The 66,551-nt window shown below is 37.0% G+C and overlaps 5 protein-coding genes and 1 pseudogene across 7 annotated transcripts; 4 read left to right on the top strand and 2 right to left on the bottom strand.

Annotated features, from left to right (window-relative positions):
• Positions 1-8,424: 8,424 nt before the first annotated feature.
• LOC148696936 (glutamate racemase) lies at positions 8,425-9,489 on the bottom strand. Of its 2 annotated transcripts, none has more exons than XM_088694686.1 (2): positions 9,331-9,489; positions 8,425-9,099 (listed from the first exon to the last, which is right to left on the bottom strand). In XM_088694686.1, the coding sequence occupies exons 1-2, from the start codon at positions 9,384-9,386 to the stop codon at positions 8,742-8,744; spliced, it is 414 nt and encodes a 137-aa protein (XP_088550812.1). In that variant the 5' UTR covers positions 9,387-9,489; the 3' UTR covers positions 8,425-8,741. The 2 variants fall into 2 exon arrangements, with proteins under 2 accessions (XP_088550812.1, XP_088550813.1); XM_088694687.1 differs by having other exon boundaries at positions 8,425-9,087; positions 9,331-9,469.
• A 6,556-nt stretch (positions 9,490-16,045) lies between these two features.
• Positions 16,046-17,539, top strand: LOC148696935 (uncharacterized; annotated as a pseudogene).
• Positions 17,540-28,218: 10,679 nt separating this feature from the next.
• On the top strand, positions 28,219-32,629 carry LOC137725798 (putative prolyl 4-hydroxylase 9). Its single transcript, XM_068464592.2, has 7 exons — positions 28,219-28,647; positions 28,743-28,900; positions 30,127-30,229; positions 30,491-30,586; positions 31,719-31,784; positions 31,875-31,994; positions 32,237-32,629. Exons 1-7 carry the CDS (start codon positions 28,423-28,425, stop codon positions 32,321-32,323), a joined length of 855 nt encoding a protein of 284 aa, XP_068320693.2. The 5' UTR covers positions 28,219-28,422; the 3' UTR covers positions 32,324-32,629.
• A 1,325-nt stretch (positions 32,630-33,954) lies between these two features.
• Positions 33,955-38,647, top strand: LOC137726950 (myosin-2 heavy chain-like protein). 2 transcript variants are annotated; one of them, XM_068465899.2, is made up of 5 exons: positions 33,955-34,501; positions 35,707-35,865; positions 35,960-36,132; positions 36,217-38,299; positions 38,412-38,647. In XM_068465899.2, exons 1-5 carry the CDS (start codon positions 34,367-34,369, stop codon positions 38,469-38,471), a joined length of 2,610 nt encoding a protein of 869 aa, XP_068322000.2. In that variant the 5' UTR covers positions 33,955-34,366; the 3' UTR covers positions 38,472-38,647. The 2 variants fall into 2 exon arrangements, with proteins under 2 accessions (XP_068322000.2, XP_088550811.1); XM_088694685.1 differs by having other exon boundaries at positions 34,146-34,554.
• Positions 38,648-38,894: 247 nt separating this feature from the next.
• On the bottom strand, positions 38,895-41,067 carry LOC137726786 (mediator of RNA polymerase II transcription subunit 28). Its single transcript, XM_068465746.2, has 4 exons — positions 40,929-41,067; positions 40,383-40,595; positions 39,282-39,394; positions 38,895-39,197 (listed from the first exon to the last, which is right to left on the bottom strand). Exons 2-4 carry the CDS (start codon positions 40,558-40,560, stop codon positions 39,063-39,065), a joined length of 426 nt encoding a protein of 141 aa, XP_068321847.2. The 5' UTR covers positions 40,561-40,595; positions 40,929-41,067; the 3' UTR covers positions 38,895-39,062.
• Positions 41,068-44,243: 3,176 nt separating this feature from the next.
• LOC137725215 (leucine-rich repeat protein 2) lies at positions 44,244-46,924 on the top strand. Its single transcript, XM_068463829.2, has 7 exons — positions 44,244-44,831; positions 45,030-45,162; positions 45,273-45,344; positions 45,575-45,718; positions 45,818-45,889; positions 46,018-46,089; positions 46,680-46,924. Exons 1-7 carry the CDS (start codon positions 44,630-44,632, stop codon positions 46,744-46,746), a joined length of 762 nt encoding a protein of 253 aa, XP_068319930.2. The 5' UTR covers positions 44,244-44,629; the 3' UTR covers positions 46,747-46,924.
• Positions 46,925-66,551: the final 19,627 nt, after the last annotated feature.

Raw genomic sequence — 66,551 nt, 5'->3', positions numbered from 1 at the left:
TGATTACCATTGTTGGTCCTGTAACTGTATTAAAATTCTGAGACTTGAATCCTTGTTGATTTCCAGAACTAGACTAACCCATAAAACCATAACCATAAGACTGATCATGATGTCCTAGAGGAAATGACAGTGATGCATTTGGACCAAATGTCTAAGTCTCAACACTATTTTGATGAGAATTACGAAATAAACTCTGTGGTTGCTGAATAATTGTACCCCATGTAGTAGCAGGTATATGATCATGACTTTGAGAATTAGATGAAGATGCACCATGTGATGATCCATATCCTTGACCATATATGACAGAACCTGAACTAGCAGACTGACCAGAATGAGAGCCCTAGACAAACAGATCAACCACATTCTGAGATAACAGATTAATTTCTCCCTCAATCTCCTATTCAGTACCAAGTAATTGTGCATGAAATTCTCTCAAAGTTATTGAAGACTCACTTGCCAAAATCACAGTTCGAATGACAACATATTCTTTTGGTAAACCAGCCAAACCAACAATTATAACATCATTATCAGATATTGTCTCCCCCACAGCCATTAACTGATCCCTAATATTCTTCATTCGCAACAAGTAATTATCAATACTATCTGTGCCTTTTTGGATTGTATGCAGTTCAATTTTCAAATGATTCACCCTAGACTTTGAAATTGAAGCATAACGCTCAAGAAGATTTGACCATGCTTCAAAAGTAACCCAAGAACATATTCCATTACTTCATATGTTAATGTAGCAAGTAACAAACTGATAAGAGCCATTACTTCATCCTTTGTAATACCAGTTTCTGCACTTACTGTATATGTCGATGGACACATAATTATACCATCAAAGTGACCAAAGAGTTTGTACCCTTTAAGAACTGACTGAAATTGAAATGCCCATTTGGCAGAATTGTCATCTCTGAGTTTAATAGTCAACATACCCAACAAATTCTCAACTTTGAATGAAGAAGACGCCATTAAAATGAAATCACCCAACACAAATCTACTGAAGAGAATGATACTCCAAGAAAGATATAAACCTCAACAAACACTTCGCAATTCTACTAAGGAGAATGACACTCCAAGATTCACAGAAAGAATAACACCTTCTGCTTTGAAATCACAAATTTTACTCTTCAACACATTCACAGATTCACAAAAAGAATGACATTTTCTTCTTCAACGCTACAAATTTTAATTCCCAACACATTCATCGATTCTAGAGAATGATACTCCAAGAAATATGCAGCAAGAATGATAGTTTTTGAGATCAACACATCAAGATTCTAACAAAATCCCAAATCTCTATCCCATACAATCCAAGAGCGCGAAATTCTAACAAAAAACACCACAACTTCAGAAACAAAACATTATATTGAATCATTTAACATAATCAAATTCACCTGATTCACCAAGGTAGCATCTCCAGATCTCCGAATTGCATAATTTCAGATCTTCAAATGATTCCCAAAATCGTCAGACTTTCAATCTTCGAGCATAACCCTAATCAGCGAAAGATGTCGTCAAGATCGAAAGGGGCGACAAGCCAATACCGGCGATTATACCATATTAACATTAAGAAGAAATTATGAAGAACAAAGAATTACATAATCGAAGATAGAATGAGAGAGAGAGAGAGAGAGAAAGAGGAAATTGTATTGATTGTTTTCATAAGGGAAATTATGCATTTCAAGGTCAACCTTTTCGTAGGGGAAATTATGCATTTCAAGGTCAACCACCACCATCATCCTTCTCTACCATGAATGTACAACAAACATCGTAGACTCTTCCTCAGGACTTATGGATTGTGGACTCAGGTGCTTGTTGATGTGATATAAAATAACACTCAAATTAAACCCTCTTATTGACAATTGTAGTAAAGATGTAAGTAGGGATCGTTCTAGGCCGGGGATTAGGAGGGATTGCTAATATACTCAAAACTGACTCAAAAACACAAAACTAGGCTTGAAAACACTTAACTAGACCCAAAGAACTGAAAACAAACTAGAATGACTCAAAACAGCACAAAATAAGCAAATTCACTCAAACTAGACACTAAAGGGTGATTTGGACGAAAATTAATTTTAACTTGACTCAAAACACTTAAAAACATAAGTTTGGACAGATTCTAACTAATTTGACACAACAAAGTAAAGGGGATTGGGTTTTTGACAAATTTAAAGTAAAGACAAATAGGTTAAAGACTTAAACAAGTTTGGCACGAAATTAGGGGAAATTATGGGTGATTGGCTAGCTAGAGGGTCCTTCTCCACACATAACACACTTGCATACAAATCGATTTCCAGTTGCTTTTCCAATAAACCATGAACCTCAATGCCCCAGATTAACCCTGAACAGCACTAATTAACCCTCAGATTTTCCTTAAGTCATTGAATTGGATGGAAAACGCATCGGAAACCAAATTATTCTTCAATAGTTCCCTACATGAACAACATAATAGAGATACAATCAAAGATCATTAAGCTTTGTGAAAATCATAAGCATTGACAAGGCATTCGTAACTATGAACAGCATGATGCTCCTGCTAGGAATTTACTTAACACGATTGTGACTAGCAACCTCCACTACTTATGAATATAAGTTCATAACAATTAGGTGAAACTCACTTATATTCTAGCATCAAATTCATGCATGCAAACTACGTAGGCCTCCTTAATCAACATTCAAGAATAAGTTCTGAATCAAACAGTTAAGTAAATTGCATTCACAATTTATGAAATCACAACTGGAAGTAATCAATTCATATTGCAAATATGTTCATGGCTTTGAATTCTCCTCTAGCTAAAACGAGTTTAGCTCCTCATGTTCACAATTAAACAAAGAAAACTTAAATTAAACATTGAAAACAAAAGATTGAATACACCTAGAAATGCTCCAACAATCCAACAATCTTGAATGGCAGGCACGACTCCAAACTATCGTCTCCTTCCTTGCAAAATTGCTGCACAAGGGTGGTTGTATGAAATTGGGTTATGATGTATTATGGATGGGTTGTGTCGAAATTGTGGTGAATGATGGCTGAATGAATGAATGGTTGAATGAATCCCTGGTTTTTACGGCAGAAACATATATTTAAAGGGAGAGAAGGCTAGGCATTAATTAAATGTTTTGGAAAAGATTTGGACTCCAAATCCTCAAGGAAAAAGTGTAAATAAAGTCAGAATCCTAGAGAGAAAAGGGAAGGAAAGTTGCGGCATATCTTAGAGGGAAAGGGAAAGGCTTTTGTGGCATTGATTTAGAGGGAATGGCATGCCTTGCACGGCAAGGAAAGGGATAGGTGCGGCATCCCCTTTAGGAATGGGATTTAGGCTTCTAGAACATATATTTAAGTGTCCTAAATTAATTAGGGATCCTCTTGGCAGCTGGAACATAAGTAAGAAAAAATTAGGATTAACTAAGTCAAAATAAGGTAGTTTGACTCATGTTTCCTTCTTTATAGCTGATTCCTTGTCTTCCAAGTCTTGAATTAATTTCTTCAATTCTTTAGCATATTCCTAGCCCTTCTTGAACTTCAATTTCGTTCATCCACCTTGCTCCATGCATATGTTATCCATTCCAAGCCCAAAACTGCTCTAAAATGCTCCAAATTGCTTTTTCTTGCTACTTTAGTCAATTGGACCTACAAACAGACGAAAATAGCTTAAATTACTATAATAAATAGAAACTAACAACATAAATGCAAGAAAACAAGCTAACTAAGTCGCATAAATATGCTTCTATCACTTGTCATCATATAACTGCAGATATAAATGCTTTGAGATAAGTGACTCCTTATCAGGGCTCTGAGAATATAACCATTGGCAATGGTTCCAACTTACCAATTCAAAATTCTTTCAGTTAAACAATTATGTGCAAATAATAACAGTTGGTTTATATGTGATGAATGTGAATTCTTTGTGCAGGACAAGAAGACAAGGGAGGTGGTGTATCACGGAAAGAGTAAACCAGAAAAGCTATTTTGGATTCCTGTGATTAAAGCTTCAAGAGGGTTACAATCTGTTTCAAAAGATCCAGTGGCTTACTTGGGAAAAATGGTGAAATCTAATGTTTAGCATCAAAGGTTGGGGCACCCAGCTCATGATACTATGACCGCTATGTTGCAACAGTCTAGGGTTGTACACAAATTAAATGATACATATATTACTTGTATTTCTTGTATTAGAGGGAAAATGTCTAGGATACCATTTCTTGTTAGAAGTGATAGATGTTTGGTTCCTTTTGAGAAAGTTCATATGGATGTTTGGGGTCCAACTCTTGTAAAATATGTGGAAGGATATAGATACTATGTACTTTTTGTGGATGAATATACGAGATTTACTTGGATATTTCCCATGTGCAATAAGTCAGATGTGTATGCATTTTTTATTAAATTCTACACTTTCATTCAAGCTCAATTTGAGATATCAATTAAAAGTTTGCAAACAGATGGTGGAGGTGAATACACTAGCAAGAGATTTACATCTTTTTTGGTTGCAAAAGGTGTTATGCATTTTATTTCATATCCCTATACTCCTCAACAGAATGGAATATCTGAAAGGAAACATAGACATGTTGTTGACACTGCTCTCACTCTATTGAATGCTTCTGGTTTAAGTAGTGAATTCTGGAATTTGCATGTGCTCAAGTAGTTTTCTTGATCAACAAGATGCCTTGTAAGACTTTGTCTTTTAGTTCTCCTTATCTACTTTTGTACAACAAGGTGCCTAAATTACAATCTTTGAGAATTTTTGGATCAACTGTGTTTCCTTGTATAAGACCTTACAATGATCATGAATTGCAGTCAGGTCAACAATGTGTGTTTTCTTAGGCTATGCAATGGGGTGCAAAGGGGTTATATGTAATGATCCACGGTCAAGGAAGTGTATTATATCAAGACATATTATATTTGAAGAATCAATATTTCCTGCAAAGTTGGGGTTATCTTAGCAAAGTGCTACATCTGTGAAAACATCAAATCCCTTTCCTTCTGTGATTGTACCAGTTCCAATTCTTGTTAGGCATTCAAGTTTTTAATTTGAGAATGGTCGATCACCTGCAATACATCATGTAATGTCTGATAAATTAGTGATTGGGACACCAGTTTTCAGTTCTCATACTTATGATAGTACTACACCACAAAATCAAAATGTTGAATCTTCATCAACTGCACCTAATGATCTTACTTACTCTACGGCTCATGATACACCTACTTCACCTCATTTGCTTCATGTCCTCAATTCTGATCAACTCCAGGTAATTTTACCACTTTCTGGGAGATCTTCCAATATTGAGTCTCTCATATTACTTGTTCAATAACACAGACATCATGGAATTCAAACTTGATTACAAACAGGTGCCATTTCAAGAAAGAACTATGTCGCTTATCTTGTTGCATTACCTGAGTTAAGTTCATTACAGATTCAGGAATCGTGGTCCAATGATTCTTATTCTGGTACAACCTCAGGTGCATTCTTTGGTGGATTTTATTTTCTAGCTGACATAACAGAAATTGAAGAACCTAATACCTTTAAGGCAACATCTTCTAAAACTGAATGGCAATTGACTACGCAAGAAGAGTATAATGCATGAAAAGCTCAAGGTACATGGGTTTTGGTTCCACCTCCATCTCACAGAACTATTATAGGCAATAAATGGGTGTATAAAGTCAAGAAAAATCTTAATGGCTCAGTATCACGATACAAGGCTAGGCTAGTGGCTCAAGGTTACACTCAGGAACAAGGCTTGGATTACTCAGAAACTTTCAATTATGTGGTGAGACACACTTTTGTATGAATCATTTTAGCCTTAGCTGCACAATTTGGTTGGAATCTGAGACAATTGGACATTAAAAATGCTTTTTTACATAGGGATCTAGAGGAGGAAGTCTATATAAAGCAGCCTCAAGGATTTGTGGATCCTTCTTGTCCAAGTTATGTGTGCAAACTTATCAAATCTCTCTATGGATTGAAACAAGCTCCAAGAGTTTGGAAGTCAAAGTTCACAAGTTATCTTCCTTCTCTCGGATTTACAACTCCACTATCTGATACAAGTTTATTTGTTAAAGTGGATGAAGGGGACATTATTCTACTTTTGCTTTATGTAGATGATATCATAATCACTGGTTCTAACTCCACAAAGATTCAAGCAGTGATCAGTGTTATTGCAGAAGTATTTGATCTCAAAGATATGGGAAAGTTGTCATTTTTTCTGGGATTACACATACAATATAAAAAGGATGGCTCATTGTTCATAAGTCAATCAAAGTATGCAAAGGAACTACTAAAAAAGGCAGCAATGGAGACTTGTAAGCCAACATCTACACCATCAAAGCCACATGCACAGTTACTTGAACAAGAAGGTATTGTTCTCTCTAATCCAAGTCATTATCGAAGTTTAGTAGGGGCTCTTCAATATCTGACATTCACTTGGCCAGATATTGCCGATGTTGTGAACATGGTTTGTCAATTTATGACTCCCCTAACTGATCTTCATATGCAACTTGTCAAAAGGATTTTAAGATACTGAAAGGGTACACTTGATTATGGTCTGCATTACAAAGAAAGTCTGGATTTCAATTTAACTACCTATTCAGATTCCAATTGGGCAACAGATATAAACACTCAAAGGTCAATAACTGGGTTTGTGATTTACTTGCGAGATAATCCAATTTCATGGCAATCTAAGAAGCAATCTACAGTGTCCAGAAGTTCCACAGAGGCTGAGTAAAAGGCTCTAGCACATTCTGCAACAGACTTATTTTGGATTCGATCTCTGCTCAAAGACATGCATCAAGTGCTTTTGGTTCCTCCATTACTCCACTGTGACAACTTAAGCACATTGGCTTTAGGCTTGAATCTTGTTTTCTATTCAAAGATCAAACATCTTGATACTGACTATCATTTTGTTCGAGAAAAGGTGCAACGTGGAGATCTTATTGTTCAATATATACCTACTGAAGAACAAGTTGCCGATGTGTTTACAAAAGGATTGCACAGTCCAATGTCTGTAAAGCATTGCAGACATCTTGCTCTTGCAGTTTCAGACAAGTCTCAGATGCACGATTGATTCAAACTTCACTTGGACACTCCAAGTTCAGTTTGAGGGGGGAGTAATAACTGATATAATAGAAATGCCACATGGCATTATTCTAGTGAGTGAGGTTGTTAATATAGTTAGAAGGGTACTGTTGTAATTAGCATATATGACTATATAAGAGAGAATAGGGCTCTTATTCTATCATGTCAGTTGTAATATTTCTAAAAGCAATCAATACAATTTCCTCTCTCTCTCTCTCTCTCTCTCTCCCTCCCTCCCTCTCTCTCCCTCTCTCTCCCTCCCTCCTTCTCTCTTCGATTCTGTAATTCTTTGTTCTTCATAATTTCTTCTTACTGTTAATAAGCTCAAGCTATCTCAACAGAAAACAGTTTCATAAAGAACAAATAAGAATTTACTAAGTAAATCATTTACTAACAAGAAATTAGTAAGCAATTTACTTTTGAATATGTTGTTCGTCAAATCTGAGGTAAGAGCCACCATTTCGTTCCCCTTTCTGCCATCGAAGACCTTACATACATAAAGCACATGCATGAGACCAATTTCATCCATTTGTCCCTAACCTAATTGTAGAAGACAACATCGATCGAAGAGAGAAGGGGATGACCTTACCTGTTACCTGTGAGTTTCTCGGCACCAAGATAAGGAACTCGATTTGTGAAATGTAATTTTACGTTTGATTTTACAAATCTGTTTGTTTACTTGCTGCCGATTTTTATTAGTGTTAATTTAATTATTTTTATTACTTGTTTTTGTTATTTAAATTCACAATTCCTAACTTTCTATATATAAACATAAATTATTTATATCAATTCTTGTGGATAATGAACTTGTTTGAGTTGTGTATACTACAATTACCTTATTCTCTTACAAGTATTTTAGGTGTTTTTTACAAGTATTTTAGGTTTTTTTAATTCTATTTTCACAGGTGGTCAAAATCTTATCACTAGTACTTATTTTTGCATTAAGTCAATGAATGAAAACACACACTTCTAGTTCACAGTTCTACAGTTGGCCAAAAATAATGGAGGTGTGCAATGGTGTTGTGGGTTAATGAGTTTAAAAACGCCAATCTTTATTTTTATCTTTTTATTTAATAAGGCAAAATTTTGAGAGTTTGGAGGAGAAAATTTTAAATTAAGTATAAAGAATCATAAAAAGATTGGGTTTAATAAAATTTCCCTTAAATATGTTTGAGTATTTGCAAGGAACAACACTACCTATCAGACAAAATAAGCTTAAGCTACGCTATGAAGGTTGTATGCTCCATTTTTCGTAGCACGCATGTGAAAGAAATTCTGTACGATGAGTCGATGACTACATTTATAGAAATATCTATGGAACACTTATTGACCTAACACTCGACTTAAAAACCCATTGTGTATGTGTAAACATTATTTTATATATAATGTATTATATATACCTTAATTACAAATGACTAGCACCATGATGCAGCCAAATTACTAAGGGGCACAAGCTTATTAATTACACTGCTATACAGCCTATACTACTGCTTCTATATATACATCTGGCCACAACAAAGAAAGTCGTAAAACCCTTCCGGGCTTCAAATTATATGTGGCCATATATTATTCAGAATATCCCTAGTACTAGTTTTTATTACCCTTAATTACTCAGCTATAAATAACGATGATCGCGATCACGATGAATTGAATCACGTTCCATTTGTCACATTACATATGCATGTAGTGATAGTAATGCTCAGGAGGAGTATCCGGGTCGGGTTTCTCAAGTACTCCGTCGACGTTCCTGAGCCAGAAAGTCTGCTTAAGAGAAGCAGCTCCCGTAGGCACATCATCCATGACCTTTTCATGCCCTTTCGGAACGTATATTCCTGTTCTTGGATGTGGCACCCAGTTGCACCTCCATGAAGATGAACTATTACTGCCAGTCTCACTTTCCATCATGTCAGTATCCTCACTATCACTCTCAACCATTTTGCTTGATATGTTTTCTGCAGCTCCCCTCAGCTTGCTGCTGAAATGGCGTCGATGATCTCCTTGCGCGTGCTTAGCTTCCCTGTAACATGAACTGCGGCATGCATGCATATTATTAACCCTCTTAATAAAATTATTATTATATCATCTCAACTTACCATCTAGTATAGTCTTTCTAATAGAGGTTATGTCGGTCCCACTTCTTTTAGAAAAGATAGTAGACTTGATATCCAGTTAATTAAGATGGTTCAATTGAAACAACTTTCACTGTCGATAACTACGGACTGGAAGGATCAATTTAGCTAATTCATAATGGAAACATTACCTAAGCATAAACATCTTTGATTTCGCAACCCCGCCTCTCGTCATGGCCATCAGCATTCACATATAAGCAGATCCACAAAAGTTTGATTTATATTTGCTAAACCCTAAACAACTGCCAATATATATAATAGACGGAAGAATATGTTCTATTGGGCATTACCTTTGCGACCTAGTGAAGGCTTTTGTATAAGGAGGAGGGCACACATGCAATATTTTCATTTTTCAGATAAAGCAAAAGTGGAACTCAAAGAATATCTTTATATTATTGAAGGAAAATCGGGTTCCAAACAACTGTGAGGCTCTAATTCAATGGTAGACCATCATTGTGAGATACTCTCTAAGAATGGTTGAAGTGCATGTGTTAAATATGCTTTATATTGATGCGGCTTTTCGTTTAAGTAATAAGAATATATTACATAATGTATTGTTCTTAAAGCACATGAGTAGTACAGATATTTTTCTCCAGATATGACATCTCTGGTCCTTGCTCAAGAACTGTACATGGTAATCTGTCTTTGGTGAGTAACCGAGCTTTCTTCTAATAAGTTATGCTCCCTGTCGGTACTTTAGCAAAGGTGTTGACTTAATCGTGCACGATCAGGACCCCTAATAGTACTTAGAGGTACGTATACTATGCATGATTTAGCGATAAGGGTACTGTGTGATTGTAGCACGGTCTTGTGGTAATATACACAAGTTAAGGACAGTAATTTTGAGTATATAGCGAATAAATATACAATGCGTTATACATGGACGGATCCACATAGAGACCTGGTGGTGTCTCGGACCCTCCAGAGGTTGGGGAAAAAAAGCTAATGAAGGTCCTTCAGGGATCCCTTGAATGTCTGGTTCGAGAACAATTTGTGCCCACTAAGTGTTTAATTCTCAGTAACACTCCACAGGACACGTTGATATCCCTCGGCAAAACTCTGTCGGGTCATTTGACAAAACTCTACAAGATCTCTCGCAACACTCAACATCTGTCAACACGCATGCAACATGGCTTGTGGAAGGATTTTTACCATCTGCAATAAAAACATTTAAAAATACTTGCAAGAGAACAAAGTAATTGTAGTATAAACGATTCAAGTAAGGTCATTCTCCACAAGAATTGATATAAATAATTTGTATTTAAACTAATACTTAATTAATTATTTGAAATAGATTCTTGTAGAAAAAATTGAGATTGTGTAGATGAAAACCAAAACAAAACAATTTAAATTTAAGAAAACAATAACTCGGCAACAAGGAAATTAAAATAGTTTTTAAGAAAATCACTTATGGAAAAGACTAGGGTATAGCCATCGCCATTAACAATCTTATGCAATTCTACCAATTACTTATGAAAGTATCAGATGCATGTTTTGAAGGTCAGGTTTTCAATGCATATTCTCCTTGAGATATTTAAGCAAGAACATATATTTAACATGTAATCCGTCTATGATATTCAGATCAAACATGAACATGCAAGACTCATTAAGCTGTTGTGAAAACCTTTTGAAAAACTATGCAACCCTTAAGATTCTTTAGTGAAATTACAATTATCAATCAATAAAAGTCCTAATCAATTCTAAGGTGACATTCCAACATAATTGCATCCAATTACTTGTCTAGACATCTTAATGGTAGCCAATCATCAGAACTTATAGATAGCTTAAATACAGTGATTAATAATTCAAGGCATGCATGCATAATCATAAGCAATTCCATAAAGATTATATATTCATGCCAAGGCTCGTGGCCTTCCCCTAGCAAAAGGAATTAGTTACGCATATTTATAATTAAAAAGAAAAATGTTATTAGAAACATGGATAGAAAATACCTTATAAAATAAGGTTGAATCATAAAAGCTTTCTAGGCCGAGTTCTCCAAAGTAGTACGTCAAGAACACTAATACACGACTACACTATTTATATAGTGCTTTATTTCTTATCCTACTTAAAGAAGGCCTTCTAATAAATTGGAAATCTAATTAAAATAATAAATAAAGGTTTCGTATTCAAAATGAAATTCATACTGCAAAGAAAATCCCTTTTTTGATTGACCAAATCCACTCTGATTTGGTCCCAAAATGTCTATTTTTAAAGCTTAACACGTCCTCTTCAAATCCTCAAAAAGAACCTTCCTCTAAAAATGCCATCTTGACCATCAAAATGCCTAAAACGTCCAAAAACGTCCAAAAACGTCGATCTAGGAAAGTTGCGGAGTCAGTACTTATTTCTTCACCACAGTTAAACAACATGGACCTGCTCCAATTGGAATTACTCAAAACTTCATCCGTTTGATTACTCCTTCCTTAGATTAGATTCGCTTGTCCTACAATAAACAATAAATTAATACAAATATCATCTCCAACCCTTGGGATAAAACCTAAAATTTTAGGTTTTATCCTAGAAACAGTTTTTCTGCTCCACGTTTGAGCTAAAATATTAGTCTGAGATTATTAAAGAATTAAATTTATAATAAATCTATTTTGGTAACATTTTTTTAAAAATAAAATTTATGTAGATTATCATGATTTATTTTTATGAACATTTTAACCTAAAAAAATATTTAAATTTCAATAAAAGTTGTAAATTTACTAAACCGACCCCCTGAAAATAATTTTTTGGGTGAATTTTTAGTTTCAATTTTGATTTAAATAAATTTATTTAATTGTTTTAGCCCTTGAATTTAATTTTGGGTCGTTAGATTTTTTTAAATTGTTAGATTTGATCATATTTAACTTCAACCATTGGATTTAATGTATTTAAAAATATAAAATTTAAAAGTAAATAGGTTTGAATATAGACCGTTAGATCAACCAATGGTCCAATAATTACAACCGTCGGATCGAAAAAGAGTTGTTGGGCTCATTTTGAGTGGCTAACATACTCAAAAACCTAAATTTTAAGTTTTAACCCAATTGTTGGAAATGAACCAAAAATAGGATAAAAATATAGACTAATATCGACTCATCAGCTTGACAAAGAATGATAAGGAGACCAAACCGTCGATGAAATGGCGACTAAAATTAATAAAAGAAGCAAGAATGTACTTACGTCATGACTTTTTTATGCTTAAAGAGATTCATACTTGAAACAAATTAACCCAAAAGTCAATTTTAACCACCAAATGCATGTGTCTTATCTTGCTAGGGTATCTATTTATCTCCACTTTCCATCTTAGCAAGAACTCGAATAAAGTGAACTCATATTGCAACGAAACTATCTTTTGGGTGAAAGAACCTGATACAGAATTAACGTTGATTTTGCTTGGGCACATGGTGCATGCACATCAATATATGTAAACTCAAAATAGTGAACTGAGTCTCTGGCACCTTCCTTTACCTTCAGCCAAACTGTACAGTTTCAGTTTGTAATTTTACTTTGGCTAGAAAATCTAATAAAATGTCATATGTTCAACTCACTTAGTTAGAAAATATAATACTAAATTATTATGGCTAGCTTTTATAACTTAATTCAAATCCTCACCCCAATAAGAATTTTATAAAAACAAAAAATGTCATATATATATATATATATATATATATGCACAACAAAAGGTGCTACTCCACATTGATACAAATCAGTTCCTAAGAACCTGTACCAGTCCTTTTTGTTTGGGTGTTGTTAGTCTACGGTATTGTTCACTTTAACAAAAAATCATATTTTTACACTAAAAAGTCAATCCTGGTACTGTTCACTTTACCCTTTATTTTATCTTTATCATTAAAACTCAAAATTTTCAAGTCTTTTTTCATTAGTTTTCTTTTTTTCTTAATGGAAAGTATTACCAGTTTATTAATTCCATGATTTTATTTTTGGAGATTGATTGATTGATCAAGCAACTATAACCATGACCATTTAGCAGAGCCGGTTCGAAGAGTGTGTAAGTAGTGCCACCGCATAAGCCCCTTGTTTGAGAGGGGCCCCAATTTATGATTTTGTTTTACGTGTATACAAAGTATGTATTTTTAAAGGGGCACCAATTAATCAAATTAAGCTCCTAGCATAAGTATTCTCACTTTTTTTTTTTTTTTTAATCTTTGTAGCTCCAATTGGGTTTGAATATCTCCTACGTGACTACGTCACATCTTATTATGTTTTATTTTAACTTTTTGTTGTAATTAAAGGCGAGGAGTTTTTATTTTTATTTTTGTTGTGTTCAAATCTAAAAACATACCACCACACAATTGATCATTTTATTCATTTTCTCCATTATATCAATTTATACAATATATATATATATAACCAAAATTTTATACCTTATAAGTAGCTCCATTTTGAATCTTGCCCAGGGCTCTCAAATCTTAGACCCAACCATGTCATTTAGCTACTACAACAAATTAACGATGGCTGCCAACACTCGAAGACTAAGTTCATTCACATTTTTATTTAAAATTCTCGATATTTCTAGAAGTCCCAACATGCATTCCAATATTTCCCAAACCCACACCACTTGCAACCCCACCAATATGAGAAATTTTTCAATATGCCGTAAATACATCTTGGGACACCAAGTATTATAGTACAAGTAGTTGAATTTTTTTTGTAAGTATCCAACCATTCACTAGTACAAAAACATGTTTGTGCGACGGAAACTTGCGCGACGCAGGAAATTTCGTCACACAAACGGCCTTTGCACGACGCATGCCTTCGTCGCGCAAAGTATCGTCCCGCAAAAGCCGTTTGCGCAACGTTTTGTGTGTCATGCAAGATTTTGGTGCCAAACCAAGAATGCTTTACCGCTTTTTTCTCCAAACTTTGCGTGACGCATGCCTTTGTCGCGCAAAGTGTCGTCGTGCAAAGGCCGTTTGCATGACGTTTTGTGCATCGTGCAAGATTTTGATGCAAAACCAAGAATGCTTTACCACTTTTTTTCCTAACGTTTCGCGACGCAGGTGCATCTACGTTGTGCAAAGTCGGCGACTTTTTTTTTCTGAAATAACCACACACAGGGGCCTTCTTCTTCACACTCAACCTCTCTCTTTCAGACTCTCTATCTCTCTCAACCCTCACCATCTTCACCTTCAGGTAGTGTATTTATTTGATTAATTAATTAACTATTTATTGATTACATTTATGTTTGGATTTTTTTTTTTTTTTGTGTATTTATGTTTTTCTTTAATTATCTTTGTCAATGCTTATTATTAACAAGTTGAGTTTTGGTTTTGAACAATTGAATGAGTAGAATGAATGACTAGGAGTATGAAGGAGTTTGATAGGTTTAGGGAAACAAAGGCTAAGAAACTGCAAACTACTCAGTTAACTTGATCTAATTTAGGGATAGATTGATGTTTGCTCAAAAATGGATAGATTTCATTTCTCACCAAATTGGGAGGAGGAAACTAGAATGTTAGAGATTTAGAGAAGAAGCCAGTTTACAGCTTTGTCAAACCACTGTTCTATTACATGGTTAGTAATCATTTTAGGTATAGTCTCTACCCTTTACGATTTCGAATACGTGGTCTCATCATATAGGTCCTTAAAAAATAATTTGAAGGCAGGAGTGGAAGGGGTAAACAAGAAGTTAAAACTGTGGAACGTAGAAATTTTGGGTAATGTCAAAATGGAATCGTCCCATTTTTTGGTTTAGAAGGATTAATAGTTTGTATCTATTTTATTAAGTTTCATTAATTATTGTGATTTAATTTATTTGTATGCACATATTTTTCTACATCAAGTACAACATTGTTTTGTGTTTTACGAAGTTAATACTACTTAACTTCGTACACTTTTTTCAAGAAAAGCTTAGTTTTCCATTTGAGAATTAGTTGGATTTCGTGTATAGATGCGAAAGCATGACTGCAGTCCAATTAATTCTTGAATTGTCCCATTTTTTGGACAGTTTGGGAATGCATAGTTATGTGTTGTAGTTTACGGTTCACGGATTAGGTTTCAATAGTGGAAATTTTGGTAACATTTCTTGATGTTCTTCGAGTACACGGTGGATATTATATATCTACGGCGTGCACTTGAAGAACTGTAAGGAGATGCTTCCAAAATTAGCCCACGTCGAAATTTAATCCATTGGAATCATAAATTACGGCACATAACTATGCATTCTTGAATGGGATAGGGCCATTACCGGAGGAATAAGGTGACAAGACAATAGTTGAAGTTGTAATTCTTGTACTTTTATTGGGATTGCAGACAAAATGGACATACAGTGGATACATAATCATAATAGATGTGATGTTAAGTACTTGGATAGAATAGATGAGTTCATTGAATTTGCAACTAGACACAACCTAGGTTCAACTCGTATCTGATGTCCGTGTAGGAGGTGTAACAACTCAATGTGGGAGACATTCGAAAATGTTCAATTTCATTTAGTAAGAAATGGGATGATGGAGACCTATACTACTTGGTATCATCATGGAGAACAATTAGACCAAGCTTCGTCTTCATACGTGACGCGAGTAGAGACTGTTGAATCTAATGTGGAGCCTAGTGAACAAGTTATGAATATTCTAAATGACGTTTATCCATACGCCTTGAGCAACACCAATCAGGAAGGGGGAGATCATGGTCGTCCAACCATGGACAGCGAGGCATTCAAAACTATGAAAAACTATTGAAAAATGCCAAGCAAGAATTATATTCGGGTTGTGAGAACTTTTCGGTGCTCACAGCAATTGTGGAGTTAATGCATGGCAAGATCAAGTTTCGTTCATCAAACAAGTGTTTTGATTACTTTTTGGGAGTTATGAAAAGGATGCTTCCAAAGGAGAATTGCTTACCTGAAGATCATAAAAATGCCCAAAAAGTGTTGAAGGGTCTCGGATTGGGGTATGAAAAAATTCACGCATGTGTAAATAATTGTATATTGTTCTATAAGGAGAACAAACAATTGGATAAATGCCCTATCTGCAATGAGCCGAGGTTTAAAATGACATCACAAAATAGAAAGACCAAGATTCCACAAAAAGTAATGCGTTATCTTCCATTGAAGCCTAGGTTGCAACGATTGTACATGTCGATGCATACCGCAACAGACATGAGATGGCATAAAGAAGGACGGGTAAATGATGATGTTATGAGGCATCTTGCAGATGAAGAGGCATGGAAAGAATTCAATCGAATGTACCTTGATTTTGCAACTGACCTGCGCAACGTCAGATTGGAACTTGCCATCAACGGATTTAATCCGTTCGGGATTTTAAACCAAATCCACATCACTTGGCCGGTCATCGTGTTTCCTTATAATCTACCGCCTTGAAAGTGCATGAAAAAAGAATACATGATGTTGACTCTATTAATTACCGAAGATCCAGGAAAGTCCATTGATGTTTATTTGCGGCCGTTGGTTGATGAGCTAGAAGATTTATGGGAAAACGGTGTTCGTACATACGATAAATATACTAGGCAGATGTTCACCATGCGAGCGGAAGTGATGTGGACAGTAAACGATTTTCCCGCATATGCAATGGTTTCTAGGTGGATGACTAAGGGTTATTTGGCATGTCCAATATGCAAGGAGAATGTAACATTATCTTGGCATATGAGAAAAGTTTGTTATCTTGGTCATCGTAGATGGCTCCCTTGGGACAACGAATGGCGTCAAAATGATGAAGCCGTCCACGGCACAAAAGAGACTCGGCCAAGACCAAAAGAATGGTCCGAATATGAGATTTTGGATCAGTTAAACCGTTTGGAATTTGGTCATTTCGGCAAAAGGGTCAATAAGCCCAAACCAACTACACATTTGAACTGGACGCACAAGAGTATGTTATTTAAGCTCCTGTACTAGTCAAAGTTAAAATTGAGACACAACATCGATGTTATGCATATTGAGAAAAATGTGTTTGATACTTTGGTCGGGACAATTCTAGACATTGAAGGAAAAACGAAGGACACGATTGAAGCTCGCCTCGATTTGGAACGAATGGGCATTAGGTCATCCTTGTGGATGAAGAGAGTCGGTGGTACATTGAAGAAAGGTCATCCTTTTTTTACAATTAAGCTGAATGGGAAGAAAGAGTTTTTCAACTTTATTTCTTCTGTAAAGTTTCTAGATGGGTATACTTCAAATATCTCGTGTTGTGCGGGGGTGTAAATTTTCAAACATGAAAAGTCATGACTGTCATATAATACTCCAACGCCTTCTTTCGGTTTTCGGTTGGTATTCGACACTTATTGCCTCTTGATGTGGTGAAACCAATCGTGTTGTTGTTGAGATTTTTTTTCGCAATTGACTACAAGGTGTTTGTGGAAGTCGAATGTTAAACAATTGCATGACGACATTGTGAACGTCTTATGCAAGTTCGAACAGATATTTCCCCTAGCTTTTTTTACAAGTATGATTCACTTGCCAAATGAGGCATTGCTTACCAGACCAATGAACTGTCAATATATATATATATATAATAGATTCATGATCAACAAACGCTTTGAATAATTTGTAGCATACCTTTTATTTGTGCAGATATCTTGGTGAGTTGAAAAAGTGTGTCCGAAACAGGGCAAAGCTCGAATGATCACTTGTGAAGGCATGGGTCGCATATGAGTCATTTACTTTTTGTGCAATGTATCTTCAAGATGTTGAGACAACTTTCAATCGTCCTCAACGCAATAATGACGGTGGTGTCAGAAAAGAAAAACTGTCTATTTTTGCCCAAATTGCGCCACCATTCGGCGATCATGTAAAAGGCGAATCATTTGCCAAAAATGACATGGAGGTAGCGCATTGGTTCATACTCAACAATTGTGACAAGGCTTTGCCATACCTTAAAGAGCATGAAAAGTTGATGAAGCGGGAACATCCTTCACATTTAGATGCCAAGAAGCACCGTGACTTGTTTCCTTCATGGTTTCACACACATGTAAGTTGTATGTGATTTGAATAGAGCATATTTTCCAACTTGTTCATGCCCGTCTTTAAATTTGGTTACACTAATAGGTTAACTTTTTGTATATGTTATATTAGATGAACAAATTGAAGGAATTGAATTCACCATTTTACAATGAAGAATTATATAACTTGGCGAAAGGACCGCTTCATGTTGAATTGTTCTCAGGTTGTCATGTCAACAAGATCAAGTTCTTGGGGGCAACACGTGATGACAAGTCGTCTACTCAAAATAATGGTGTTCATGTCCCGGGTACGGGTGACAGTGAAGACATTGATTTTTATGGCAAACTAGCTAAAGTAGTACAATTGCTTTACAAAGACAGGTGTCAAGTGATACTGTTTAAGTGTCTTTGGTTTGATACAAACCCATATAACCGAACGAGTGTTAAGCGAGACCATTATTTACTATCAGTAAACACTACAAGACATTGGTACGATGAAGACCCATGCATTTTGGCAACTATGGTGAAACAAATATTCTATCTAGACGACCCTAAAGCCGACAATGGTTGGAAAGTTGTTTAGAAGATTGATCGAAGAGGGCTATATGATATTCTGGAACTATATCATGATGACAACGACAACAACGTCGCTGACCAACAGTTATCATCTTCGATAGAAATTGGTGAAGAAACACTCCGGGATACTAATATTGTCCAAGAACCATTTAACATACCTGGAGTTCTTGAATTCGAAATATCAATTGACCTTGGTGATCTACCTTAATACAATGCATCGGAAGAGGCAAACAAAGATGAGGACAAATGGGAATCCTGAAATGATAGTAGTGAGGATAGCGAGATTTATTATTGTAGTTCGGATGAGGATTAATATAAACTTATAAGGGAAAAAGCAGGAGCCTGAGGGTTTAACACTGCTTCGCATCTACCCACACTAATATTCCCAACAAATCGTCGTTTTATGATAGCAGTAAGTTTTATGTTTTATGTTAGCTTTCTATTTGTTTAACTCTTAGTTGCATTTGATAATTGCATTATTGTGATGCTGAAATTTCAAAAAACTTTGAAAATATTCCACATTTAGGATAGAGTGTAGGTTAGTCTCTTAATCACTAGTGAAACTACCATGAAGAATCTGAAGATTCAACTTTTGAAACTAAAATTTCCATCTCAGCTCGATATAATAGTTTGAGATATGGAATTAATTTTGTATTTTGAAGGGTTTTGGCTTCTTATGGTGCTGCCTTATGTGATTGTATGCTATAGTGCTAATATAAGTCTCTCTAGTCTGTTTTTCTCCCTACATGGTTGAAGCCGGCTCTCTAATAACAACTTCAGTTGAAGTAACCTATATTTTTCGAATAAGACAAAAACAGAAAATGTTGGTTCAACTATCTGTTGTTACTCTTAACACTGTTAGAAAATAGTTGTGTTTCCTTTATGATGTATATCCTTTGTAGGTCATGTCTCCATTAGTCGAGGACTAAGGCCATCTGAGTGAAATGTATTTCCTTCATTTTGTTTTGATTCTTCATGTTTGTGTTTTTCTTCACCATGAGCAAGATCTTTGGGTATGCATAATAACTTTGTTTAATTTTAACACTTACAGGGCACTGCTTTGGAACCTACCATGACACCAAGGATTGTGCCTGAGACCTCTTTCGCTCCCATTCATCCTCTTCCTACCAGGGTATCTTCAATTCCTACAACAAATGAAAATAAGGGAGTTAGTATTACCAGATCTCATGAGGTTCATGGAAAATCTAGTTAGATGGAATATCTTCAACTGCTGGGAAAAGTGCAAATATGTCTCTTGGTGATGTAAGTTTTATGTGCTTACACATGCTGGAAGAAAGCATGTACTAAATGTAAGGTATGCCGTCTTCTTTGATGGCTGTTGTTTTTTTTTTTTTTTTAAGTATCAATACCCCATTTATTTCTTTCCAGACTGTACTAAAAACATAAAAATATGATGGCCGTTGCTTCCTATCTTTTCTTCCAAAAATATGTTAGGAGTGGATACTTTGAAGTTTGTTGCCTCTTATGATTCTCTTCTTAGGTTGCAAGTGTGCTATTCTACTATGTTAACTATGCATGGTTCTTAAATTGTAACATAATAGAAATTGCCTTTTCTATTACTAACACTTTTTAAATGCAAGCATGTACTGACATTTTACTACTTATAAGAAAACAAGAAATTGAGAGTGATGGGGCAGCATATAGTCCTACAATGAATAAGCAATTAAATAAGCAGTTGGCTTTGGAATGGGTGTGCTCTTATGAAGGGAAAAGTAAGGCTCACCAGATTTTGTCACCTCAACGTTTGTTTGTATACTTGTTCTTGTAGTAGGATCTCTGGAATGATAAGTGGAGAATAACTGAGGGAATTCTTTCCTGCAACTTCATAGAAAAATGACCTCTCTTTCACCTTAAAACTTTTCAGTTGAAGAGTTCATTCCTAACATATAAATAACATGAGATGAACCTACACCTCTAAATATGAAGGATGATTAACTCTATAGCCGTTTTCAATTTCCCAGGGCTTGCCTTATGAAATGGTTTGATGGCAATGAAATAAAATGTCATCGTTTCTTTTGCGGCGGCGTTTTTTTATTATAAGTCCCACTTATCTTCTTAGAATGAATTTCCTTGTTCTTAGTATAACATAAAAGCCTCAAACTGGTTGTTGCAAATGCGAGGAAGATCGAGTGTTGTTAACTTTGTAGCAAGTGACTTCTTTTGTTTGAAATTTAATCTCATGTTTCTTGTATTTTCAGGTCAACATTAACAAACAGAAGAAAGAAGCATTCCAGATTCTTAAACCTAAATTGGATGTGGATCCTGAAAAGAATCCTCATTTTGATCCGGATGTGGGCATCAATAAAAAAAAATTAGGCCAAAGAGGATGGAAAATGGACAAGAGATGCTGAGCTTATAAAATTAAAGGTATTTATTGATGTCTCTTTAACCCATTTGATCATTTTTTGAGTTATGCACCTGTCTTTTTGTAAAAAAAAATTTCCACCTCTGTACAGAGTAAATTTGGAGAAGCACAAGCCAAAGAGCAAAGCAGCGCCGGATATAAATCCAAATTTGATAGAAGTAGGAGAGAGAGTTATCACCAAAGAAAAACCAAAGGATCCAATTCCAGAAATCGAGTGGTGGTAAGTAGATTGCCTTTTCATTTGATGTGGCATGTGTCTAGTTGAATGGCTTGTATGAAGTAAATTGTTTTTGTACGGTACTTTGATCATATCAATTAGTCTAATGAAGTTTTGGTACCTTTGATTGATTACAATGTTTGGTAATCCCAGTTCCGGATTACCCATTCTTTTTTGTTTCACTTGATGCACTTTTGTTTTGTTGGCTATGAAAATGGATAGGTAGTTTCCTCTTGTTTTGAAATTAAGAATGTTGGTAACCTACTTACTTACTACTTTGGATGCTAATTGATTAGTTTCAAATACAAAAAATGATTAGTTTCTAATGTTATAATTTTATGGTTCAAAAAGTGTATAGATGTCGCGGTTGATCACTCGTCATCAAAGTGTGACCAATGAGCCTCCCGCATTATCAACATCTACTGCTCTAAGCATGAGTGCTCCATTGATTGGGGAGCCTACACCCCTTACTGAGGCTACTCCTATGGCGTCCCAGGTGCCCGTCTCATTGACGTCATCAGTGTCAGTTCAACCGCTCAGTGCACTACGGCCTCACCAATGCCGCCACGAGCCGGAGCCTTCTGATCACACTTCCTCGGCATCCAGAGTCAAGGGTGAGGCCTCCCAGCCAAGTAGTTTTTTCTAATTCTCGATCACTACGTTGTATTTTTTTTTTTTTCATTTTAAAATTATTATATTTATGATGGTGAAAATTTGCTGGATTGTGAAAATGTGATGGGGGTTGTGAATTACTGTTATTTTGCTGTACTATTAAGGGAGGTTGTGTCGAATTTTTTGTACAAATTTAAGCTTAGGGATTTCACCATTTAATTATTTTTGGCTAGCTAAAAAAAAATACCAGGGGGCCTAGTCGAATGTTAAAGGAGGCACAGATCGTACGTCTAATCAGCTCCAGGATCAAGATTGAGTATGACCCGCGACATCGTGGAGCGATTACCTCACAACAGCATAACAGCGTTGCTAGTAGTTGTGGTGTTGTTATTAAACAAAATTGTCCTATGCAGTGGGAGTCTTAGGCAGAAATTCCCGAGGGGACGAAGAAACTGGTGCGAGACAAGTTGTCGATTAGTATATTAATTTTTAGCCTTTATCATTTTTTTAATTTTGTTTACAAATATTAAAAACCAAAATATATTATCTTAATATTATTATATTTCTTACCATTATTTTATTATTTTTCATATTCGTAGGTCAATTTTGATCTTGAGGACATATCCATGGCCTACATAGAGGAGACCTTAGCAACTTGGTACAAACATTGGAAGAACTATCTTCACACGCATTTTAAGCTATGGGATGATCCAGAGTTTGCTCGCCTACATGGTTGCCCAACCGAGTTGTAAGACCGGCCAGAGGATTGGGAGTGGCTCTGCAAACATTTTACAGACCCAAAGTTTGTGGTATGTACATAATATTTTAATAATAATTTATTATTGTTTTAGTTATTTTTTTTAAGCTTCCTTTATTAATTTCTTTTAAATAGTCGCACTAACATGTATATTGTGTGTTTAATAGAAGAAATCTATTGCTGTATTAATTTTGAAATTTTATACAATTTATTTGTTATTATTGATTAATAAAATTTTCTTAATGTTTTTTTCTTCAAGAAGGTTCTAAGTTCACAGAGATCGACATGTTCGAGGACATTTACGTTCGACCTGGTGGTGAGACAACTAAGCAGCTTCATGTAAGTATATGTAATTGTTATTATTCTTATATGTATGAATCATTCAAATATTATTTATATTCTGTTATTAAACATTATATGTTTTTTCCTTTATTATCACAAGCTACTATGGTGGAACAGCGCACTACTATTCTCCAAAAAACAACATCGCAGCTTCCCCGGAGAACCCGATCGAGGACGTCACGGTACTTGAGGATGCAGGTTTTCAGATCCTGACTAATGTCATGGATCAGAACTTCGGTCATCATCATGGCAAAGTTGTTCGGTGTATGGGGAAAGCGCAAGTTTGTGAGACGAGTGCCTCTTCTTCCAGATCGAACACAGCAGAGGTCAGTGCATTAAAGGAGGAAGTGACAACCCTAAAGGGTCAGCTTGCGGTCCAGAGCGAGCAGATGAGGGCCCAGGACGAACAGATGAGGGCCCAAGACGAGCAGATGAGGGCCCGATACGAGTAAATGAGGGCCCAGGATGAGCAGATTAAGGCCCAGAGCGAGTAGATAAGGGCCCAGGGCGAGGAGGTGAAGGCCTATGCCAGGCACGTGAGAGACCTTGTACTAGCCATACAGATGTCCGGCCTCCAAATCTTGCTACCAGTACCTGATCTTGCTACACCTTAGAACTCTGAGCCACTTCGCCCTGCCAATACCCAGTAGCCTGATGTATCAAACCTAGAAGACTACTTGTAGTTTTTTCTTTTTTTGTTCGGACATCTTGTATGTACATTTTCATATATTTTATAATTAAATACTTTTCCTTGGTTAATTAATTATTGTTTAGAATTTAATTACAATATTTATTAAAAATTTTAAAAATAATATTATTGACCAAAACAAAAAAAAGGGGTTCACGCGACGAAGATTCTACCTACGTCGCGCAAAGGCACCTAAGTCACTTTGCGCGACGCATGTCCTTACTACGCGACGCATTCCCCTGCGTCATGCAAAGCCTCTTTGCGCAACGCATGTTTCTTCTTCGTCACGCAAACCCTTCTATCACTGCCTTGCCGCGACAGTTAGCACGTGACGAAGGTGCGTTGAGCTAAGTTTTGCGCAATGTTTTTTGACTTTGTGTGACAAAGGACCTGCGTCGTGCAAAGTATTTTTTGTACTAGTGATTTGTATTATGACATTTAATCTACTAACCTTGTTCTCGACATACTAAAAAATCTCTTCACTGACATGAACCGTTGATTGATATCTTGAAAGCTTTGGATGTGTAATCTAGGGGGATGCTGGTAGAATATCTTTCAGCAAAGCAATTCGTGCTTTTCTGATATTTGTTAATTTCATGCATGCGTTACATATTACCGCTGAACTTTGGTGAGGGGGATCTAGAATTTAGGCTTTGGCATCTTCAATATAACTAAAATATGGAACACGTTGTCTGACTTCTACATCGTTTGATTTTGTATTTCACATTTTTCACATTCGTCGCAACACTTTGGCACTTTTTGCTAATCTACTTCCATATGTTGCGTTCCTTCATTTCAACTTTTTTTTTCCCCTATTAACCGTCGCTACAGGTTCTATTTTCCTTTTTGCTCCTACATGCATGTATTGAAATTTGTCATGGTCATAGCTCATAATTGTGTTTATATATATCTTTTCTCTAGGTAGATATACTCTAGGTATATAATTGTTTTTTCTATCGTGATACTTTGATACGTACAGTTGTTACATATTTATTGGTAGATAAAAATGTCAAATATTTTTCATAAATAATGACTGTATTAGATATCATTTTAACCAAAAAAAAATATGTCATGTATATTATTATCATAGGTAAATAATTGTGTAGTTACATATCTTTACTCTAGGTATATAATTGTGTAGTTAATTACATATTTACTAGCAAGAGAAAAATAGAATGACCACAGTCTCAATCAGTTCTCATGCAATCAATAAAATAGGCCTTGTGAGCCACAATAGGTAACAATCGAAATGCGGCATTGGTTATCGCATCTGCTAGGAAAGTTGCTTCTCTATAAACGTGAGTCCAGGAGATGGAACCAAAAGAGGCTGCGAAACTTTTGATGTCTTCAATAATAACTTTTAAGCGCCAAGTAATATTGCAGGATCCCAAAATGGTATCAATCACTAATTTAGAGTCTCATTCCACACAAATTTTCTTAAAGCCTCTACTTCTTGCAATCTAGAGAGCATCCCTCAAAGTCAAGCCTTCAGCTTCAGCAACAGATACTGAATTTTCACCCAAGCACCTAGCACAACCGCAGTTAGATCTCCATCCTCATTCCTGATTACAAATCCAGCTGAACCATCAAAGTTAATTTTTAGGAAACCCCTACGAGGGGGATTCCATCCAATGAAACGATGTGACTTGCTAGTTTCTTTATTAGATTCATTCGCATTCATAAAGTCTTTACCCAAACTCATAGCAAGCATAACAACTCTACCAGGTATTGCTTTTCCGTTTCGAAATACAACTTGATTTCTTTCCTTCCATATTTGCGAACAAATAAGGAGGGCCAAACTTAGCTTAGATAAATTTTCATTATCATTGCAGTCCAGAGAGTGCAACCACTCTAGTAAACTTACTACATTACTCGTATCAGTTGGATTTATCTCAGGGAAAGTAGCCCAAACTTGCCTAGCAAAATTACAATTCATAAAAAGGTGATCCGGCTTTTCAACACCCACAGTACACATGGGATTAGTAGGATAAATGGAATTTATATGTTTATGAAGTCGATAACGAGTTTGCAATCTTTCCAGAGTAAAAAGGCAACCGCAAATTTATCATTCGTTACATTATTTTAGAGCCAGGTCGCAGATTTAACATTAAATCTTCCACTGGCATTCAAGCCCCAACAAATGGAATCATCCCTATCAAGCATCGGCAGAGGAATGCTACATATTTTGTTAGCCAAAGGTTTATTCCAGCAATTATTGGAAATAAAGTTATACACTTTTAAGTTTCAATCTATATTATATATCATTATCATAAAGTGTCATAATATATATATATATATATATATGTATATATAATTACCAGGTAAATAATGGTGTAGTTATATATCTTTACCTTAGATATTCGTCCCCGGACTCTCTCTGAATAATATAAAATAATATAGTATATGCGTATATGTATATTCACATGTATTGAAATTATTTGATAATTTGTTTTGTGTTTTCCCGTAATGGCTATTGTATTTGCTTTTTTCATGCATCCTTTCCTTTTTCATGGGCCAATTTACCTTAATTTTCTATCATATTTGGCTTATCATGAACACCTCCAGAAAGTATTATTATGTTTTTTATGATTTAGGCCATCGATTGTGACGTTCACAAAAGTAATTTACTTACTTAGTGCTTGCGCTAAGAACTAATGTTTCTTTCTTTGTGACTTTAGGGCAAGGCGGGCAGTGTCCACCTTCCAGGGCCAGGGATGAGAATCGATCCGAATGCTAACATTGGGCGGGCTGCCAATAGGCTAAGATGTAAGCCCTTTATTGGAGCCTGGCTCTGCAGCTCAACCTATCCAGGAAGTGTGGATAATCAAGATAGAAATCTCACTACCAACTGAATGTCTGGGACGCGTAGCCCTTGAAAAGGATAAAGTGGAGTTGTTTTGCCTTTGACTCATTAGCATGAAGGAGTCTGGGCTCCCACATAATTTCAAGAAGGTTCATTCTTACTCAAACACGAGAGATGGGTATTTAATGATAGAATCAGAATCAATTTCAATTATAATATCAGTTGAACGAATAATTTTTGCATTTATGAAGATGGATACAACTATTAGTTGATGGGGAACTCGTTACTCGATGAGTATGATTATGAATAATCTTCGATAATTTACGATTTTGAATATAATTATTTTTTGTAGTTTTAGAGATGGATATGGCATTTACTTCCCGAACTACTACCATGCCTAAATTGAGAAGTCAAGCTTTTGTTTATCCCTAAAGTGCGCAGCTCCGCCTTTCCCAAACCTAGAACCTCCAAATCAATCTCACCTTCGCCCGCCGACCCTTCTCTTGGGTGAGGTCGGTAGCAACCCCATCCCCTCCTTCCTTTTTCCCCTTCTCCTTCTTCACTAAACCCTATCTTCTTCCTTTTCTTTTTCTTTGGCCCTTGGTTTTCTGGTTGTTTTTCTTTGAGCTTTTCTCATTTTCCTTGAGCTTTGTCTCAACATTTGGCAATCTTGTTGCAGATCTAAGCTTCATGGTTTTCCCTCCCCATATTGTTGTTCCTAGCAGCGAGCTTCTGCCCACTTGGTTCAGTTATTCTGCCCCTCATGTTCTTCGTCCATGGTTCGATTGGAGGTGTGCTTTGGGTTTTTGTGGTTGCTAAAGTGCATTTCGCACTATTTGGTAGGATTATGGGAGCGCTTTTTGCACAGGGGCTTGTCCACCGCCATTTTCCGTTCACCCCTTCAGTTTGTTGGTTCTTCTTACCAGTGACGGCAGTTTGGCAATGGTGGTGTAGCTATTTTGGTGGAAGCGGTTGACTCTTGTTTCCAGATCTAAGGCTTTTGGTTTAGGCTTTTATTTTGGGCTCACTTTTAGTGCTTGTTTCCTTTACTTTATAATGGGCTGCACTTTTACTGTGTTGTGGATTGTCTTCGAATTAGCCTTACTTTATATTAGTGTGTTTTATCTTCAGTGAAATCAGTTGTTTGACCAAAAAAAGAAAACCATCTGTTTATCCCCACCAATCTAGCGAACCAAAGTGGTCATTTTTTGAGGGCTCGTTCTGATGTTATTCTATAAAGCGCTTTTCCTCACTCGCGCTTTTTTATTGTTGCACTTTTTAGTAGCGCTTCTATGAATGAAGCAATTTTGTTGTTTGACATGCAACCAATTAAGTGTTTTTGTATTGTATAGAAGCGTTTTTGATATTAAATAAAGTGTTTGGTTGTCAAATGAAAAGGCACTTTCATTATAATTCTCAATAATTTTTGCATAGTGCTTCCATTAGTGATGCCCATTTTAATGTTGTTTTAACTGTAATGGTATTTTAAATATTACAAATTAAAAAATAAGTATAATTTTGGAATTGAAAAAATGTCATTAAAGGGAGCAAAGTGCTTCCCTTGTTCTTGTTTTCTCTCCATAGCACTTTTAGGAAGTTGCTTCTGGAAAATGCTTCTTAATGTTTCTACTTCTAATTAAAAGCACTTTTAAAATATTTTTCAAACAACTATTTTTTCAAATTAAAGTGCTTTTACTTATTAAGAAACGGTTTTGGCTCTTTCAAAAGGACAACCAAATAAACCAGACTTTTACACAAAACTACAATTAAACCAAAAAGTCCGACTGTACAGCGGAAGAAGAGCCCAGTGAAGGAAGAGAGCTTCAGTCAAGACGAGGACCCAAGAGCCCATGACGCTCGCAGCTCACCGTTGAACGAAAAACAGAAGCAAAACAAAGAAAGAAATCAGCTCAATAATAAATGTAAAAATTCGCCATGAAAGTGAAAGCAAAGAGCTCCAGAGCAAAGTTGGGCTTACCCACCGTCTTCCTCCTTTGCTCCCTCTTCTTCTTCGCCGGCTTATTCATCTCCACCCTCCTCTCCCATGCCTCCGTCCCTCGCTCCGTCTCCAGAACGCTGGAACCCGAAAACGACGAACATCACGGTCCAATGATGCAGGGCGACACCGGAGACAGCTTTATTCAGTCGATTCCATTCCAGGTGATCAGTAATCGCATTTTTTTTTTTTACTTCATTCGATCAATTGGGGTTTTGGGTTTTTATTGGGTTTTTGGTGACATTGTTGAATCCTGCAGGTTCTGAGTTGGAGACCGCGGGCTCTGTATTTTCCGAGATTTGCAACTGCCGAGCAATGCGAAAGCGTGATTGAGATGGCGAAGACGAAGCTCCGGCCGTCCACATTGGCATTGCGAAAGGGAGAGACTGCTGAGAGCACAAAGGGGACTCGTACAAGGTATCTTTTTCTTTGGTTTTTCGTGTTGCTTATTGTCTAGATACGGTGAGCAGTTGAATATGTAAACATTATAATGTGGTTTGTCAATCAGAAATTTTGAATCTTGTGTTATGCAATTATGGCTATTGTTGTTTAGAAAGAGTAGAATGAATGAAAATATAAGGGGGGGGAAAGAGAAAGGGGCAAACTAATCCCCGCTGTTGGATAAGTTACGTTTTGGTAATCATAAAACTCTAGGGAAGAACAGCTTTTCAATTATTACTCCATTGTTGCACAATCCATAAGCATCTTTATTATCAAAAAGTAATCTTTAGTTGTGTTCACTCGTCACGTTTTCTTTCCAAATTTGTTATTTATAGTGATTTTCCATGATAAGCGAGGCGGTTCCATTTACTCTATGTTATCACTGTTGGAGACGAATGGTGGAAAGATTATCTACATGATTCATCTTATTCCATATAAGTTTGTCATCCTCGAATTTTAAAAACACGGTTGAAATCTGTGATCCAAATTCGTACAAGAAAATGACCTTATACTGTTTTGACAAGTGGGTGCGAGGATGATATGATGGGGTCATCATAATACTATGATATGCATTAGATAATGCATTAATATGATTATTTTCTCCAGACAGAACTTTTATGTATGTATTTAATAAGTTGAGACATTATGCTATTCTCCTAGTACTAAGCTCAGGAGTCAGTACATGTTTTGTTCTGTAATTTGCTAAGTGAACTACAATATCATGAGTTCATGTTTTATGTTTTATCAAACTACCATTAACAATTTCAATAGTTATGCTAGAATAGCTTATTTGCAAGTATATCAAGACGGGATTAGGAAGAGGAATCTAATTTTGGATATGTCTTCTTTTTAATTTACCCTCATCAACTATTAAGGGCCTGCATCTTTGTAAAGTTTGTGAACCATCAGCTTTTCATGAAACCCGCTCACAAGAAAAATTTCTGGCAACGAAGTTTTGGAAGATAATTGCTGAAAGGTCCTTGCCACTTCACTTTCTTTACAATAACATTCTCATATCATCTTTCATCAAGTTATATGTTGTATGATTTTTTGGATGTATCTTATAGCACACAATAAATCACCAGTGATTGGACTTTTTGGTGATGATCAGTGTTGTATATGCTAGTTTGAAGGTACTTTACAAAGATTTTTCTTTTTTTTTTCACTTGTGAAATTAACTGTCAGTGTATACTTGATTATAGTTCAGGCACATTTATTAGTGCATCAGAAGATGATAGCGGAGTCCTGGATATTATTGAGGAAAAGATTGCCAGGGCTACCATGTTACCAAGAGCCCATGGCGAGGTATTTTTTTAATGATGTATTCTTCGGGGCATAAGTGTGAATTGGAATTTCAAAGCCATTAAGCAGATAGTTTTCATTGTCCATTTAGGTTTTAAATGCTACAATTAGCAGTTTTATATAAAACCATTTATTTTCTTTTCGCACAGAGAAAATAGTGCATCTAATACTGTTTCTAGTTTCACAAATTTTTTATAATGTTAACCTTTCATTACAGGAAAATTCTAAATTAATCTGTAATGCGGCGATATCATCATATTGCAGGCATTCAACGTTTTGCGGTATGAGATTGGCCAGAAATATGATTCACATTATGATGCATTCAATCCAACGGAATATGGTCAACAGAAAAGCCAAAGAGTACACGCTTAACTAGCATTTCCTTCATACGATACTTGCTGCAAATGTTTAGGGTTCTGATCTGTGTTATCATTTTCTACCCTGTTTTTTACTGGGAATTTCTTCCTGCCAATTAGAAGATCCCTGATATTTGATATGATAGTTTGCCTGTTTATGCACCTAATAATGACCCCCACCAGCCAAAGAAATATCCATATGTGAAAAAAGAACTAAGTGATTTTTCATCAGAATTGTGGACCGGACAATAATCTATATAGTGGTATCCTGATAAGCAATATTCATGGACTTACTTGAACATTATGTCAAGTTCACAACATGAATTTTTATTTGTATGAACAGTAACCTTTTTACTTCTGAAGAAATCAGTTGCGTTTGTCAACTTATGGTTTTTTTATATTCCATCTTCAAAGGATAGATATTAGATGATATTTCTATTAGTTCTTTTTTCTTGATAAGCAATATTCATGGACTTACTTGAACATTATGTCAAGTTCACAACATGAATTTTTATTTGTATGAACAGTAACCTTTTTACTCCTGAAGAAATCAGCTGCGTTTGTCAACTTATGGTTTTTTTATATTCCGTCTTCGAAGGATAGATATTAGATGATATTTCTGTTAGTTCTTTATTCTTGTTATTTCATTTGAGTACATTTGTTGCTTCAAAAGTATTGGGTGAAGCACCTTGAACTGACATCCAAAATATTGAACATTTTATCATCTTTCTGTACTTGATTTGAGTAACTTGAAGGATGGCTGCAATTTCAGTTCTCTTTTCTTCAGCCCTTTAAAAAGAACAACTTAGAAAACTTGTAGCATCATCCATTATTCTGATCACTAAGGCACCTAGCCTTCCATCATTCTATGACGGTGAAATTGCCATTTTATTTGAGCCTTGCCTTTCACAATCTCTGCCCTTATACTTACGAGAATTTGTTATAGACCCTTCTCTCGTAACCTTTACATCAGGCTAAAGTTATATGTGAAACAAATATATGATTATAGTTCAAGCAGAATTTGCAAATTGTTTTTTGAGTTCATGCTTTCATCTTTCTGTCAATGTTTTATCGCTTTTGCTTCTTTCTTGAACCAATGATACTTAGCTGTCACAACATCACACTCAATTTTGCAGTTTGTTTCCTTCTTGTTGTATCTATCCGATGTAGAAGAAGGTGGAGAAACCATGTTCCCTTATGAGGTAGGTTAGCAAATTTATGATATATCTTGTATTTCTTTCAAATGTAAGTAGTATATATTTCATGTACTCATCCTATTGTCTAATTTGCAGAATGGTGCAGAGATGGATTCGAGCTATGATTACAAGAAATGCATTGGTTTAAAAATTATGCCCAGGCAAGGGGATGGTCTTTTATTTTATTCAGTGTTTCCAAACGGCACAATTGATCTGGTAATTTACTTTATCTTATCTTAAATGAAATTTCCAATGCTTATACAATTGATCTTCGTCGCATACATATTATCTGAGGGAGGTGGCAGTAATTAGATATAAATGATCAACAACTGATTAGGGCTTGAAAATTGGATGGGCATTTTGGTTTTCTTTTATCACTTGTTACTGACTTACTGGTGATTAAACAAAGACTCTGTGGTGGTGCGTTCTCTCATCTTAAAATTATGTGCAAATTGCAGACATCTCTTCACGGAAGCTGCCCGGTGATCAAAGGGAAAAAGTGGGTTGCAACAAAGTGGATTAGAAACCAAGAAGGTATGGACTGAGAGTTGTTTCGGGAACTGGTGGTTGCAACTGTCCGTAGCGTAGTATATGCGGAACAGTGAACGGTGTTCTTGCCGTAGGCAGCACTAGGATTGCTCTTGGATGTACTGGCCGATGATCGGGTGCTGCTTAACTTGAAAACATGGCACTTGGGTGTTTTTTTAGGTCAATAACAATGGCATTTGTTATAGAAGTATGTTTGTGTGGCTTTGGAGCTAAATAATGAAAAACCTAAATGTAAAATTACTATCTACTAAAAGCCAGCAGAAAAGCACTGCTTAATTAATGTTATTTCATGTCTACCCTCACCTCTTTCTTCCTTCCTTCTTTTCCTGCGCACAACAGCTATGAGGGTGAAAAGACCAAATTAGAATGAGGATAGTCTTTTACTAGTGAGTCATGACCAAAACTTGCACCGATTCGGGGGGCAATTCGTGAATTTTACTAACAATACATGATTATATTTCATTCAACCATTTTTATTCAGACATGCCATTCTTTATCTTAAGCAGCTCTATGCATCAAAAAGAAGGAAAAAGATCAAGTAATGAAAAGCACTTTAATTTGATTTTCAATTCAACAACCTTAGATTGTTTGTTTGAGTTCGAATTTAGGGGAATTCAATTTCATCATACTATCGCTTTTATTGTTCAAGTATGCATAAGCTAGGATTTAACACTGCCTAATTACGAGCTACGCGCAGGTACACTTGCTAGTGTACTCTAAATCGTGAGTTGTTCGTGAAAAATCGAAATTTTTATATAGTGAAACCATATCAATGAGATATAGCTCCAACAAATAACTATTTAACCCACTAATGTTATCGTTCTACTCAGGGCCATCTCTGAGATTTTGGGGGCCCTGTGCGAAATTTATAGAAGCGTCCCTCCTTAAGATAAGTCTTAAAAAATGTAGGACAATGTATTGACGCTAGAAAACAATCACTTAAATCAAAACAAAGTTTAGCACTAACTGATTGCAAGTTTAAAAATGTCATTAATAATAAGTAAAAATAGCTATAAACATAACATTCACTAAATAATCAAAAGCAGTTCAATCTTAAACAACCAAAGAAGAAAACGAACTTCAAAAACTCTAACTTTAAAGTTTCACTTGAATATGTAACATTATTATATAATAATATTGAAAAAATACCGTCTTTTATGGTGTATTATTAGCACTCAAAATATCTTATTGTACTCTAAATTTTTGTATGTAGAAAGAAAAAAAAATTACTCTTATAAGGAGCGTAAGATGAGATCTTAACGTGATAACAAAATCAATTGTTGAATATAGAACATTATTTCGTAACAAAAGCAATTTTAAATATAAAATATTATTACATATAAATATTAGATGACAAAAATTTTGGAAGTCTTTTCAAATTTGGAACCCTGTGCGACTGCTCATTTCGCACCCCCTCAACTCCCCCTCTGGTTCCACTGAAACCATATACGTCGCTCAAAAATAATAAAATCATTTAAATTTTTTTCTGCTGCTACAGTGTCTTAAGAATCAAATGTTGAAAACCGATGTACACTCCATCATCCATATTATGATGCGTTCGACGCATATCAACAAGAAGAATGAAGTATTGTAGCCCAAAAGTAGAGTTGTTACGTCCCTGAGTTGTAGCTCAAGCGGGGCGTGATGGGTTGGTGGTGTGAGATCAGAAATCATACATTCAAATTTCATGCAATTAACCAAAAACAAAATTGTGATTAAAGGTGTGATTCCTCCACATCCAACCACACAAATACAAATAAATGACAGATTAAGGTAAGCAGATATTAAAAGGACCGTTGGAGTTGGGGGCCAAAAGACACGCCCTGTAGACTGTAACGGCTACTTCCCATTTCGAAACAATAAACTCCTCCTCTTCGCAATCCCAAAACCAAAATCTTCACATCCATTTCCAATCGCCAAACAAAAACGCCAAAAAATATTTTACTCAATCTTCTCCCCAATCTCATTATTTTCTGCTCAAATTCTCGTCGGTTTCGACTCCGATTCTTGATCCCTGTTCGTCCCAGAGATCATTCGCCATGGACCTCGGCTGCTTGGACTTGGGTTGCATCTCTGTGTCTGACAAGCACCGCGCTAACGACGCCGTTCTTGACTCAGACAACAAAGAAAACGCCGCCGCCGAGCAGTTCTCCGCCAGCCCCAGGATGGGCAAGGTATAATTCTTCCGACTTCTCCGTTCGGATTCAAGACTCCATTACTGTCATAGGTTTGCTCCATTTTCTTGGATCCGATTGTTTCTGTCCACCGAATTCGCCATTTGTGTTTGGAACTGAATTTTTTTTTGGATTTGAAACCCTAGAATCTTTAGCATGTAAGACTTGTGTTCGGCTTTGATTTGGGACTTTAATTGCTGGTTATCTAGAACCCTAAACGTTAAACCCTTGTGGGTTTTTTCTTCATTGTTGGGATTGAAGCCAATTGAATTTAAAAGCCCTAGAAATTGCTGTTTGTTTGAATTTTAGTGAATTCAAAATTTGAACCCAACTAGTATTATTTTTTATTAATGTCTGAGATTCTGAGTGTGTGCGCGCTATCTACCTTAGTTGTTTTTTCCTCAGTGAAAACAAATAAATTATCCATTTCTGGTTATATTTACTTGGGGTTTTTTTGCCAAATAGTTACTTAGTTTGGCTATTTACTCCTTGTTTGGTGTCTCGGATTGGTATGGCCTAGGATCACTCACTAAATTCACTAAATCTTTAATGAAGAAACGGGTGCCCACTTGCATACTTTGTTGAGGTGAAGGTAGAAGATGGATTGGCCGTGAAGAAAATTCTCCATCATAATCCTACCTTTTTGGTGGGGATTGGGTGGGACAAGATTTCTTCATGGCTAATCCATCTTCTACCTTCGCTCGGAGAAGATGTGCAAGTTGGCATTCTTTTTTCATTCAACATTCATTAAATCGAATGTCCTATCGAAGCCATTCCTAGACACCAGCAAGGCATTCTGTTTTAGCCTTTTTTTTTATTTTTTTTATTCAAATATCTTTACGTTCATTTGCTTAATTTCACTTCGCTTTCACTTGATAAGATATCTTTATCATTACAATCATACCATGGATGTTGTAAAGAAAGAGGTAAATTTTTGTTTGGCAGAAGAGATGAAGTTATTTTTTCATGCAGGAAAATCCTTGTAGGCTCTACCCTAATCTACATTTTATGATGCTGAACATGCTTTTTTGTTTATTTGACTTGAAATTTGAATATGTTGGCCTTGCTGGTTGGTGTTTGTGTTCTATGTTTGGATGTTCTTATGTGTTTATTTAGAGACCAAATAGTGATTTTTTATGAAGTCCTGTTGTTTCCGTTTTGTTTCGTTTTACATCCTCCTTTTCTTCATTATTTGAATACTGCAGAATAGAAATTTGAAAGAGGCTAGCCTATCAATGCTGAATTCTGTTAACAAATCCACTGCACAAATTAAGAAGCCTTCTCATCGTAGAACCTCTCCTCTGAACTGGTTTCCGCGGAAAAAAATGGACTCCTATCTTAAGAGGAAGATCAAAATGCTGCAGGTTTCACTTCTCTTTCTCTCTTTAACAGACATCCACATTTTATCTGGATTAATTTCCATGTTAATCAAAATACCGAATCATTGGCTTCTCACAGGAAGTAGATGGGATGAATTTAACTCTTGATGAGACTCTAGGTGATTCTAATCCACATTACTCAAAAGTCCTAAGGGAGAAAATGGCAGCAAAAGAAGCTGCACAAAAAGCAATGGAGGTACGAAAAGCAGCATTGGTGGAAGCATCTTGGTGTCGAATACTTAAAGCAGCAAGGTGATTGTTGGGTGCATTGTAGACATGAATATTTGAACTTTAAGAGGTAGTTTTGTACTACAACTTTTTGTATTTTCATTTCAGGATCCAAAGCAAAGAAGCTGAAGCCCAGCTGTTGAAAGCAGATAAAGCTGCAGCTGAAGCTTTTGAAGAGGCAACCGCCGTGGGAGTTATCATGTATGACAAGCCAAATTGCCCTCGGAAGCCCTGTAAAATAGAAACATCCACTGTTAATGGCGGAGGTTCGACTACTCACACAGTTACAGCATCTTTTGAGTCTGCATTTGAGGTGGATAAAGAAGTAGCTGCAGCTGTAAAGATTGCATTAGTACAGCTTGGAAACTGCCCATCTTTTGATAAAGATGAATTTAAAGAACTGCTTCGAAAGATTAGCGAGAACCCTGATACTGATATGGTTGAACTTGAAACTAATCATGAATCATCTGAGTTTACTTCAGAATGTGAATCAGAATCTGGATCGGAACTTGAAGCATTATCCCAGAAAGATAATATCATTTCCAAAGATTTGAATCAGAACGAGATGCCAGATTTAGAGGCAAGACAGAGGAAAAACAGAAGGCAGTCTTTTGGTAAGCTTAATATGGCAAAGATAGCAGACATGATGCTCGAGAGACTTCAATGTTTGCAAGAAGATGAACTCTCTTCTCTTGCCACTATAGTTGCTACTTGTGGTTTAAATGCTGCCTTAGCGGAAAGCAAGCTGCACGATCCCAGCTCTGCTGCTGAGACCCTTCCACAAAGAATAATAGCAGCGAACCCTGAGTACTTCAGAGATGGGCAGATCCGAAAGAAGCAACCTGTATCAGAACTCCCAAGTCTAGACAAGTTTTTGGTTAAGCACGTGACTAAGCTTGAAAGAGAAGTGCAAGAAGCCAAGAATAGAAGTAAGTCGAAGGAAGGAACTGTAGAGAATTCTAACAGAACTGCAGACAAAAAGGCCAATTCAGAAACCATTCCAGGCTTGGGAAGCATCCTTCTGAAGCATGGTTCAAAGTTTGAGAAGGAGATTGAAGAGGCGAAGAAAAATTCAAGAGGAGATTTTGAAATGCTTCAAAAGAATTCACAGAGCAACAAAATATCATCTGAAGCCATCCCTGACTTGGCAATTACACTAATTAAACATTCTTCGAAGCTTGAAAAGGAAGTTGAGGCGGCCAAGAAGAACTTTGTGAAAACATCTGCAATGAGTCACAAAAAAGAGAATGACTCAGAACTCCCCAGCCTCGATAAGTTCTTAGTGAAACGTGTCTCAAGACTTGAGAAGGAAGTCCAGGAAGCAAAGAACAGAAGGCAAGCTGACACACATGAAGGAGTTAGGTTCCCTTATTTGAAGAAGAAAGTTGAATTATCTACTTCGGTTGCACAGCCAAAAGAAAAGGCTACTTCTTGTTCAGGGGAAGGATCAGTGGGGAAAGAAAATATCGACTTAAATAATGATGTCGAAGAGAATTCTACGATGGAGCAAAATGAAAGTGAAGCTTCACTGCAGATTGGAGAAGTGAAGCCTAGTGCAGGTGAAACAAAATCACTTCACAAGGCCAAAACTAAAGAGACTGAAGGTAGTCTAGACAAGATCCTTCTCAAACCAATGCACAGGTTGGAAAGGGAGAAAATGCAAGCTTTGGAAATGGAAGACAGTTATAAATTCGAAAAGAAAAAGGGAGGAAACAGCGATTCCCAATGTGAGAGCTTGGACAAAGTTTTGGTAAAACATGTTTCCAGACTGGAGAAAGAGAAGATAAAGTTCCGTGCAGAGGAAGAAGCAACTGAAGTGAAGAGAAGTAATGCAAAGCTGCAGTCACGTGCAGACGAAGCATGTGGTTTGGACCAAATTCTCATTAAACACAAATCAAGGCTCGAAAGAGAAAAGGACTATGCTGCTCAGCAACCAGAAGACCAAGTTAGATACTCCATCAGTCGTAAAGAAGCAATGGAGAGAGAACTGCAAGAACAATGGGGAGGTTTAAGCTTAGGAAACTCCCTGAGACCAAGAGAGAAGGCGGCTGCTGCTCAGCAACCAGAAGACCAAATTAAATTCTCTGTGGCTCGTAAAGAAGCAAGGGACCGAGAACTGCAAGAACAATGGGGTGGTTTAAGCTTAGGAAACTCCATGAGGCCACATGTTTCAAAACTAGAACGTGATAAGGTAAATTCTCCATTTCTTGTACTTACTGTGTTGTTTGCAATGCAACACTTTGTTCCTGCAAAAAGAGAGTTTAAATTATGATTGTTTCGTGGGTATTTCCATTTCTGTGTAGGCCGCTTGGATCAAAGCTGAACAGGAGGAGAAGAGGCAAGACACGGTTTTCTCAGATTAAAGCCGGCGATTAGAAAAGGAGGGAAGATCTGAAGGAGATACTAGTAAATGCAATGTGAAATTTGTGAACCACGGTTCTCTTTATTTTCTGTTCAGTAATTTTCTTATGGCTTTCGCTATTTTGTATTGTAACAGGAGAATGAAATTTGTCTATATAAATGGTAAATCATTTGGTTAGTTCTTTGATTTTGGTAGATTGGAGTTGGATCCCCAAATTAAACCAACAGAATCAAGTTTCATCCAAACACTGATCATCCAATCTACGGTTGGATTTCATCTAAACACCGATCAACATTGGTTCCGATTGAGTTTCAGAAAGTAAGAGATCTCAAAACTACTGACATTGCCATAACTGATTGTCGATGACGCATCAACCATGATCTAGTTTTGAAGGAGCAAGGAAAGCACCATTGGCAACAAAATGGACTGTAGAATCAACATTTTTAATCTTTACTGATCATGATTTGTACACGATACAGTTGAATTGCAAAAGATGTTAAAGAAACACAGAGAGAGTCATTACGGATGCTACCAAATGATCGACCAACAAACGGAATTCTGTTAGATTACTATCATTGTATTGCTCAAGTCACTAGACCCTCTCAAGCTCAGTGTTGTGCTTGTCCAAATGGTCTTTGAGCTCCTTCTTCCACCCTTGGATCAACCTTTCATGCTTCTTAATAATCTCAGTCTTTATCCTCAACTCCTCTTCCATTGCATCAATCTCCTGCAAAAATGAAAATGCACGTACATTAAAGAAACAATGATCGGTAGTCTAACGACAAGCTAAACAACACGGTCTGTAGATGACCTTTCTTAGTTGCTCAGCCTTCGTTGGCTGATCCTCACGTTGCAGACCGATGAAGTACAGTTGAAGCTTTTTGGCAGCTTCCATAAAGTCTCTGGCATGCCTCTCCACATCAACTGGAGTGGCAAAATAAACACCATTAGAAGAAATGCAAAACAGAACGGTAATAACCTTGGTGCACCATCATTTAGTGTGCAAGTCAGGATTAGAAAAGACGCTTCAACTTCATTCACTAATTTAGAGAGAGTGACAGTCATAAGGTTCGATAAAATAGATGAATAACAAACTCTCCTTGTACATTTGACTACTTGCACCTCAAACATCAGGTCATGTCAACCTGGTTACAAAAGTAAAATTAAAGATCCATGGATTTTGTAGCCAATGAAAAATATGACTTTTTTCAGGTGGGTACACATTTACCGAAAATCATAACGAATAATTCTGAAACAACACAATATCAGATTAAAGGAACGGAAAGTTTCATCAAGAGAAGGATCTCAAGTACAGACAGTATTCTTGAACCTAATTTTTCCATCAGAAGATATGCACAGCAGACAGAATTGAAGCTCTTGTGGTACTCATGAATGAATTTTACCACCCGGTACAATTATATAATGTCCTCTTCAACTTCGTTCTTCCTCCACTGCCATTTCCAACTAAAAAGAAAACGCTGACACTTGGTTATCTGAGATTTGATCTCAACCATGGTTCTTAATTCGTAAACAAAATAAGAGTCTTCAAGCAAACAATTGTTCTCCATGCATCACAAATTTGAATAAACTACCTATCTTTCTCTTCCAATCACCCAACTCCTCTGTTGCAATATAACTTATGCCAAAGCTGATGCAAATAACTCCAAACCCGAGTGTGTTTAACCAGTTTAATGTTAATATTAATATATACAATATTCTCCCCTAGGGCCAACAAAACGCATACAATGTTATCTGATTCGGACCTAAGACACCCCAACCAAGCTGATCAATGTAAAAGTGAGCTAAAACATTCAATCGAAACGAATATGAATGCACCCAAAAAGATACATTTGATCAACACAGCTTGAAAAAAACTCTCAGAAGACACGTAGAGCTAGGGATTGGTACTAACTCTGATGAGAGGGGAGGGGAGAGCGGTCAATCGCTTGAAGCTCCTTAGCAGGCAAGCATGGAAGCAAAGCAGCCTCCAGCGCCATTACACACGAAACCATGTCTTCCCTCGGAGCCGTTGGAGATTGCATCTGTGCATCACTTTGCTGCTGCTGATCTACCGCTTGTCTCTCAGCCATGTCTAAAAACAAAAAACAGAAAAAATACCCAGTACCTGCAAAATACCCACAAACCAAAACATAAAGAATGAAGGAAATTGAAGCTTGAATTATATATGCAAATGCACTAATAAAAAAATAAAAAAAAACCCAGAAAAAAAAAAAAATCAAATGCAAGACAATTTGAGCATCTGGGTCGAACCAAACCAGCATGAAATTTCAATCTGTAGCTAAAAGTGTGTGGCTTTTCCGAATCAATTAATCGTACAACTACGCTATAGTGAACTGAATCACCATAAAATAAATTCAAAAACTTCAGGAAAAAAAAAAACACCAAAAGCGTATTCTCAATTAAAATTTCAGACAAATGGTTCGAAATTTGGTGTTACCTGTATATTTGGGGTGAGACTGAAAGCTTCAACCAGAACTTGATACGACGAAACAGTCTCTCGTTTATGTGCTTTCCCTCCCTCCTCGGCTCCTCCTCCATTTTTCTCTGTAGATGAAAATTTTCATCTTCTACCCTTTTTTGGGCCAAAACCCTAATTACAGATTCAGCAGGACCAGCCCAAAGAGGGATAAAAAAAAAAAGTGAAAAGGCCCATCAACACTACAACCATGAAAGTGTTTCGTTAAAACTTCCTAAACTAAAAGCACAAAGTACGAGAGCCGAACATTAAAAACTTCTAGTTTAAAAGAAATACCACTAGATTATAGTGTTAGTAACTAGTCAAGTTTCACTTATGTTTATTTTTTTTCATTTGAATTTCACTTTAGTTACACAATGTGGCCCAATTTGGTGATTTTGTCAAATTTTTCGGTACGCTTCAATTATTTACTACACCTAACGTGATCATTTGACCCTCTAATTTGGTACTAAAGCTGAGGAGTGACATAATTGGATGGCCAAAAAAGGAAAACATGGTAGTAGAGAGAAGAGATCACATTGATGATTCCTGGTTTCGTGTATGTTGTTTTAAGTGAGTTATTTTAGATAGTATTTGGTTGTCCATTGGCTTTATGCTGCATTTTTTTTACGTGTGTCGATTCTTTAGGGTTAGATTATGAAATTTGATTTAAAAATAACGGTTGGATCTCTCCTAGTAATTTATGTTTTGATACGCAATCAATTTTGTATTTATGTCAGTTCTCCAATCCAATTTTACCATGACAACTTCATTAAACCCTTTCTCTCGTAAAGATGACTATATACAGAGTTGAACGAAAGAAGGTGGTGCACTACACCAACGAGCATAGTCGAAAACCCTGCTCCCCTTGGCATTTCTTTAGCTCCTACTTTCTCGAAAGTCGAAATCAAAGTGATGGTGAGATCGTGGAGTTGTCCGGTTCTTATTTTGACAAGCATAGCCGGGAACACTGTTCCCGAAAACAAAACACTGTAAGGCGGATTTTTCGCGTGTTTCCCTCATCTGAAAAAGTGATCCTAAAAATTGAAGAGCTTGCAGATCGGGACTGGTTGTAGATTGTGTTTCATATCATGTGTATTTTACTATTTCGTTACTCTGTTCATGAAGTTGAATTTTGAATGATGAATGGTTATCCTGGCCGAGAGCATGCATCTCATAGTCATTGATCATATTGTATTTTGTCAATGCCCCGTTTTCTAGCTCGCCCATGAACGCGTTATGCTTTCGCAATCGTTCACCTATGAGGGACCCGTTTGACCCAGAAAAATAGATGGTTGTGTCCATTTGTTATGGGTTCACATGCGGTTGAAGCTAGCTCTTGTGGTCCTTGTTGTGAGAGGTTTTCAATATGTCTGTAACAGGGGATGGTACATTTATATTGTGAGACATCATCCTGACTGAATGCACTAATCGGGTTTAGGGCAGTCTTTGAAACCACCCACCTTACCTCATGGTCAGGCAAACTTATCCGAACTTTGCTCAAAACAAGGGGCAGTACCAAACCAACAAATAAAGAGGAAATGTCCAACTCTACTCAAGCCTTTGAGTGAAGAGGTGTTTCTGGAAGGACACTAGTCCTTAAAATCATATGCTATTTAAAGACATATTCAAAGTTTGTGACCCTTAAATTATAAAATGAAAATGTTTTATAACTCGATTATCTTTTTCTTTCTTTCCCAATTCTCACAGTGGAATTCATTTTTCTAGCCGGTCAAGAGCATATAAAACACATTGTGTCCATCTTAGACCCTTTCGTCCAAGAAAATGTGCTCATTCTCCTTTAGTTTAATCCCACGATGGAGAAGAAAGTACGACAGTTAAATTAAAACCTATCATGAGGATCAAACAGTGGGTGATTACAATTTTCTTAAACCATAAGATCTAAGAGAACGAAACTGGTATCAACATGTAGTGTATACACTTGTGACGAGAAAGTTAACATGACGTAAGAAGGAAAATGATTTTTGCACACATTTTTAGCCTCTTTTCACACCTCTGTTTAATTCTGACCATTGCTTCCGTTTGATATATTCAATCCAATGACTTAAGTAAAAAAACGTGTGTGAAAGTCACATTTCTATTTTTGTAAAGAGATTCTTGGTGAGAGAGGTGGAAAAATATCGTAAAATTTGGGTTATGTAGCATTAAAAAATATAGTTACTCAAAAAGGAAAAGGAATATACTTGAAGTATCCATTGAAACTAGTTATTTCTAATTATCTACAAATTACAGTTTCTGCATATGTTTTTACATTTGCGTGTGTTTAATTTTTTTCTTCATATATATTGAATTGTGCAAAATTGTACTAACTTATTTGAAAGTGATTTTACAATTGCTGAAAGCTCTTCGGTTGAAAATGTTTTTAGAATCAATCATTAGTAAAAATACAAATAAATCTAGGGAAAACACTTCAGTGATTTTGGAACAAAAAAAAAAAAGCTTCATCTAAAAGCGCTTTCAATTATTGTAAAAACACTTCAAAATGATGCAATGGAGTAATTAGATGTGCGGTCAATGATTCAATAGACAAATATTCAACTATACACACCATTGAATACTAGAAAGTCTTCAAACTGTGATTTCAATAGAAAACTGATTTTTACACAACCGTTTTAACTTCTCACTTTTTACAGAGAATTTTTATTTATCAAATAAAAACAACCAACAAAATTAAATAGAACCTATGTTCGCACACCCTTGTCAATAAGGGTTCTTCCAAGAGAAGATGCGAAGAAGTAAAGCATCTAATCTTTAGAGTCCTTGAACATGGACATGTACAACAATGAGGACCCAGTGCATATAATCGGGTCAGGAACTCGGGCATGCCGAACATGGCAGGACAACATACCAGTTCAACTCTCCACCCACCCCCACCTTCTCACTGTACCCAGGTCTTCAGCTGCTGTTTTGGTGTTTTCCCAATCTCCCAGAGTTATGAAAGCAACTTATATAAAACAAGTTTACTATTACGCGACATTCGGTCTAATAATATATTTTTATGTAAAGAAAAACGTATACATGATGATACATTATTCAATAAAAACGTCAAATATCGATAACCTCTGTATCATGTAACTAATCTTCTAAAGTGACACCAACTCAGCTAGGACCTGGTCTCACTCAAGTTCCTAGATTCCCGTCATGTGGACCCCACTTAACGCGGCAGGCAAGGCAATCAAAGTTTCCAAACTTTCAAGGGCATCTGATCTTCCCCGTTCCACAAGTCAGAGACTTTCGCGGTACACAAGTCAGCCATGAGCATTGCATGAGTTTCCCACTTGCGTCCAATTGCCCATCACATTTTTGGGAGTTTTTCTACTATGAATCCGCTCATAGCATAACATAAATTGCAATTTATGATCGTTGCATTATTAGTCATTTGGTTCTGAACTAAAAATTCAATAACTAAGAATTTTGATTATGTTATTATGAGCTGGTTCGTTCTCAAATTTTTACACATTTGAAAAATCTCATGAGTTATGAGACCCAAATTAATTTCAATATCCGTTAGTTATTTTAAAATCTCTTCAAAAATTACACACAGCATGACTTGAATAACATTTCGTTGCATAAAAGTCTAACTTATAATCCCTATGTTCCTAGTCTAAAATTGTATAAGACTTTAAACAGTATTATAATACTAGTCATAGCGCACACCACAAATGATATTTGACTTTGACTACTTTTGGAACCAAACCCACTACCTCTTCTTTCTCTTTGTTTTTGTTTCGTTTGCTTGCCTCTCAAAGCTCTTCCCACTTCCTCTGCTTTTTCATTTCTCTCCAATGGCTCCTCTCTCCGTACTACCTTTCTCTCTCACCTTCCTCTTCTTTCTCTCTCCTGCGCTCTCCACAAACTCCGAAGGTACTTCCTCCTCCTACCCATCTCATAATATCTCTCCTGCGTTTCAAATTTCCTACCTTTTCCTCCACTGGGTTAATCTCTGTTTGGTTGCTGAGGAACTCTAAGGGGACAGAATCCGGGAAGATTCCCCAAAACCCATGTCAATTTTCACCTTCCAATTTCTGTTCGTGGTATTTTTCTGATTTAATTTTCTTTCAGGAAATGCTTTGCATGCTCTGAGAAGCAGATTCAACGATGTCAACAACGTTCTGCAGAGCTGGGATCCAACGCTGGTCAATCCCTGCACCTGGTTCCACGTTACCTGTGACTCCAACAGCCATGTCATCCGATTGTAAGATTATTAGTTTCTTAATCTTTTTTTCTGGGTTTGTTTAAATTTTGATTTCATGATTTGGGTTTTTTTTTAATTGGCTCGATTAACTTTCTTGTTTTGGATTTCAGGGATTTGGGCAACTCTAACATTTCTGGGAGTTTGGGGCCAGAGCTTGGGCAGCTGAAGCACCTGCAGTACTTGTATGCTTCCTTTTCTCATACCAAGTTTTTTCTTATGCTGTGTTTGGTTGCTCAGAAAATCTAGGAAAGAAAAAGTTTCCATGTTTGTACTGTTTTGAACTTTTAGAATTGTAGAAATTTCACTTATTAAACCTGATTAAGCGATTATGGAAAAAAGATTGATCAAATTTTGACTTGATGAACATATTGGAGAAGTCAGAATTGATTGAGTGAATTTTTTTGAATTTCAGGGAACTTTATAGAAATGACATAAGTGGTAAAATCCCAGAGGAGTTGGGGAGCTTGAAAAGCCTTGTTAGCATGGATTTGTATGACAACAGGTTTGAAGGAGAAATCCCGAAATCTTTCGCCAATTTGAAGTCACTCAGATTTCTGTAAGTACTTTTAGATTGAGTTTCCATAACTTTTCAACATTGACTGTCTTTCACAGATTGTAACTAATTTGTATTGAATATGATTAAATTGATATGCAGGCGGCTTAACAACAACAAACTAACGGGATCTATCCCGAGGAAACTCGTTGGCCTCTCTGACCTCAAAGTTTTGTAAGTCCTAATTTTCGGAGAACTGGAAACGAAAAATCTGAAGTCTGAGTATAATGTTGTTTCTAAGATGATCTGTTTGGTATTTACTGTCTTACTAGCAGTTTTCTTATGAGATTTTATTGTGGCAGTGATGTTTCTAACAACGATCTGTGCGGAACAATTCCAGTTGATGGTCCATTTGGGGCTTTCCCAATGGAAAGGTATCACTTCTGTCACACTCCTAGCTTTGATCCTATCAATCATGTGCAGTAGGCACCGGGTTAAAGTGACCTAACATTGCTTGTTGCTTCCATTTTGCTAACTTACAGAAACCAATCATTGCCTGAAGAAACATAGTATTTATAAATGAGTTTTGAGTTTCATAGTTGGTTGAATGATAGGTTTAGCCATCTGGGGGAGGCTATTGTTTCAGCTTTCATCGAACGTGGCCATTGAAAATGTGAAGCATTACGCATTGTAGATGCTCTCTGAGAAAACCAAATATACATTAAAACCATGGCCATCGCATTCAGGTCCAAGATGACATGGTCTTAATGAGTTTGGATAATTTTAATGCCACACGAAAATTATCGCAGTTATATATTTATATTGCTAATCGATAGTTAGTCTTAGAATGAGTCTGGAGTGTGGTAAGCATGATGATTTGAATGAATACTCATAAACTAAAATCTCAAACTCCACTCAAGACTATTTTACAAAACTAGTTATATCAGTTCTTTTCAGAAACTAAATTACTCATTGACGAAACTTGCTAGTTCTAACGTGTTTGCATCCTGATGTTCTGTTTCAGTTTTGAAAACAACAGACTTAACGGCCCAGAGCTGAAAGGGCTGGTATCCTACGACTTTGGGTGCTGAAGAAGACGGTGGAATTCGCAGATCATCCGTTAAAAGAGACAGTTAACATTGTATGATAAAGAAGCAGCATCGTATCTCTAATTATGTTATGTATCTGAAAACAGTACACCCTTAATGTATGGATATGAAAGAAAACACAATTGCAAGCAAAAATAAAATGATTGTGAGATTGGAACCATCACTATTATCCCTTGTATTCATTTGTACGAAGCCATAGTATCTCTCTTTGCAGAGTTTCTGTAAAGCAAAGCAGCTGCTGAGACTATATAATACAAAAACCAATACCTGTATTATTTAAAAGCGTTTTGGCAAGAGGGTTGTAGCTCAGTTGGTTAAGAATATTTTTTCTTACATTGTAAGTCCGAAGTTCAAATGTTTCTTCCTCAATATCGCCTGTATTAGGGTAACAAATAAAGACACATTATTCTCAGTCAACCCAATAGCCAACAGTGCTAGAGTCCAAGTCATCAATTGCTTAGTCTTTAAGTTTTCTATTGTAACTAATTCATAGATTAAGCTTAATTAGTTACATTAGTTGTTAACTAAATATTATTAGCTGCTGTGTATAAATACTCCAAATGTAACCAGTTTCATTTAATGAAAATACATTTCTTATATGGTATCATCCCTTTTTCGCTTCACCGCTTTTCCTTCGATCCTCTTCTTCGTCGCTCCCTGCGATCTCTGATTTCTTCGATCTTTGATCCTCTCTCTTCATTTTCTTGCGGATCTTGATCGTTACCTTCTTCTTTTCTCCTATCTGATTTGATTACGATGCCTTCGTCGAGTTCATCTCCAATGAATCCTGATGTTCTTGCCCCAAATTCGTCCCCGATGAACCCTAATTTCCCTACGGTTCCGCCTTCTTACTCCATTTCTTCGATTTCTATTCAGAATATCAGTTGTATGGTTCCTACCAAGCTTAAACGGGACAATTATCTTGTTTGGAAGGCGTTGTTTGCTCCAATTTTTCGTCGCTACAAGCTTACCGGGATTGTTGATGGCTCTGAGATTTGTCCTTCCTCCTTCTTGCTTGATGATTCTGGCAAGATCACTGGTACTCCAAATCCAGACTTTGATATGTGGTATGAAAATGATCAAAATATCCTTATCTGGCTTAATTCTACTATTTCAGAAGATCTCATTCCATTCACCGTTGGTGTTACTTCTTCTCGCGAACTATGGTTGAATCTTGAGCAACGATTTGGCGGCGTTTCTGCTGCTCACATTCACCAGCTTCGCTCCCGCCTGCATACTGTTCAGAAAGGGGATCTTATGATTTCTGAATACATTCAGCTAATCAAATCCATCTCTGATGCACTCATGGCTGCCGGTGCTCCGATCTCTGTAAGTGATTTGATTGCAGTCACTCTTAATGGCCTTTCTGATGACTATGAGTCATTTGTTGACTCCATTATGCTTCGCATCTCTTCTACCTCCTTGGATGAACTACATGGCCTACTGATTAACAAAGAATTGTTCATACAGCGTAAGAAGAAACCTGTTGCTTCATCTGTTTCTGAACCATTTTAAGCATATGCGGCTCAGTCTCCACAGTCTCAATCGCCTCTTCTTCCCACACCACAGGGCTATACTATACTGAGGCAATTCAATCGTGGTAAAGGATCTTATCGAGGCAATAATTCTCGTGGCACCAATACCTATCGAGGCTACACCTATCGGGGCAACAACTATCGAGGCAACAACTATCGTAGCAATTCTGGCAATTATACTCGTCCCTCTAGTCATCCCCATAGTCATCGTGATCCATGCCAAATCTGTCATTCTCCTGATCATGATGCTCTGGACTGCTTTGAACGCATGAATCATGCTTTTGCCGGTAAAATTCCTCCTGCAAAATTGGCAGCTATGTGTGCTCACACCAATCTCCCCTCTTCTGCTCCTACTTGGCTCATGGACTCCGGTGCCACGTCTCATATAACAAATGACATCTCTGCTCTTCATTCTCCAGCTCCTTATAATGGTCAGGACAATGTTTATATTAGTGATGGTCAAGGTATGCCCATCCATGATGCGTGATTTTTACGCACACAAATTAAACCCTCTTTTTGTCAAATTGTAGTATATGTATAAGTAGGGATCGTTCTAGACCGGGGATTAGGAGGGCTTGCAAATCTCTTGGAAACTGACTCAAAAACGTAAAAACATAATATAAAACACTAAACTAGACTCAAAGAATGTAAAACTAAACTTTAAAACACTAAAACAAATCAAAAGACTCAAAATGCTTTTAAAAACACAAACTAAAATGCTATACTAAACTCGAAGAATTCAAAACTAAAAATAAGAAAGATTAAGACTAAGACTTTAAACGAAATATGGGGGGATTGATTTTGGACGAATTTAAACTAAAATGGATAGATTGTAAAGAAAACAAATTGTAAATATGAAATTGACGGAAATGAATGGATGGTATGGCTAGCTAAGGGGTTCTTCTCCACACATGTTACACTTGCATAATAAAAAGATTTCCAATTGCATTTCAATAAATTATGAAACTCATCACCCCGGGTTAATTAGGTCCGCTTAAATTAACCGTCAAGTTTTCCTTAAGTTAATGAATTGGATGATTGCATACGACAACCCAAAGCATTCCCCACAAGTTCCCTACATGAATTGCATAATAGAGATACAAGCAAGAATCATTAAGTTCTTTGAAAACTATAAGTGTTGACGAGGCATTCGTTACTATGGAATACGCATGAAACTTATGCCAAGAATTCGTTTAACGCGATTGTTTATAAGCAACCTCCACTACTTGTGAATATAAGTTCATAACGATTAGGTGAAACTCACTTATATTCTAGCGTCATATTCATGAATGAAAATTAAGCGTGCACTCTCAATAAACATACATAAATAGGTTATCAATCAAATAGTTAAACAAATTGAATTCACAACTTATGAAACGCAATTAGAAGTAATCAAATCAAAATGCAAGCATAAACATTTATTTCGAATTACCCCCTAGCTAAAGGGGGATTAGTTCTTCATAACATTGAAATCAAAGAAACACCTAAACATTCCAACAACTCAAACTTGAATTGTATGAACGTTTAGGCACTCTTCTCTTCCATTCCTTATACGTACAAAACAAAGAGAATTAAAATGAAACATTGAAATCAAAGAATCACCTAAACATTCCAACAACTCAAACTTGAATTGTATGAACGTTTAGGTCCTCTTCTCTTCCTTGTTGTTGTAGCACAAGGTCTAAGGTGAGGTTTGGGGGATTATGGAAATGTGGAATGGAGTGAGGAGTGATGGAAATGGAAAGATGGTTGGTGTTTGGATTAGTAGGGAGGGGGGACTCACGGCTAAGGAAAGAATGGGAGTGTTTGAGGGGTGTTGTGTTGTGAATGAGATGATCTTGAATGAATGAATGCAAGGGTATTTATAGGAGTAGTGGAGGGAACATATGGTTGTTTGTTTAAGATGCAAGTGGCTAATTAATGATGGAAAAGTATGTGATTTAAAGGATGCAAAGTGAATGAATCATGAATCATTGTGGATGAAAGGTGGAAGTGCATGTGTTGATGACTAGGTTAGTGGGTGGAAATCTGAAAATGGCATATAGGAATGGGAGCTCACGGTTTGAATGTGTAAAGTGTGTGTGAATGCATGTGAAGATGCAATAAATAATGCATGTAGGGTTAGGAAATAATGAAGAAATGCATGTGAGATGTTTGGAAAGGAAATGGGAACCCACGGCAATGAAGTTGTTTTGTGTTGTGAATTATGATGAATGCATGTGAGTTAAAGAGGGAGAATGTGGTGAAATGATGAAGTAGGAAGGTGGAAATGCATGTGAGATGTTTGGAAAGGAATAAAGAATGAATGGTGGAAATGTGAGTGAATGATGTGCATGTGTGAGAATGCATGTGGAATTAAGAGGAGTATGGAAGTGAAATAAATGAATGATATGTTAAGTGATAAGTGAATGATATGTGGTGAGTGATAAGTGAATGGTTTGATAAGTGATAAATGAATTAGTTTAAAGGGCTAGGGTTTAAGTACATAGAATGGGCCTAAAATAGGTTGGTTTGTATGGCATAATGTGTTTGATTGGGCTAGAGCCATTGTTTTGTGTCTTCAAGTGCATACAAGGCCTTCAAATTCGTCCATCCTCTTGGCTCCATGGATAAGCTATCCAATCCATGCCCAAAAATGCTCCAAATGGCCTCAAAATGCACTTTCTTGCTCCCTAGGCCCCTAGAACCTGAAAACACACAAAAGAAGCATAAAGGACTAAAATAACGAGAGAAACATAACGTAAATGCACGAGAACAAGCCATTTAAGTCGCATGAATATGCTCCTATCAAATACCCCCACACTTAGCTTTTGCTAGTCCTCGAGCAAAACAGAATAAAAACAAATAAACAAAACGACACTAAACACGTAAAACACAACCTAAACCTTCCAACAACCGTCTTAGGGATTTCCAATGCACATGACAAGTTAAAAATCATCATTCTCACAGATTTTAGTCATCTTCACATTTAAGTACATTCTTAATCATAGTCACCATATACTAGTTCACAATTAAGCATTTAAAACCATGTTTTGAATGTAGTAACATGCCTTAGAGAATTTGCTCAATTCCTTTCAAGATATGCACTCAATTTTTACTCAGATTTTCTAACTACACACCCTAATCTAGTCATATGTGAGAAGATTGATGTAAACATGAAAACGACACTCACATATATGTATCACAAAGAACGCAAATTCTGGAGTTAATAATCAAGTTTAGATATGATCTCATGAATGGAATGCTACTACTTAGACGCGAGAACCAGTGACACCATAAGCTCATACCAAGTTCAAACTCCACAAATTGAAATACACAACACTCAAGATAGAAGTCAAGGGTTGTAACGGGGCTTGGGGTATGTGGATAAAGAAGGGATATGGAAAACAAAGGTTCTTAAAAAAATAGTGAGCAAAGCATTTTAATCAACTTAGAATTCACTTTTGAATGAAAACTCAACTTTTGAACAAAAAGGGAGAATTTAGACAATTTACGCCCAGAATTGGTGTTTTGGAACCTTTCTTCAATCACTTATTCTTTTCTCTTTTTTTTTTTTTTTTTTTTTTTTTTTTTTTTTCTTTTGAATCTCAAAACAAAAACACTTAAACATTCTCTCCCCCACACTTATTTTCTTTCATAATGTAACTCAAAAGGAATTCAATTAAGTCATGCTCACTATCTTTTAAGAACAAGGGTAAGGACGGTCATATTCTAGGTTAGGTGAAGATAAAGTGGGTAAACAAAGAACATGGGTTAACATGGCTCAACGGGGGTAAAACTTACAACATATACGAAATATGGGAAGCGAGGCTATTTGGCTATGGTGGCAACTACACAACTTCATCTTGATATATGTTATGCAAATCAATAACATGCTTTGAATGAAATGGGCATGAGTTCTAGCATTTGGAACTATATGATGAAACGCCTTCTAAGTAGTAACCAAGCAAAGAATAATGAGATCATGCAACGATTTTAGAAAACAAGAAATCACAGATTATACTCTCCAAAGAACGTTATAGGCTCAAGTCTCTCAGGGTTGTAGCATTTGTTTGAGTTCCTTCCTTCAGGCATGTTACAAAAACTAAATTTTCTTTTATGATTGCATGTGAAGTCATACATTATAACCATAACCAAGCATATACCAAGAGTAAATCAAACTTTTCTCTATGTTTATAACTCTTTTTAACAGTCATGCAATTACAAACCAAATCCTTATCATTGTGTTGGAAGGTACCCTAAGACACAAACTCACAAAAACGACTCAAAACACTCTTTTTAGGCTTTTCAAAACAATTTTTCAAATTTTTATGTGCTTTTCGGAGTTATAAAAACAAAACATACTAAAACACTCTAAAACAACTTAAAAACACCTTAAAACAGCAAGGAACAACATTTGAAGTTATGGGTGATAAAATCCCACGAATTTGCATTAACAACATTAGTTACCCCCCCACATTTAAATCAAACATTGTCCTCAATGTTTTAAGCATAGATTCACACAAAACATAAGTAATCACACAAACAACAACTAAACATACTAAACATGGCAGAATGTAATTAACAAAGAGAAGAGTTTAGGGACGCAAATCTGGTTATGGAGTGTAAATTCCCGCTTCTCTTTGTTGATTGCATTGAGGCTTGATCTTGATGATTCCACAGGCTTACTCTTGAACTGGTTTCTGCCCATTGTTGATTTTCCTTTGTGCTACTTCTTGAACTGGGCAGCAGGATGGTTCTTTTGGTCTCCCCCGAAGGTCTGAGCATACCCTTTTGGTCTGTTTCTTTGTTCAATCTTTCCAATTCGTATTGAAAAGGGTTGGAGGATAACTCAGCCTATGTTTGTCTCCACATGCTTCAATGTATCATTTTCACTTGCCTTACTCGCTCCCCTTTGCAGAAGTGGTCCCTTCTCCGGAAGTGTATCAACCGTTGAAGATGACTACTCGAGAGCAACGCTAGGTAAGCAATCAGGAATAGATTCCAGGCAGTTGGCTCCAGATCGGAAGATTGACTCCAAGTGCCGGCTGATTGCTTCTTTTACTTTGCCATGCGAGTAAGAACAAGGACAAAGAAAAAGACAGGGAAAGAGCATGATATGAGATACTTTTGCTTTTGACCTTGATGATATGAGATACCTTTGCTTTGAAGAAGCGGTGGATGAATCAGCACATGCTTCAATCCGCCGTTTCCTCCTGGGTCATATGTACTCCAGGCATCTGGTATCATCTTTGGGGAAGAAGAAAGAATTGAGTATTTTGAAAGGCCTTGCTGGGAGTGCGCCCTCAGAGGTGAGGGAGAGTTGGGCATTTTCTTCAGGTTTGCCCTGCCATAAAAGACGAAGGTCGACATATATAGAGATAATATCAAGTGGTGGTACTTTTTACCCTTGTCGACAAACGTTTTGATCCCGCAATTCCGGCTTTTTGAAATAGTGGCGCCTCTTCGATCTTTGAATACGCCTCTTCGATTTCTGAGCAGGCGCCCCTTCGATTTCTGAACGACGCCCCTTCGCTTTCTGAACGACACGTGGTAGTGCAGATGCGGCTCCTTTTGACAAAGCTGCACGCGTTTTCTGAAAAGCAGAGAAAGCGTCGCCGAACTTTGCGCTTGTCGGCTAAAGATGTGTAGTTGCGATGATGGCCTCCACGTGTTTTCAGCTTTGTCAGAAATCTTTTGCCAAAGTTGAACGCGTCTTCTGAAAAGCCGAGAACGCGTCGCCTAAATTACGCCGGAAATTCCGGCTCTTTGAATCGGTGGACGCGTCGCCTTGGCATTTTATAGAGCTATCGATCACCGCCAATATACACACTCTGAAGATTTCCCATTCCTGAAACTCGACTCCGGCCCTTTGTGAAATTTTTACCTCCATCCACCCCTTCTCTTTGAACACTTTTGAAAAAAAATGGCAAACTCATCGAACCTTAGCTTAGATTTGAGTCTCAGCAGCGATCCGGTTGCGCCCCGTCAAGGTAATGTATGGCGCCCTTCTTTTTTATCTTCTAACGGTCCTCTTTCAGGTGAAGACTCTGTGATGCAGGACGCCACAACAGCTACAATAGTAGCTAAAAACCTCCTCACTCCAAAAGATAGTAGGCTGCTGTCAGGACGGTCCGATGAGTTGGCCGTTCAAGAGTCCCTCGCACTTAGTGTTCAGTGTGCGAGCTCTGTGTCCAACATGGGCCTACGCCTGCTTGCCCGCTCCCGTCAGGTGGAATCGTTGATGGCAGAGGTGGAAAGACTTAAGCAAGAGATCCAGCAGCTTAAGTACGAGAATAGAAGTTTGCATGTGCTTGCAAATAACTATTCATCGGGGATGAAGAGGAAGCTTGATGAGCTGCAAGAATCTGAGGGTCGAATTCACAGTGACCGTCAAAGGCTTGCGTCTTATCTCCAGAGGCACCTTTTTCCTGGGTCATCCAGCGCTTGGCCAAGTATTGAGGCCTGGAATGCTCTAGCTCCGATGCCTCCCGCTCCGATGGCTTCCGCTCCGATGCCTCCCGTTTCTATGCCTCCCGCTTCTGCGCCTTCCGCTTCTGCGCCTCTTAGTGGGGCTTCACGTAAACAACCTTTGTGAAGCTCCACCTTTCTCCATGTTTAGTATCTTTCATTCAAATTTTTTTTTTTTATTTTTTTTTTTTTTTATTTTTTTTTTTATTAACATAAATAAAATCAAACGGCATGGAATTTATCTTTGAATGGGCGGTGATACTTGAAATGATCCGGTAATAGTTTAAATTCCATTTTGGGTGCCTGAATCATTAACCACATGTTAGTATAAAAGAAAATTGAAATTCGGGGAGGCGGTTTACCTGTGTGCTCCAAAATGAACTCCAGAATAAACACCCCTTCGAAAGTTATGACTTGTCCCGTGTCATAAAATCCAACTTCCTTGGGAATTGTGGTTTCAAATTTGTCCTCTTTGATGCCTTCTACATCTTCTCCAGCCACTACCTTCTCTTGAATCATTCTTCTTGGTGTACAAAGTCCTTTGAAGAATTCAACACCATCTAAAACTTGCTGTGTTGCACCAAGAATTTGAATAGCATTTTGCACCTTTGGGAAGGCTTCCACGATGTCCTTTTTACTCTCTTCTTGGTTGGGAATCAAAAACCTGCTAGGAAAAGGGACATTGGGTGGAATAACATCAAAATAACATGAAATTGGGACGTCCTTACTGGTGGTGGGTGGTTTAGAGGGCTTAGGGGGCTGCGGCAAGGGTTGTTCTACCCTTGCCGTGTGCATGTCTTCTTCCTCCTCCTCAATTAGCAGCTCTTCATCCACTTCTAGGCTATGTTTGGACATTTTTAGGTCAGCTCCAACCTCCATAGCACTTCCCAAAGTGATAGCATTATGGATTTCAAAATCTTCCTTCGAGTTTTCAATAGTTGGGTTGGAAAGTTCACTTTGCTCTTGAATTTGTTTCATGAACTCCATAATCTGCCCAAATTGCTCGTCCAATTTACCCAACTTCTTGTCTTGATTTTGTTCGTCCAGCGTCAAAGAGGTTAGTAATTGAAAATTTTTATCATTATCCATGGACATACTTGAACTTGATTGGAATTGTTGTGGGGGAGGTTGTGGTGGCTGCATAGGTGTTGTATTGAACTCCTCATATGGTTGCCAATATGCTTCTTGTTGAGCCTCCTTGGCTTGATTTTGTGACCCCTGCGCCAAAGAATTTATTTCATTAAGAATTTGAATATAATCTACTGGCGAACTTGAATTTAATTGAGCATATTGCATATGAAGTTGTGGTGGCTGCATAGGTCTTGAATAGAACTCCTCATATGGTTGCCAATATGCTTCACGTTGAACTTGTTGATCTTCCCACCATATAGAGTTTGAATGATCCCTCCAATCTCTTTGTGGACATTGATTGGCTTGAAATCCTTGCCTATATGAAGCACCAAATGTAGGGACACTCTGCATTGTGGTCCTTTCGGCATACGGCGACAATTTAGAAGTAAGATTTGCCAATTGAGCTTGAATGCTAGCAAAATCCATATCTTACTTCTCTAGTACCTAAAAAGAAAGAGAACTAAATCAAAAATCAAAAGTAACAACAAACAAAGAAAACAACACTAAGTTAGAAACTAAAACGAAAACAACTAAACCAAAAAAAAAAAAAAAGAACTAAGGGATTAGCAAAGTTGCTAATCCCCGGCAACGGCGCCAAAATTTGATGCGTGATTTTTACGCACACAAATTAAACCCTCTTTTTGTCAAATTGTAGTATATGTATAAGTAGGGATCGTTCTAGACCGGGGATTAGGAGGGCTTGCAAATCTCTTGGAAACTGACTCAAAAACGTAAAAACATAATATAAAACACTAAACTAGACTCAAAGAATGTAAAACTAAACTTTAAAACACTAAAACAAATCAAAAGACTCAAAATGCTTTTAAAAACACAAACTAAAATGCTATACTAAACTCGAAGAATTCAAAACTAAAAATAAGAAAGATTAAGACTAAGACTTTAAACGAAATATGGGGGGATTGATTTTGGACGAATTTAAACTAAAATGGATAGATTGTAAAGAAAACAAATTGTAAATATGAAATTGACGGAAATGAATGGATGGTATGGCTAGCTAAGGGGTTCTTCTCCACACATGTTACACTTGCATAATAAAAAGATTTCCAATTGCATTTCAATAAATTATGAAACTCATCACCCCGGGTTAATTAGGTCCGCTTAAATTAACCGTCAAGTTTTCCTTAAGTTAATGAATTGGATGATTGCATACGACAACCCAAAGCATTCCCCACAAGTTCCCTACATGAATTGCATAATAGAGATACAAGCAAGAATCATTAAGTTCTTTGAAAACTATAAGTGTTGACGAGGCATTCGTTACTATGGAATACGCATGAAACTTATGCCAAGAATTCGTTTAACGCGATTGTTTATAAGCAACCTCCACTACTTGTGAATATAAGTTCATAACGATTAGGTGAAACTCACTTATATTCTAGCGTCATATTCATGAATGAAAATTAAGCGTGCACTCTCAATAAACATACATAAATAGGTTATCAATCAAATAGTTAAACAAATTGAATTCACAACTTATGAAACGCAATTAGAAGTAATCAAATCAAAATGCAAGCATAAACATTTATTTCGAATTACCCCCTAGCTAAAGGGGGATTAGTTCTTCATAACATTGAAATCAAAGAAACACCTAAACATTCCAACAACTCAAACTTGAATTGTATGAACGTTTAGGCACTCTTCTCTTCCATTCCTTATACGTACAAAACAAAGAGAATTAAAATGAAACATTGAAATCAAAGAATCACCTAAACATTCCAACAACTCAAACTTGAATTGTATGAACGTTTAGGTCCTCTTCTCTTCCTTGTTGTTGTAGCACAAGGTCTAAGGTGAGGTTTGGGGGATTATGGAAATGTGGAATGGAGTGAGGAGTGATGGAAATGGAAAGATGGTTGGTGTTTGGATTAGTAGGGAGGGGGGACTCACGGCTAAGGAAAGAATGGGAGTGTTTGAGGGGTGTTGTGTTGTGAATGAGATGATCTTGAATGAATGAATGCAAGGGTATTTATAGGAGTAGTGGAGGGAACATATGGTTGTTTGTTTAAGATGCAAGTGGCTAATTAATGATGGAAAAGTATGTGATTTAAAGGATGCAAAGTGAATGAATCATGAATCATTGTGGATGAAAGGTGGAAGTGCATGTGTTGATGACTAGGTTAGTGGGTGGAAATCTGAAAATGGCATATAGGAATGGGAGCTCACGGTTTGAATGTGTAAAGTGTGTGTGAATGCATGTGAAGATGCAATAAATAATGCATGTAGGGTTAGGAAATAATGAAGAAATGCATGTGAGATGTTTGGAAAGGAAATGGGAACCCACGGCAATGAAGTTGTTTTGTGTTGTGAATTATGATGAATGCATGTGAGTTAAAGAGGGAGAATGTGGTGAAATGATGAAGTAGGAAGGTGGAAATGCATGTGAGATGTTTGGAAAGGAATAAAGAATGAATGGTGGAAATGTGAGTGAATGATGTGCATGTGTGAGAATGCATGTGGAATTAAGAGGAGTATGGAAGTGAAATAAATGAATGATATGTTAAGTGATAAGTGAATGATATGTGGTGAGTGATAAGTGAATGGTTTGATAAGTGATAAATGAATTAGTTTAAAGGGCTAGGGTTTAAGTACATAGAATGGGCCTAAAATAGGTTGGTTTGTATGGCATAATGTGTTTGATTGGGCTAGAGCCATTGTTTTGTGTCTTCAAGTGCATACAAGGCCTTCAAATTCGTCCATCCTCTTGGCTCCATGGATAAGCTATCCAATCCATGCCCAAAAATGCTCCAAATGGCCTCAAAATGCACTTTCTTGCTCCCTAGGCCCCTAGAACCTGAAAACACACAAAAGAAGCATAAAGGACTAAAATAACGAGAGAAACATAACGTAAATGCACGAGAACAAGCCATTTAAGTCGCATGAATATGCTCCTATCAATCCACCATACTGGTAGTTCTTTTCTCACTACTCCTGCTACCACTTTTCGTCTGAATAATGTTTTACATGTTCCTGCCATGAAACATATTTTTTTTTCTGCGTATCAATTCTTACGAGACAATCACTGCAAATTAACCCTTGATTCTGATGGTTCTACAATCAAGGATCGTATGTCGGGGATGATGCTTTTCCGAGGGCCCATTAAAGATGGGTTTTATCCGTTTCAAGGACTTCCTCCAGCTTCTAATTCTCCATTTGCTCTTGTCAGTAGCAAGGCTTCTTTACCAGTTTGGCACAATCGACTCGGCCACCCCTCTTCTGCTATCTTTCGGAAGGCTTTAACTAGTAGTTCTATATTTTACAATGGTAAAAAGTTTACTTCTTTCTTCTGTTCGGATTGTGCAATTGGTAAGAATCACAAATTGCCTTTCACTGCAAGTCTCAGTTCTGTTTCTGTGCCTTTGGAACTTGTTCATTGTGATGTTTGGGGACTTGCCCCCACTTTGTCTGTCACTGGCTATAAGTACTATGTGTTGTTTGTTGATGAATTCACCAAGTACAGTTGGTTGTTTCCTTTAAAGCTCAAGTCTAAGGTGTATTCAGTATTTGTCACTTTCAAGGCTTATGTAGAAAACTTGGTTGGTAATAAAATCAAAGTTCTTCGATCAGATTCTGGGGGTGAATTTACAAGCTCCTGTTTTAATTCTTTTCTTCTGCAACATGGCATTCTACATCAATATTCTTGTCCTCATACACCGGAACAAAACGATTGTGTTGAACGCAAACATCGGCACCTTACTGAGACTGCTCGGACTCTTCTTACTGCATCAAAGGTCCCTCATCAGTTTTGGGTTGAGGCATTTTCTACTGCCTTGTATCTGATCAATAGGCTTCCCATCTCTAATCTTGATAAATCTCTATGGGAATTACTTTTCCATAAGTTTCCGGATTATTCCAAGCTCAAGGTTTTTGGCTGTAGCTGCTATCCCTGGCTTAATCCATATTCTACTTCTAAGTTTGATGGGAAGAGCATTCACTGTGTTTTTCTCGGTTACAGTTTGCACCACAAGGGCTATCGTTGCTTAGATCCTTTTACATCCAGGGTTTACACATCTCGCCATGTGCTTTTTAATGAATCTAATTTTCCTTTTCATACACCACACAAGTTCATTGTGTCTACTTCTCCGCTGCCCCACAGTCCCCCTTCCCCATCTCCCACCTTCACTCTTCCTTTCACTTTTCCCTGTCCTTTCTCACCCTCTATGCTTCCTTCCACTTCCTCATCTATTCCCACCGTCTCCAATTCTCCCACTGTCTCAACTTCTCCTATCCACCCTATATCACCTCCCCCAGTGTCAACTTCTTCAACAGTGCTAGACTCTTTACCAGTGCCACATTCTCCACTCCCACATCCACCTCCCCTCTCTACCAATACTCATTCCATGATTACTCGATCCAAAGTCGGGATTTTAAAACCCAAAGCCTTGGCTGCTACTAAACATCCTATTGATTCCTTAGATTTTGTTCCTACCACCTTTCTTCAAGCCTCACAGCATGATCACTAGATGCAAGCTATGGCTGAGGAGTTTCAAGCTCTGCAGTCTACAGGCACTTGGTCTCTTGTCCCTTCTACACCACAACAAAATCTTGTAGGTTGTAAATGGGTGTTTCGAATCAAAAGGAAACCTGATGGTAGTGTGGACAGGTACAAAGCCCGTTTAGTCGCAAAGGGATTTCATCAACAGGAAGGCATTGACTTCCAGGAGACTTTTAGCCCAGTTGCCAAACCTGTCACCATCCGAATTATCTTGACATTAGCAGTGCAATTTGATTGGTTTTTAAACCAGTTGGATATAAGCAGCATTCTTACATGGGACACTCAAGGGGGAGGTGTTTATGCAACAACCCCCTGGATTCATTGATTCTTCCCAGCCATCTCATGTCTGCAAGCTTTCTAAGTCCTTGTATGGTCTCAAGCAAGCCCCACGAGCATGGTATGATAAACTGTTTCAAACCTTACTTTCTCTAGGGTTCCAGAACTCTCAATCTGATTGCTCCCTGTTTGTTAGTTTCAAGCCATCTCTTGTTATTGTACTAGTATATGTTGATGATATACTAGTTACTGGACCTAATGCTCCAGCATGCAATGCTTTCATTAACAAGCTTAGTCAGCTTTTTCCTGTCAAAGATTTAGGCCCGTTACACTACTTATTGGGGTTAGAAGTTCATCGCACCTCCACTGGCATTTTTCTCTCTCAACATAAATATGCCATGGATCTTCTTCTCAAGACTCACATGGATGGCAGCAAACCATGTACTACTCCTCTTGGTACTCAAAAGTTAGACCACAGTGGTACACTTCTCTCTAATCCCCATGAATATCGGTCCATTGTTGGGGCATTGCAGTATTTGACATGGACTCGACCTGATCTTTCTTTTGCTGTCAATCAACTCTGTCAATTTCTCCATTGTCCGAGAGACACTCATTTTCAATCTGTTAAACGTGTCTTACGTTTTCTTAAAGGCACTGTTACTGATGGCATCTGGTTCAAAAAACGTTCTCTCACTCTTACTGCCTTCTCGGATGCTGAATGGGCTGGCTGTGTATTTGATGAACGATCTACAAGTGGTTACTATGTGTATCTTGGTCACAACCTTATCAGTTGGAGCGCCAAGAAACAACCCACGGTTGCTCGCTCCTCTACTGAAGCTGAATATTGTTCTTTGGCTTACACTTCTGCCGAGATCACCTGGATTTGCAAAATTTTCAGGGACATTGGCTTTCCCTTGTCCCGGGTTCCCATTCTTTGGTGTGATAATGTCTCTGCAATTTCTCTTGCTTCAAATCCAATTTTTCATGCTCGAACGAAACATGTCGAAATCGACTACCACTATATCCGAGAACTGGTTTTAGCCTCTCTACTGAAAGTTCAGTTTGTTCCTAGTCTCCATCAAATTGCAGATATTCACACTAAGTCCATGTCCAAGGGTCGATTTCAGTTTCTTCGTTCCAAGCTTTCACTTGGTTCCCCTCCGTTCAGCTTGAGGGGGTGTAAAGACACACATTATTCTCAGTCAACCCAACAGCCAACAGTGCTAGAGTCCAAGTCATCAATTGCTTAGTCTTTAAGTTTTCTATTGTAACTAATTCATAGATTAAGCTTAATTAGTTACATTAGTTGTTAACTAAATATTATTAGCTGCTGTGTATAAATACTCCAAATATAACCAGTTTCATTTAATGAAAATACATTTCTTATAACAAAATCTTGTCCTGATAATTTTCACCCTAAGCAAGAGCTGGATGAGCCACATAGGTTGTGTTCGGATTTACCAATTTATATTCATCTCATGTCGTTGCTAGATCAAAATGCAAAGCGATATAAAATAGTAATATAATAACACAGTAGTTCATATTGTACATAAAAAATGAGAAAAGTTATCAATATAGTATTAAGGGTGGTCTAATCATGTATGTATAGGCCTCGCTTAATAGAAATGAATGATTACTGATTAGGATAGGACCATTTCTATTTAACAAACAATTTAAAAGAAGAAATGAATGAATTTTTTTTATTTTGTCCAAAATAAAAATTACGAATGAAGTAATGATATCATGACATATGCAAAGTGTGTCTCCACATAATATTGAATTATTGAAAGAACGTTAGAGTGATAGTGTTGTCGTGACATATAAAACCCTCCACACGAGACAGGTTTTTTACACAAATCCAGAGGCTAAGCAACTAGACTAAGCCCTGGTTTGATACTGAGGTGCTTTTGAAAAAAGTGGGTATAAAAAAATAAAATAAAAAAACTCCTAGCTTTTTTATGTTTGGTAAACATTCAACTTCAGCTTTTTTTCACAGTTTTTTGTGGAAAAAAAGCCAAAAACACAAAGCTGCAAAACCCAGCTTTGAAAAACCTGCTTTTTTTACTTGCCCAACTTTTGCGCAAACTGATTTCGGAAGAGGCGCTGAGGCCTTTAATGAAAATTTTCAATACCCAAAATGGCTTTTAGCAATTAAATAAATTATACATTATACTCGTCGACTTCGTCACCAACCTTGCCACGTCTCTCTTCCGTCCTCTCTAACTCTGAGCTTCTTCGGATTTCTGGGACATGAGTGGCGGGAGGTTCATTGGATTTCTGAGCTTTGTCAAAATCTAGGTTGCATAAAGAATGCTAGATTTGCACCCTTCTACTTGACACCCAAAATCTCAAAGGGAAAGCGTCAACGATTTCGCTGCTAACACGGGTGGTAAGTCCTGAAATCGGAGTTCATCCATCTTCCGGAAATCAGTTGATGCGACCCAGCCTTCCTTTTGCCCACGACTTAGCCTTCCTTAGGATCAAGCAGAGAGAGACAGAGAGAAGGGGGAGTGAGGGAGTGAGCGGCGGAAGATAGAATGTCACATCCTGATCCTGACATACGTCAAGGATCAACACGTGACGTTACCAAATACCGTATCTCAACATATCCCGCCTCCGGGATGTGGCAAATCACAACTTGAGAATCGAATCGCATAGTGACCCCCATCGCGGATTAACTAAGCAGGACCACTAGTGACCCCCCATCGCGGATTAACCAAGCAGAGTCACACCTACATAACTGTTAGGCAGTGATCACCCATCGCGGATTAACCAAGCATGATCACTCCTAAGTATACATGGCCATAAGGATCGCCCATCGCAAATTAATTAAGCGTGATCCATAAATAATATGGTCCCCCCTCGCGGATTAACCAAGCAGGACCATCCATGTACCACTGCTACATGATGCAGACTTGGTGTCACCTAACCCTGTGATACTAGGGTAACGATCCCCTACTAACCCTCGCATTTCTCAACATTTCAAATGTATATTTATAACACAATTCATAAACATTCCAATATGCACTTCAAATCACCTTTTCACAAAATATTTCCAATCCATGAATCAAATCACATTTAATAAAAATAGATCGATGACCAATTATAAAATCACATTTTAACAGAAAACACATTTATAAAACTAAGTCATATCCACAAAGGATACTAATATAAGAAAACAGGGTAATAATCATATCACATATATTAAAGTCACTCACCAAGATAAATCCGCAAAGCCTCACTGAGTCTCTAGCAATACTAATTTTAGTAATTTAAATGATTCAATACCTATTGACCAAAAGTCAACTTCCGATCAACAGTAGGGTCCACATCCCTACGTAATTTGATCCAGAAGATACGCATATCGGATTTTCGATCCGTAATCTTCTAAAATCCACATTATGCCTTTAGAACAACATACTAAAATTTCATCATGATCTGACAGTCGGATCGTCGATTCATAATTTGATCAAGTAATGTATCATTGGTCCCTCACTCTCTTATCTCATTGGTCCTTTTCCCACAAGGTGGGAGTTTCAAAATAAATTTAAAATCTATAATTTAGTAACAACTTCAAATGTCCGTAACTATACCATTAAAACCCGGACTTCCAAACGGCTTCCGCCTATGTGCTCGTGGTTTCTAGATATATTCGAAAACGTTACTTGTGAGCTCGAAAGGTCAACGAATCTTAAAGATTAATGACAAAAATTCAAACCCGATAACTATTCGATTTAATTCACAAAATTTACAGAATTAAAATTAAGTAATAAAAATAATGTAAACGTGAAATACGAATTTAAATTACGAGATACATAATGAATAGTGAAATTCCGAGGACGGGATTTCACATAGAATATACAAAGGTTCTGCAAAAATAAAATAGGTATAAGGTAAAGAAGAAACAACTCTCAGAGAAAAGAATAGAATAAAAAAATTATAAATATCTTAATAAAAAAAGGTAAAAGTACATTCTTCAAAGCTCACAACTGTTTATAAATTGTTTATATAAATCTTATAAATGCCATAATAAAAGAAAAGATAAAAAAAATATTATATAATATTCAACATCATATCTTTTTTAGTTATTTTACACAGCAGCAGCGATTTTACATAAAAATTTATGAAACATTTTAACATTGCTTTTTTTACTAAATGCACTTTTACAAAAAAAGTTTACCAAACACTTTACTAATTTATTTCACAGCTGTTTATTATCGTAGCACAACAGAAACAATTTTTTTTTTCAAAGCACAATAATATCAAACCAGCCCTAAGGCCATCTCCAACCGATGGCTGGCTAGAGGGCTCGTTTTAACCCTCTGACCCTCCAAGATTCTCCAAGATATTAATATTTTAATGAACAGTACAAGGCTATATTTACCTCTGTCTCCAACCGAGGGCCAAAGGGCCATAGGGCCAAACATAATTTATTATTTAAAAACTACAACTTAAATTCAAATCTAATGGCTAAGTGACGTTAGCATAACGTCAGCTAGCCGTTGGATTTGAATTTTTCTTTTGCTATAAATAAGGTGGATATTGGGCTATAATTCACACAACTTTGAATTCAATCTATTTCCATTCAATCTCTTTCAATTCAATCTTTTTCAATTCAAGTTTGCAATGAATTCCAACCTTGGATCCTCTTCGGATTCCAACTGGGGGTCCTCATCCAATTCCAAATTGGAAGCAAAATGGTCGCAAATGAGATGAGAAGATGAGGAGTGTGATGAAGAAGTTCAAGTAAGGCGCAACAAACAAAACATGGCAGCAGCCATGGTGTGTCAGCCAACTGAGGAACAACCTCAATGGTGTGGCTTTATTGCTGGTCGCTCTTACAAACCACGAAATGGAGCGATGTCGCATGCCAATCTGATGAACAATTACTTCAACCCTAACTCGGTGTACACATAAGAGGATTTCAGACGTCGCTTCTGAATGAGGCGTCATGTCTTTGAGTGTTTACTTCGTGATGTCTAGCAAGTCAATCCATACTTTCAACAGAAGTTGGACAGAGCAGGCCGTCCTAGTTTCTCACCTCATCAGAAGGTTACTGTTGCACTTCGAATGATGGCTTATGGCTCCCTAGCTGATTCGATGGATGAAACCTATGGTATGCCTGAGTCTACATTCCTTGATACTCTTTAACAATTCTGTGACACAATTATTCAGGTTCACAAAAACGAGTACCTCCGCGAGCCAAATCAAGAAGATCTGAATCGGCTTCTTCACAAAGCTGAAGACCATAGGTTTTCGGGCATGATAAGTTCATTAGAGTGCATGCATTGGGATTGGAAGAACTGTCCCACCGGATGGCAAGGAGGCTTTAGCGGAAGGTTGAGAAAGCCAATTGTTGTGTTAAAGGCGGTTGCCTTATATGACATATGGATTTGGCATGCTTTCTTTGGAGTCCCTGGATCCCAAAATGACATCACAGTTCTTGGGCGTTCACCCCTCTTCAATAACTTGACGGAAGGTAAAGCACCTCAACTTCACTACTACATCAACAACCGTCAATACAATATGGGGTATTACTTGGTAGATGGCATCTACCCAAAGTGGGCGACACTTGTCCAAGCAATTCCAAACCCTAGGAATGACGCAGAAAAGTTGTTTACCTTACACCAAGAGGCATACCGGAAAGATGTTGAGAGAGCTTTCGGTATTCTACAAGCACGATGGATGATTATTAGCGAACCGGCAAGAGGGTGGAGCCGAGAAAATTTGGACTCCATCATGATGTCTTGCATCATATTACACAATATGATAGTGGAGGATGAGTGAGATGAGTATATTGATGGAGAGTCCGATGACGACCAAGAAGATCCAAATAGGTCAAGAAGGGCTCGTGCAAAAATATATGATGGACCTAATTTGCC

This window comes from Pyrus communis, chromosome 5 (assembly GCF_041283825.1).
Source record: "Pyrus communis isolate YQ-2024b chromosome 5, ASM4128382v1, whole genome shotgun sequence".
NCBI lineage: Eukaryota > Viridiplantae > Streptophyta > Magnoliopsida > Rosales > Rosaceae > Pyrus > Pyrus communis.
Note: the sequence above shows the minus strand (reverse complement) of the source record. Positions and strands in the feature narration are given on the sequence as shown.

Bases quoted from the DNA above. Each gene is read 5' to 3' on its own strand.
- LOC137726786 (XM_068465746.2), bottom strand. From the start codon at position 40,560: ATGGCTGAGAGACAAGCGGTAGATCAGCAGCAGCAAAGTGATGCACAG. The intron at 39,395-40,382 runs GTTAGTACCAAT...TTGCCACTCCAG, and splicing joins TCCCCTCCCCTCTCATCAGA to TTGATGTGGAGAGGCATGCC. The intron at 39,198-39,281 runs GTCATCTACAGA...TCATTTTTGCAG, and splicing joins AGGCTGAGCAACTAAGAAAG to GAGATTGATGCAATGGAAGA.
- LOC137725798 (XM_068464592.2), top strand. From the start codon at position 28,423: ATGAAAGTGAAAGCAAAGAGCTCCAGAGCAAAGTTGGGCTTACCCACC. The intron at 30,230-30,490 runs GTATTTTTTTAA...ATCATATTGCAG, and splicing joins TACCAAGAGCCCATGGCGAG to GCATTCAACGTTTTGCGGTA. The intron at 31,995-32,236 runs GTAATTTACTTT...TGCAAATTGCAG, and splicing joins CAAACGGCACAATTGATCTG to ACATCTCTTCACGGAAGCTG.
- LOC137726950 (XM_068465899.2), top strand. From the start codon at position 34,367: ATGGACCTCGGCTGCTTGGACTTGGGTTGCATCTCTGTGTCTGACAAG. The intron at 34,502-35,706 runs GTATAATTCTTC...TGAATACTGCAG, and splicing joins CCAGCCCCAGGATGGGCAAG to AATAGAAATTTGAAAGAGGC. The intron at 36,133-36,216 runs GTGATTGTTGGG...TTTTCATTTCAG, and splicing joins CGAATACTTAAAGCAGCAAG to GATCCAAAGCAAAGAAGCTG.
- LOC148696936 (XM_088694686.1), bottom strand. From the start codon at position 9,386: ATGCTGATGGCCATGACGAGAGGCGGGGTTGCGAAATCAAAGATGTTT. The intron at 9,100-9,330 runs GTAATGTTTCCA...TGCATGCCGCAG, and splicing joins TCAAAGATGTTTATGCTTAG to TTCATGTTACAGGGAAGCTA.
- LOC137725215 (XM_068463829.2), top strand. From the start codon at position 44,630: ATGATATTTGACTTTGACTACTTTTGGAACCAAACCCACTACCTCTTC. The intron at 44,832-45,029 runs GTACTTCCTCCT...ATTTTCTTTCAG, and splicing joins GCTCTCCACAAACTCCGAAG to GAAATGCTTTGCATGCTCTG. The intron at 45,890-46,017 runs GTAAGTCCTAAT...TTATTGTGGCAG, and splicing joins CTCTCTGACCTCAAAGTTTT to TGATGTTTCTAACAACGATC.